This window comes from Vigna unguiculata, chromosome 5, assembly GCF_004118075.2.
Source record: "Vigna unguiculata cultivar IT97K-499-35 chromosome 5, ASM411807v1, whole genome shotgun sequence".
In the NCBI taxonomy this organism is placed as follows: Eukaryota; Viridiplantae; Streptophyta; class Magnoliopsida; order Fabales; family Fabaceae; genus Vigna; species Vigna unguiculata.
In genome coordinates, this window is record NC_040283.1 from 15872700 (window position 1) to 15934330 (window position 61631).

Consider the following 61631-nt stretch of genomic DNA (forward strand, 5'->3'; position numbering starts at 1 on the left):
ATGTTGTCTTGTGATTTTCTATGTGTTGTCTTGCGATGTTCTATTGGTCTTTCTGGAGGTAAGGTTGTTATTAGGGATGTCAAAAAAATCCGTACCCGCGGGTATCTGCGAATAAAATCCGCAATGGGTAGAAAAAGGATATTAAAAATGGATACCCGCTACCCGCGGGTACGAGTATTTTTGATACCCGTACCCGCTAAACTCACACCTCTTGACATTCTTCTCTTTCCTTTCTTTGAGATTAGGCATATACATCAAATTTTATATAGACAATGACGTTTATGATATGCTTGTTGTCAAATGATAGAATCAAAATAAAAATCATTGGCATGTGGCAATTGAGGTTTATTATTTGCTTATTTTGTTTATTTTTCAGGAACCAATAGGAGAAAGTGAATTTGTTGATCAAAGCACTAATTAAAGAATTTGAATTGTGTTGAACGTCATTTTATATTTACTTTTACAATTATTTGGACTTGTATAAACTTGAGTTTATTTGAACTTTTATTTAAAATTTATGATAGTGATGTATTTTATTTTATTTTATTTGAATTTATAATTAAATATTTGTTTTTTAAATAATTTTGCAAATATCCGCGGATACCCGTGGATATGAAAAAAATAGGCGAATACCCGCACAATGGATACTGACGGATATGGGTACGGGTACGAGACATATATTTATCTAGCGGGTAGGGTACGGGGGAGTTACTACCTGTATCCGTCCCGTCCCGTTGACATCTCTAGTTGTTATTGTATTATAAAGATTTTACGTGTTAGTGGTGATGTGATTTTGATATGATTTATGAAAAATGATGCTAAGTTGAATTTGGGGTTGAATTTGGGATTGAATATGTGAGAATCAGTTGAGAAATTAACATTTAAGATGTTAATTTTTTATATACGAAAGGGAACTTGGGATTAATTGGATGTTTGAAAATAAAATTTAGTTGGATGAATCAATGTTTAAGCTTGTTGATGATTTTTCGATATGCGTGGTAGTTTCTATAAAGATGTTTTTTTTTTTGTAATCGTTTCCTTTTATAAAGCTTAGATTTTTTTATACACAGGGAAATGTATTGGACCTATGGTTTTTTCATGATTCCATTATAATTTTAATTAAAATGGTTAAAGCAGTACTGGTGTGGAATTGAAAAAGAATGTTTAGTGTGTGTTGACGCGGTCCTCATAGGTTCGGGAGCTATATGGTGTTTAAGTGTTTGAATCCAGATTGTGTAGAATAAAAATAGTTTTTTTACACCATGTTTCTTTCAGAAATTAGAAAAAAAAAAGTATATTTTTTTTAATTGATATAATAAGTTAAATCAAAGTTAAAGGATATAGTATATTCATTTATAGATTTGGAACAATGTAGCAACGGATATACAAAGGAGAATTTAAGGATTTAGGTATTGTGTTGACATTGAAACTTTAATCTAAGAAAAAAGATGGTGATGTAATTATAAAAAGTGCAGTAGAACTATGTTTTGGTTCAACATCTTGTCTCTTTATATTATTTTAATATAATATATATAAGTTAAAATATGTTATAGGTTTTTTTTTTCAATGCTGCTGTTGTTGTTGTTTTTTTTTTACATAGCAATGTTGTTGTTGCTGTTTATTTATTTTCAATGACGTTGTTGTTGTTCATTTATTTTCAATGCTGATGCTGCTATTTATTTATTTTTAATGTTATTTATTTTTAATGTTGTTGCTACTAGTCATTTAGTTTCAATAGTTGTTGTTTGTTATTTTCATTGATGTTGTTACTATTTGTTTATTTTCAATGCTGCTGCTGTTTTTTTTATAGCAAATGTTGTTACTGTTTACTTATTTCAATGTTGTTGTTGTTGCTGCTCATTTATCAATGCTGCTGCTGTTTGTTATTTTCATTGTTGTTGCTGTTTGTTTATTTTCAACTACTGTTTTTTTAGCAAATGTTGCTGTTGTTGTTTATTTGCAATTTTGCTGTTATTTATTTTATAGTATTGTTGCTGCGATTGTTTTCAATTCAAATGTGTTGTTATTTGTGAATCCTAATATGAACATGAAGGATCTCTTGATAATGGTATGTGTGGCTAAATTCAAGGGTGCAAATTGGTAATGTATGGGTGTTAAAACATGATTGATGCATATGATTGGTGATGATGTAATTTGAGGTATGTTGAAATGTAAAAATATGCAATTCGGTATTTTGAACATGTGCCTGTGATGATTGAGGTGGTAAAAACACGGATTTTGCAGCAATTAAACCAGTTAAATCGCATACTGGTGTAGTGCTTGACAGTGTGGATTGGACCGCTAGACGATAGTAGGGATGGCAACGGGGCGTGCATGGGTTTCGCTATCCCATACTCATCTCCGTAAAAAAAATTTATCCCTATTCTCATACCCAAATCCAACAGGTATCAAACTTTTGTCTCATCCACATCTCTGCTGGGTAACTGGTATAATCACGTACCCATACCCATACCAGTTTTTTTACTACTTCAATATTAATTATAATTAATTTTTATAAAATAATAAAAAATTATGGTAAAAAAAACATAATATTATCAAATATTCAATATTAGAAGGATGATTGTTTCTTCGATATCAAATACTTTAAAACAAATTATAATTGTTTACATTTTGGATTATAATACCAAATAAAATTTCATGAGAACCAAAACATTTATTAAATTTGCAAATATTAATGAAACATAGTTGATAAAATTTAAAAATATTTTTTTAAAAATATAAAAAGAAAACAAATATTCAAATTAAAATATATTTTAAATGTTTGTTTACTTCAATCTTTTAAATTCTAATGAATCTCTTTTTTATACACTAATAAAAGTTATGATACATCATTTGATCAAAATGATACAAACATTACAAAAAAATATATTTTATAGTGGCATTTATTTGTCGTCAGTTTTATAAAACAGACGTTATGTTATTCAAATTTTAAATTTATATTTTATTTAGAGTCAGTTCAAAACCGACGGAAAGTATATATCTTGATTTTTTCTTTCTCTTTTTTTCCGCTAACAAATTCCTCTTTTCAGTATCCCACACCACATCATTCTCTCTTCGTGAATGTATGGACTGAAGCTTCTTCTTCTTCAAGCAATGCATTGAAGCACTCCTTCTTCTCTGTTTATTCTATTCGTCAACGGTATTCTCTTATTTTCCTGAAAGCCATCACATGGAGCTATTCTCTGCAGATCCATTTTCTCCTCCATGAAAATCCTTTTGGTAAGTGTTTTTCTCTTTAGGTTAGTTTTTTTCTCTTCTTTATTTTGATTTAAGTTTCAAATTATTATAAACCTTACCTGTAACTTCAAATTTTACTAACCCTAACTTAAATTTTGAATCCTAATCTTTAACGTGTTATAAAACTGAAATGTCATTTCCCCCTAATGAATCACAACTAGTTATTTTGCAACTGATATGAAAAAGTTTCTCATCTAAAAAATACAAATAGTGATGCATTTAAGTGTCAAGGGAGAATAAAGACTGTACTGGTCGAAATGCTATTATGTTTCACTAGTATCCTAAAATCAAGTAGTAATAGTTGTTATTTTAATCACCGTATGTGAGATATATGAGTTAAGAAAATGGTGGTCAAATCTCTTCATGAGGTAAGGCACTAGCTAATAACAGAGGACCAAGTTGGAATATAAGGACCAGAGGATGTCTGTTTTTAATGTGAACAATATTGCCTTTTTTCCCTATTAATTATTTTAATCAAAAAGTGTAACTCATTGGGAGAATTGGTTTGTGAACCCAATTGCAGCATTACAAGTTGTCATGTGGCACTTTACCATTTTCTAGTAGCAAAGCATATCAAACTTTTACATATTACATATTACATGTGTTCAAAACGTTATTTAAATTTATGGTGCTAGGTTAGCATGTTGATATAGTTGTTTGTAGTCAAATAGTGCAACGTGAATGGTTAATTGTTTTCTATAATTGAAAAAATAGCTTCACAAATTAATTTAAGGTTCAACATACAAACTTACACTTCTCATTTTGGTGATTTCAACCTTTTTATATAACCTTCAGGTGACCAGTAAGAAATTGCCCTTGATTTTTGTTTGATGAATTCAACATTGAAGGAGATATAGAAAATATCCTCAACAAAAGGTGATATGTTGTCACTTCTTTTTATAACTTTCAATATGTATTATCCTTGTCTTTATTATCTATCTTTTATTATCTTCCCGTGTTTGAGAATATCTTAAAAGATCTTGAGCATTTCATGAAATCAACTAGTTGTCTAATTGAGGAGGCAATCTTAGTTATCACCTTTTGTTCCACAATTTATTTAGGGTTATTAGTCTTAATGTACTGGTTGGTTTGTGAAATGAAAGTAATAGTAATACTAGTATACTACACTAGTGCTTAAATTATTATCTATTTCAGTATAAAGAAGATTGTTGGAAAAGTATTTTTATTTTAGTACCGGTAGATTTATGAGAAATATTGTGAAGTTGTTTGATTTGAATTAAGATGAAAATACTACATTACCATTACATATAAAGTTTGACAAATTTTATAATTGATTATCCAATAGGAGAAAAATAATCAATACAAACATTTATTTCAATAGGATTTATATGAAAACAATAAAAGAAGATGCAAACGAGGTTTCTAATGTTAGTTCTATTTAATTGTCTATTTTTAATTTTGTCTAATGAGATAATGTACTTCATATAATTTATTGATTTTTTTTGTTGCCTATAGAGATCTAATTATATGATTTATATTATACTAGGTTTTTCTCTACTAGGTAATAATGTATGATATAAAATTTTTTGTATATGTAATTTAAATTGTTTTACACCATCATATATCTCTTATTTCTATATTCACTTAATGATTATAATTCATTGTTTATATTTAGAGATGGATAAATCTTGGATTAAGTTGCCACGCAATACACCAGAGTATTTAGTGGAGAACTCGAGAAGAAGTATATGACCATTTGCTTTGTAAACCCTTTCCTCAAGGTTACACATTTTGGTGTCGTCACGGGGAGCTAATATCGAGTGAGCCTGTATTGGTAAATGGATATGACACAACAAATACAGAATATGAAGATCCAATGCAAATAATGATAAATGATGCATTTGGATTGTTTGACATGTACACCAATGCAGAGTCATTTACATCATCATTTGAACATAGAGATGATGTTAAAGGAGGTGTATTAGAATCACAACATGGAGGAAATAGTATGGCTCAAGAGTTATTTGATTTACTTAAAGATATGGAGCAACCACTCTATGATGGATGCACAAAGTTTTCAAAATTGTCTTTCTTGGTGAAATTGTATCACATTAAAGTTCTTTGTCTAATTAGGAACAAAGTAATGGACATGATCCTTGAGTTGTTGCACGATGCCTTTAAACATGCAAACATTCCTTCATCTAATTATGATGCAAAGAAGCTGCTCAACAAGCTTGGTCTTCATTACACTAAGATTCATGCTTGTCCTAACGATTGTATGTTATATTAGGGACAAGATGAAGGTAAAGAGGAATGCAAAACATGCAAGATATCTAGATGGAAGCAAAAGGGTCATGAAACTACTAGTGAACACAATTTGATTAATGTAAGTTCTTCTTATCATATCCCATGATTAGCTATAAAACTCCAATATATTTGTAGAAATAATTAATTATTCGTTTACTTTTATTATTGCAACAACAATAAAGTTCTAGTGACCATCATTCCTCATCAAATGCTAACACCAATCAACCTTAGAAATACTTTGAAGTTCGTATTCTACTTATTATTGCAGTTATGATGTTTTAACTAAACTATGGTTTAGACCTTATGCTCTATTAGAATGTTTTAGATCTTATGCTTGATATTAGGACTGCAGGTATGATGATGATATAGTGACCATGTTGTCATCATTTTGACCATAGACCTTATACACTTTTTGAATCCGACTTTTGAACACTGAATTTGCATTGAGTGAGAATATCTGATTTTGAATTCCCTCCAATTGGAAATGAGTGACAATATTGTATACACTAATTGTATTCTTACACAGCATGATTGTGGTGTCTTCCGCCTATCATACTACATGTTTGGTTTGGTATCAGATTAAGTTAAAAGGATTCTGAACCAATGACATTTAATTGGAAGTGGATCCAAGTTTCTCAAGTACACTACATTTGGTTGATGTTGTTGGTCTTTATTTTGAAACAACTTGGAATGTATCATTACTTAATGTTCTTTATGTAGGCATCTCCACTTAGTTTGAGAATTTAGGAACATATACAGATTTGACTGGATAGTGAAAATATTGGTCCCCTACATATGCATGACATATGAATATAACACCTTTTTCTTATATTTTGTTTAATGAAAGATGCAAAGCATCTTGTGTGTAAGACCCGGAAAAATTGAATAATTAAATAAATAATTATTTAATAAATGTGGGTAGTGGAAGCCTTTATAGAATTTAATGTTTGTTGTTGTGATGTGGAAAAGTACTAGCTCAAATGGTCGAGAGTACTTGATTGTGTGAGAGGACTTAGGTTTGAGTCTTATGTATGCCAATTGTGTGTTATTTTAATTTATGCATTATTTTGTTAATATATTTGAATGCTAGACGTGATAATATAATTCTAAGATTATAGGAATTATCACAAATGTGAATTGGTTGAATTAGTTATGCATTTGACTTGTTAATTGAGTGGTTGTGGGTTCAACCCTTGCTAAGAACAAATTAATCTCTTTATTTTTGCTAAAACACTTGTGGTCTGAAGGTGAAAGGGTGGGAAAGCCCTAGAGACAATGGGCAGCCAAGGAAGTTGGGAAAAACAGCCCATAATGCCGATGAAAGGTAATAATAGACATTAAAAAGGTCATTTTTCGTTTTATTTCTTTTTACCACAATTAGGAGTCATATAAAAGGGGAGAATTAGGCAATTAGAAGGGTTTTAGAAGTCTGAAACCTAGAGTGAGAAGAGAGCACAAATTTTGAGTGGGAAAGTGAATTTGGGATTGAGAGCAAAGATGTAGTTGATTGGGAGAGCAAAGGAGGGTTCTTAGATATCACAAAGCCAAGGTTAGACAACCATTTTGAAGCAAGGATTCACAGGTTAGGGGAGCTCTATGTTTTGGATTGTTAATTTTCACAAATGAATTGCATAATTTGATGCTTGTGTGCCCTGAAATTTCGTGCTCTATGTGTTGGGGATTGGAATTTTGTGGTTTTTGTACACTGTATGATTAACCCCTTAAATGGTGTATGAATAAGATAAGGGTTTTTGCAATGCATGTTGGGTATGGTCTCATCTCATGTTTGAGAGTCAAATTGGGGGTTATAACATGTTCTGGAGAATGACTTGTAAATAATATACCATTGGATGATTTGATAATGAGCAAATTGTGTTTTGGTATTGTATTATGGTCTGGAGTTGTGTTCTGTGTTCGTAGTAGTGAAAATGTCTGGTTTTCTCGCCCAAGCGAGCTAGGCTCGCCTAGGCTAGAAAACCATAAACGCGAGATTATTTTTGCGCGAACAGCTCGCTCAAGCGAAGGCTCAGAGTTTTGAGCGACAGGTTATCTCGTTCAAGCGAGTGCATCTCGCCTAAGCAAGAAATCGAGAGTTGTGAAGACTTGATTTGGTGCATTTCGCCCAGGCGAGAGGTTCTCGCCTAAGCAAGAACTCGAGTTTGGTTTTGTGTATTGCTTAACTCGCCGCCTAGGCGAGGGTGATGAAGTTAGGCGAAGGGAGGGCTCGCCCATGCGAGACAGGCTCGCCTAAGCGAGACTTCGTATATGAGCCATGGTTATCGAATCGAGATTCGTATCGTGCATCGTTTTGTGAATTTTTTTAAATCGTGAATCGAATCTTACTTTGAATCGTAAGATACATGATAAATAAAAAACATTAAAAATATCATATATTATAATTAAATCAAGATCTCCAATTTAAATGTTACATCTTAATTTTATTCTTTCATTCATCATCTCCAAGATCAATATCACTTAGATCATCTTCTTCATCTAATATAACATTTTGTGGCAACTCATCTTCATCTTCTTCATCCTCTTCCTCAACTTCTTCAACCATCCCTTCAATTCCATCATCATTTGCTGGTGTAGTAGATTTTCCCTTTATGTTTAAGTTTCTTGGACCCCTCTTCCTTTTCTGGCTTGGAGCTCCCTCTTCAAGAGTAAAAGATTCATGTATATCCATCCATGAAACATCGTTTGGTAGACAAGGATCCTCTTTTTCAGTAATCCACTCATCATCTGATTCAATATCAGATAGACATATAGGATCATAAGTATCTCCTTTCTCTTCTTTAACCTTTTGTCTCATTTCAAGTTGAAGATTATATTTAACAAAGACAAGAGCATTTAATCTTTGTTGTTCCAAGCGGTTTCTTCTTTTGGTATGGACTTGATCAAATATGCTCTAGTTTCTTTCACAACCAGTAGCACTACAAGTGAGACTTAAAATTCTCAATGCTAGATTTTGCAACTCTTTACCTTCAACACCATAACTTTCCCACCAAAGAGCTGCAATGTCAAAACTAACATTTATAATTTTGAAATTATGCTTTTAATAAAATCTTGAAAAAAAAATTTATACCAGGTTGCTTCTTATCCCTAGTGTCAATTGCCATGCTTCTTCCAAATAATCCTTGGGCTTTCTTAAATCTATCAAGTTGTTGATCAAGTTGAAATCTAATCCTTCTATCAGGGATCATTTTTTCTATGGTCTCATACAAACCATATGAAACCTCTTCATCTGGATTGAAGTTTTTGTCATAATGAAATCTAATATAAAAAAGAAGTATAGTGTTATAGTTATGAAATTGTAATCTAAGAAAGTATAGTGTTAGTTACTTACTTAGGATTAAGGTAGTAAGCAGCATGAAGAGGTCTATGTAACTGCAAATTCCAACGAGTATCAATTATTTTCCACACCTTTTTATAACGAGATTCTTCATTCTTGAAATTTGCAGCTATTTGCTCTTTAGCTCTATCCATAGCTTCATAAATATATGGCATTGCAGGTTTTGAGTCTCCATCCACAAGCCTTAGTATTTTTACAAGTGAAGTGACACACTTCAGGCAATATTGAATAGATTTCCAAAATCTAACATCAGATAAAACAATGCTCACTACTTGTTTACCTTCAGTCTTACTAGCATGTTTACTAGTTGTCCATGCTTCTGAAACAAACATACCTCGAAGAGCATTTTTCTGTTGTGCTATACACTGAAGGGTTAGAAAAGCAGTTGCAAATCTTGTGACTGCTGGTCGAGCTAATTCTTTTCCTTTAGAATATTTTCTATATAAATTTAGGACCCATGTGTGTCTATAAATGAAAGTTATGACTTTTTTTGCATTTGCAATCGTATTGTAAAATACTGGAAGTTCACCAATGTCTTCAAGAATTAAGTCAAGACAATGAGCTGCACACGGAGACCAAAATAGTTTAGTTCTCTTCTCTTCTAACATCTTTCCTGCTGCCACAAAATTAGAAGCACCATCTGTCACAACTTGCACGACATTATCCTCCCCAATTTCTTCAATCAGAGAATCTAACAATTCAAACATTTGTTTAGCATCCTTGATCAGATTACTGGTATCAACAGATTTTAAGAACACTGTTCCGCTTGGACTATTAACTAAAAAGTTGGTAAGAGACCTCCCTTTTCCATCTGTCCAACCATCACACATCAAAGTACATCCCCATTTTTTCCATTCAACCTTATATTTCTCCAAACTAGCTTGGATATTGTCAACCGCTTTTTTCAGATAAGATACTCTAACTTCATGATAAGTTGGAGGCTTTAAACCCTTTCCATATTCCCCAACATATTTCAACATTTGGGTAAATAAGGAGCTTCTTACCAAATTAAATGGCAAAGCATTCCCATATATGCAGTTGCAAATATCTTGAATCACCAACTCTCTATCTTTAAACATTTCATTTATGGTTGTCTGTTTTGCAACTCCTTGTTTTCCCTTCTTACTACATTGAATATCTGTTTCTTCAAAACAGTCTACCCGATTTGCTTCTTTTATTTTTTCTTTATCTTCTAATAACTTCAAAAACATTGCTCTAACATCATCAGGAACAGATGTACAAGCAATGACATTCTCCTTTGTTCCAGCAAGATGATGTTTCATTCTTGCTACATGACCCCAACAAGTATGTGAACAATATTTGCACTTGACTAGAAGTCTATGAGGAGGAACACTCTCACAATGATTTCATGTAATATCTATTTCTTTCTTTCTCTTTGTTTGAGACATACTATTTCTAATTCTACAAATAAGAATAAATTCAAACTAATATTTCTTCTTAAAAAAATATAAATTAACATTCATAATAAAAAAATATAAATTAACATTCAGAATAAAAAATATAAATTAACATTCATAATAAAAAAATTAAATTAACATTCAAAATAAAAAAATTTAAATTAACATTTAGAATAAAAAAAATTAAATTAACATTCAGAATAAAAAAACATAAAAGTAACTCTCAAAATATAAAGTATAAAACGTATACTTTATTTTAAAGATTAATTATGTTTTAGTAAACTATGAAAAAGAAACGTAAATTATGCTAAATTATTTTAAAGTATAAAACATATTTTATTTGAAAAAGAAACGTAGATTTTGATCTTTATGCTAAAAAGATGGAATTTAAAAAAAAAATAAAAACGTAAAGCAAGATCACGCGTGAAGGTTTCCGAAAAAAATGAAATAAAAGGTTGATGTGATGTACATTAAATTAAATATTATTAAAATTAAAAATCTAAAAGCTTCATAAAAAGCAATATATGAAAAAGCCAGCGGCAGAAAACATTTGAAAACATTTGGGGAAAAAACATTTAGGCGAAAAACATTTGAGCAAAAAAAATTTGAGTAGAAAGCAAACCTGTTCAAAATGCTTTCAGGCTTTCTTCTTCATGCGGTGCTTTCTTCTTCACGGGCAGTCAGGTTTTTTATACTTCTTCTTTTCTCTTTCACTTTATGCTTCTTCTCCACCTTCTTATGCATCTCATATTTCTTTCCCCTCTTAATTTATAACCAAATATCCTTCCAAATCTGACTCTTCAGTTTGGGTTTTTTCATTTTCGATGTGTATTGCATGTTGCGTGAAGCTCATCCGGTGTGAGTAGCAGGTCTGAGTAGCGTGTACGTAGTGTGTCGTGAGATGTGTATTTTGAGAAATATTTTGGGGAAGTGTAAGCGTGTCAGAATCGGCTGAAACGAAACTGAATCAGGAATCATACGATTCCTACACGATTCAAGTCAAAAAACGATTCATCTATTGATACGTTTCGTTGGACCAAAATTTCGAACCGTATCGCGATACGAATCGTACGATTCTTTCAATATTAGTTGTTCATTTTAATTACTGATTGATCTTTTATATTTATATATATATATATATATATATATATATATATATATATATATATATATATATAAAGACACTACTTCTATTACTTAAAAAATGTTTATATAATTTTATGAAATTAAAAATAAAAATTATTTACATCCTAGATTTACCGTGATTTACGCTATTATTATTTTTTTAATTCTTAGACTTCCTGGCAGTTACAATTGTCATTAAAATCTTTTAAATTTTTAGACTTAGTGGCGGTTATAAACGCCACTACATTTTTTTAATTCTTAGACTTCCCGACAGTTACAACTGCCACTAAAATATTTTAAATTCCTAGACTTAGTGGCGGTTACAACCGCCACAAAAGTTTTTAAATTCCTAGATTTACTGGCAGTTACAATCGCCACAAAAATATTTAATTATTAGTCTTGCTGGCGGTTCCAAGTGCCGTAAAGTATTTTTCTAAAAAAATAAAAAAGAATTTAGAGGTGGTTAAAACCGACGTTAAAAATTTTAGTGGCGATTATTCCGACGGTTACAGTAAACCAACATTATAATGACTTTGTGGCGCTAAATTAGATGGCAGTTAATTAACTGACGGTAGAAAAAATAGTGACGATTATAAGCGCCACTAAATAACACATTAAATTGACACGAAAATTTAAAATTTTAGTAGTGAAAGAACAAATAATAATCATAATAAAAGTTTAAAATAAATTATAATTCTTTATATTTTAGATTATAATACCAAATAAAATTTCATGAGAACCAATACATTTATTAAATTTGCAGACAAATATTCAAATTAAAATATATTTTAAATGTTTGTTTATTTCAATATTTTAAATTCTAATGAATCTCTTTTTTATACACTAATAAAAGTTAGAATACATCACTTGATCAAAATGATACAAAGAACAAATAATAATCACAATAATAAAATTTTAACATAGATCTTGTATCTTTTGAACTTCAATTATGTTGGATGGTGATAAAAATATTCATGACAATTACATTAAATTCTTATATTGTAGTAAATAAAAGTTATTTATTCAATTATAATGAAAAAATTATAGTATGATTGATAATGAATTAAAAATAAAAAATAACTAGATAAAATATATCGAAATAGTATTCTACATAATGAAAATAAATAACAAATAAAAGTATTAAAAAATTAACAAATGTTTATAAACAATTTGAGAGACTATTGAAAGAAATCACACAAAAGAAAACAAATGTATAATCAAGAGTATGATAAGATGAAAAATACCTTAGAGATCTAAGAAAACTTTTCAAATATCAACATATATACTCAATGGTTGAGAAATAACAAAAATTGTTTTAGCGAAACAAAAGAGTTTTTCAAATGAAACAAAAACTAATAATAATAAGTAAAGGATTTTTTTTTTATATTACCTAGTAAACGAAATGTTTGTGCTATTAAATATTTAAATTGAGAGTATTAAACATTCTCATGTAAAACGAAAATATACAATAAATAAAATATTAAAAAATAATAGAAATATTCAAATGTGAGACAAAAAAATTTAATTAACTTACATATTTTTAACATAATTACGTAAAAGTTATGATAAGATGAAAAATATAATTAAGATGCGAATGAGTTTCATGACAAACCAAATAATTAAAAGAAATAAAAAATAGGATATATATATATATATATATATATATGGTTACTTAATTAATTGTGAATATTTTAATAATTTAAACAAGGACGGGTATTATGGCGAGGATATGTACATCCCCATACCCAATTGAAAAAGTCGGAGATTCCCCATACCTAGTCAATATGGGTATTCTCTTTCAAAATGGGGACGGGTTCGGGCAATACCCACGGGGGTGGGTTTATTTGCCATCTCTAGATGATAGCTACCAACAGAGGGGCCGAGAGCATGTGGCGTCCGATGGTGAGTCGAGACCGCTAGGCGGTCTGCGTTGGGATTTCGCTTGACAGTGCTTAGGCATCGCTAGGGATAGCACAAAGGGCAGGGTGCTCTTTTGCTTGCATTTTTTGTGTTTTGAGATGTCGAACTTGGACTAGGAGATGCTTGACAGTGTCACGAGCGGGTAGGTTCATGACTGGTGGTGAATGCGTGATTAATATGAGTAGGAAGGTTCATATTAATGATGCTCTCGTGTGAGGATACGACCGAGGAGGTTCATATGTTTCGTGCTCACACTTAATGACTGCTGCGAGCGGGGAGGTTTGTAGCTGGATGGATTACGCATGTTGGACTACGGGCGGGGAGGTCCATAGAGTTGGACTATGAACGAGAAGGTTCGTAGAGGTTGGACCATCAGCAGACAGGTTCGTGGAAGCAAGAGATATCCTAGGTCCATGGTCAAGTATTTGTATAGAGTTCCTGGGGTAGTAGTTTCATTTGTATAATAAGACGATGATTAGAAAACCTTAAAGCAGTAAGGATTTAAGATTAAGCATTGAATTGAACAAAGTAACTTGGGTGAATCTCTATATTATTAATTTTCATGCTTATATTGTTATGAGTTCACCCTTTTTGTTTGTGTTTAGCGATGATCGTGTAACTTGTCACACGTGAGCATATGATGTTCCAGGTGACACTAGAGATGCGTAGATACGAAGAGAAGGCCACTAGGGGCGTTTTATTATAACTATCTATGATTGTAGTATTTATTTCTAGTCAGTTTTGAAAGTTGTATAACTATTATGGATTTGTTCATTTGAATTTAAGCGCGTTGAACAAGGTTTTTTTTTATATTTTACCACGTTTGGGGAATAGTATATTATAACGATTCATGTTTTCATTATAAATTATTTCTTTTATTAAGTAATTTCCAACAAGGACGTTACAGCTTGTAGCCAGAACAAGTAGCTAGTAGCTTGTAGCTAAAGTAAGTAGCTTGTAGCTTGTAGCTAAAGTAAGTAGCTAGTAACAAGAATTAGAGTTAGTAGATAGTAACTAGTAGATAGTAGCTAGTGGCTAGTAGCTAGTAACTAGTGACTAGTAGCTACAACTAGAGTTAGTAACTAGTAGCTAGTGGCTATAGCTAAAGCTAGTAGCTTGTAGTTAAAGCTTGTAGCAAGAACTAATAGTTAGTATCTAGAGCTAGTAGCTATATCTAGTAGCTAGTAGCTAGTAACTAGTAACTAGTAGCTAGAGCTAGTGCATAATAGGTAGAGCATGTAACTAGTAGGTTGAAGATGCAACTAGTAGATAGTAACTAGAGCTAGTAGCTAGTAACTAGAACTAGTAACTAGAGCTAGTAGTTAGTAGCTAGTAGTTAGTAACTACTAACTAGTAGCTAGTAGCTATCGAGTAGCTAGTAGCTAAACCGAGTAGCTAAAAGTAAGTAGCTAGTAGCTAGCAACTAGTAACTTGTAGCCAATGCTAGTAGCTAGTAACTAACACTAGTAGCTAGTAGCTATTAGAAAGAATTAGTAGCTAGTGGCTAGAGCTACAACTAGTAGTTAGTGTCTAGAGCTACAACTACTAATCAGAGCTAGTAGCTAGTAACTAGAGCTAGTAGCTAGAACTAGTAGCAAGTTGCTAGTAGCTAGTCTTTAGTAGCTAGAAGTTAGTAGCTAAACCTAGAAGCTAGTAGTTAAAGCTAGTAGCTAGTAGCCAGAGCTAGTAACTAGAGCTAGCAGCTACAACTAGTAGCTAGTCTTTAGTAGCTAGAAGCTAGAGTTAGTAGCTAATAGCTAAACCTAGTAGCTTGTAGCTAGAGCTAATAGCTAGGGTTTAGGGCTATTAACTAGTAGCTAGAGCTAGTAGCTAGAACTAGAACTAGTAGTTAGTGGTTAGTAGCTAGAGCTAGTAGCTAGTAACTTGTAGCCAATAGCTAGAACTAGTAGCTAATAGTTGATAGCTAGAGCTAGTAGCTAGTAGTCATAGCTAGTAGCTATAACTAGAGCTATTAGCTAGAGATAGTAGTTAGAGCTAGTAGCTAGTTGTTAGTAGCTAGCAGCTAGAGTTAGTTGCTAATAGCTAGCAGCTAGAGCTAGTAACTAGTAGCTAAACCTAGTAGCTAGTAACTAGAGCTAGTAGCTAATAGCTAGTAGCTAGAACTAGTAATTAGAGTTAGTAACTAGTAGTTAGAGCTAAAGCTGATTACTAGCTTTAACTAATACCTCTAGCTACTAGCTTTAACTCTAACTACTAGCTATAGCTACTAATTACTAACTATAACTACTAGTTACTGACTATTAGTTACTAGCTACCAGTTCTACCAACATGTCATACCTTTTAGAATGTATTTTAGAATGTAGAGTCCTAGGGTGACAATTTTCTCTTCAAACATCATATCCCTAGGATACACATCAACAACATCGCACATTCTCATTAAAAATTGACAAAACGTTTTAACAATGTAAACAACTTCATTAATTTTGTAACGTCACAATCCCCAAAAAAAAGTCACCATTAAAGAAAAAATGTCAATTAAATATTAATGAGGCAAACCCTTATCCAGTGAGTTCACAACAGCCACAAAAATCTTCATTGTAACTTGGGTGCTTAAGTAATCAACTTCGTTGAAGTCACTAACAACGGTTTTGACACCTAATCAACACGATCACCATCTCAATCCACTTGCATCATACTTCCGAACTTGGAAAAATTGTGTAGTACAAGACCCAAAATTAGTCAAAGGTCCAAAGCCATCTCACATTAAAGGTTTGAATTCTAAACATGAAGTTCAGATTGTGCTGGCCCAGGTTCAGTAATTATCAATTATCATTATTATTATCTTTCTATTATTGTATTATCTCTCTATTATCATTATTATTATTATCTTATATTAGTTATTAACATAACTATTGGATCAATTAATCCTATATATACACACACTCTTTGGTAGAGGGAGTAAATATATATTATTTAACACTAAACATTCTTTACATCGAATTCATACTCTCATACTAACTTAAGAATAGAAGAATTTTCTTGGGATAGATCTCTTCTTGATATCGCTCAGAGCTTGATCCAAACTATTCCGTACTAGCATTTTGGCTTCGGTGATCGTTGACTCCACTCGACGCGACTTCTTGGCAAATTCCGATAAGAATAATAATATATTGAATTAAATTAATTACTTAAAATATAAATTAAATTATTAAATAGAAAAGTAATAAAATGGATTGCAGAATGAGAGTGAAAATATATTTGGAGTGTAAAGAAATCAGGATCCAAAATGAAATCCAAAATCCCAAACAAACCATTCACAACCTTAAACATTGGTCACTTTGATCGATTGAAGAAGGGCTGTGACATTATGATAAGAGGATCCACCTTCCTGAACAGCTTTATGTGCTTTTTCCTTCAACTCCTTCACTCGTTTTCTGAACAACCCTCCTTCATCCTTCATTACCTTTCTCACAGCACTCTCAATTCTTTCCCAGCCCACCAGCTCCTTTCTCACATCATAGGGCGACATGCTCCATTCCCAAACCCCCACACTCTCCCCAATCCCAAGCACCTCAGTCACCAACTTCTCACACAAAAACTGGTCACCAAACCTAGGCATGGTGATCAAAGGCACCCCCTCACAAATCCCCTCCAACACTGAACTAGCCCCACAATGTGTTAGGAACCCTCCAATGCCAACATGCTTCAATATCAAACCCTGTGGAACCCACCCTCTCACTACCATTCCTCTGTCGTCTTCCCTCATCCTTTCTTCAATCCCATGCAGCAATCCTTCTTCATTCACTTTCTTCGGAAGCACCAAGATGAAATTGTGCCCTGAGGCCTCCAACCCACGCGCAATCTCCAAATATTGCTCTTTGCTCAGACGAGACAAGCTTCCAAAACATACATACACCACTGACCTGGCTTCCTTTGTGCTCAGCCAGTTGAGGCACTCATGTTCACCACCAACCTAAAATTACTTGACAAACCAAATCATAATCTTGCAAAAGATAGATATTCATAACAAAATGGTAAATCTGTGTCTTGGTGAAATCTTACTGATCTAATGCTTTTGTGGCTTACATGATTCTCTTGTGATGATGTGCCTCTTCTGTGGTAATAATCCACCATAAGCGAGAGTTTGCCAACGTGCCACACCTTAACGCCGGTGAGTTTCTGGTAGTACTCGGTGTACCCATCTTCGAGCTCTGCAAAGGTGTCCACGATAACCCCAACACTGTTGTTTTCCTTGGCTTGCAGCATAGTACGAGCCATGGTGTGGAAGCTGGTGGTCCACGGGTTAAAGTTAAGCGTGACATTGTGTGGGAGAGAACCAGGGACGACAAAAGAAAGCGAAGAATCCGAAGGAAACGCTTGGTGTTGGGAGTTGTTGATGGCCTCAGCAACGCAAAGAGCGAAGATGGGCATGGGGTTGTAAACCGCGGTGGCGATGTTGAGTGTGGAAGAGAAATTCCATGGAAACATTATGTCCAAAATCACAGCATGAGGAGGGTTTTGCTGCAGAAAGGTTTCTATCTGGGGTTTGAGGTCTTGTGTGGCCTTCCATATCTTGTACGCGGTTCGGTTGTCTTCTGCAGATGATAGATTCTCAGAAGAAAGACCATGTTCGTTGGAGGGGAGGTTGAAGGTATGAACTTTGAGGTGTTTTGGGATGAATTGAGCGTTTGAAGGAGTTGTGAGAACCGTAACATGGTGGCCACGAAAGGCTAAAACTTGACCCAGATTGATCTGTGGCATCATGTGCCCTGGTGATGGAAATGGGAGGAGGTAGAGCTTCAGAGAACTTGAATCTGCCTCAGAAAATAAACCTTCCATCTCTTAGATTTCTCCTTGTGAATTGTTTTGCAGACCTGTTTATGCAGCATATAAACAGAGCATACCCCGATTATATGATGCAGACACAGATCCACTTGTGTAAAGAATCTGTGAAATGCACAAATGAAAAACGAAAATCAAGTGGTGTAAAGAATTTTTCGTGCTTATAACCGAAGTTTTACCTTAAAACTTGACTATGATTTTTACATTGGTGAAGTCTAACAAGGAGAAACTTAAAAGTCAGAGAAAAACTACCTTAAATTCCGGTCCTCCTACGTAACGATGGTGATGGATAATAATTAAGAAAAAGAAGACAAGTAATTTAAAATTTAAAAGGAAATGTTGTGTAGAAGGTAAGAGAGATTTGCGAACAGAGAAGAGGCATCAAGTATGTATATATACATATATATATATATATATATATATATATATATATATATATATATATATATATATATATATATATATATATATATATATATATATATATATGTATATATGTATATATGTATATATGTATATATGTATGTATGTATTTAGTTGGGTGATGAGTTGATATGAAAAATCATTGGATTGTTACGTGGATTGAATAGAAGAGAGTGGTGCTTCGTGTCTTAGTCTCTCTGTTCCTCGTGGCACTCGTTTTGCGTATATTGATTTGAATATTTTGTGGTCCCACCATTCTTAATTTCTTCCAAATGAAGAACTACCTTAATTATTGTCTTAGAATATGATTTGTAGGATAGTTATAATAAACGTGTCTCTTATTAAAATTTGAGTTATTTTTTATTTTAATTTTTCTTTCATTTTCTTTTATTTTTCATCACCTTTTTCTACCTTTTTTTTTTCTTATATTTCTTTCCACCTTCTAAACATAAAGTTAGTCGACATAAATCCTTAATTACAAGAATTCCAAACATATTAGTTCAATAACTTGTAATTAAATTAAAAGTTTCTTTCCCTCAAACCTCCTATCTCTCTCAACATAAACTAAACTTTATTTGGCATTGTTCCCATTACAAGTCTCACATTTTAGTGAGGAAGGAAGATAAATGAAAAAAAATTAAAATTAAAAAAAAACAAATTTTGACACATAATATTTTTTAAATAATATTAACTTAAATTTAATGGAATAAATTACATTAAGTTTTATAAAAAAAATATAAAGACTCAATAAAAAAATATGGAAACTAACACTAATTAAAAACCTAAATAAAAAATTACTAATTAATTTTTTTTATTTTATATATTAAATAATTATTAACATAAAAGTCATTCTGAAAACTAATAAAATAAATATTCTGTTTATTCATTTTGTAATATTATAATCATATACTAAAAGTTAAAACTGATAAGAAACACTAAAAAATCTAAGAAATAAGTTATAAAAATAATATTTTTATTAACAGTTATGAATAAGAAAATACGTGAAATTTGTGTTTGGTAAACCATCACTTTCAGTGAAAAGTGAGTATGTCCGAGAAATTCCTTTCCTAAACTTTTGTACTGTAACTTTCTTTTTTTCCACCTAAATTTTGTACTTGAAAATTTTGTTTTCACTAATTTAAGATTTACTTCTGTATTCTCTTTCTTTCCTTTTAAAGTCTTTGATGGTATCTAAAGCCGTTTTTCCTTTCAAGATGACATCTTCTTCCACAATCCACACGTCCCTTCCTTTTGTAGGAGAGAATCTTCCTCAGTTCTTCCTCACACCATCAATACTTTCGTAACTTAAGCTTTATTTGAACGGAAGGATGGATTTGAAGAAATAAATTTAAAGATGAATGGTAAATAGTTTGAATTAAGAAAAAGATGGTCTGATATATGTTTATTTGAGAACAAATTGTGAAAATTTATGTATGGTGTGATGAATAAAATAAATAAAAAGAATGTTTTAATGAATATTATATTTTAAAAAATGTTTCAAAATATAAATTAAAATTAAAATTTACTTAAAGAAAAATATAAATATAAATAAAATATTTTGAATAAATATTAAATTTTAAATTATTTTAATTATATATATTTAATATATATAATATAAAAATGTATACAAACATATTATATTATATATATATATATATATATTAAAATATAATTAATATATAAAATAATAAGTTATTATAATTTCTTTTGCAAATCTTCATATATGTGAAGAGAAAGCTTAAGAGGAAAAAGTTTTTTGGTTTTTGTGTTTTAACGATATTTATGAAAGTTTGTGAATGATTTGATTGATTTGATAAATAACAAAAATTTATAATAGATAAAATTTGAAGATTACTAAATTATCTATGATGATAAAAGTAAAATAAAATGAATTTTGGAGAGATTAAAAGTTTTAAATTTTAAAAAGGAACACACACAGCACATATCACAACTACACACAACACACACCACATATATCAAAACTAGTTAGCTAATCGGTTTTGTCACTCTCTCACACACTACACATAGCACACACATAACTACACACAACAAACACACACACACCCCATAACTGGTTTTGTCACACACTCACTACACACAACACAACACACACTTGACTATCATGCACAACTTACCTTTTGATTTTATGAACGTATATCGTGTGAAGGATTGCTAAGGATGACAGAATGTCAAGGAGGGATGTTGGATAAAGCTTTTGCTTCTAGAATTAATATTCTTATAACTTTGGGAGGTGCCGTAATGAAATTAAGCATTTCTTCTAACCTTTTCATATACATTATTAGTTGATTTTCTAAATTCCAAAAACAATGACAGGTACCATTTTTGCCTTTGCTAGAGTAGACATCATGCGGGAGATACTAAAGTTCTATTCTTTATTTATGGGGTTTATTATCATATCCATGTTTTTTTTGTTTCATTTTTCACATTTTCTCCTAATATGGTGTTGTTTTTTGGTTATGAGTCTTTCATAGCTCATAGTCATGGATTCTATGCATTCTTTCTTTGACTTTGTTTCTTTCATAATGCATGATATCATATTGATTTATTGTTATACATCTCCTTCCATAATTTTATTCTTGGATATTCTTTTGCTTCATTTTGATTTTATATTTACATTATTTGAATTAAAATGTTTAAACTATGACCATGTATGGGTAAAAATGCAACCACTGTTTTTGTGATCTGCATTTACTACTTTGTTTGTGTTTTCCACAATAGTGCCCCATTTTTTCTTTACAAATGTAAACTTTTGAATTACGTTGACAGGTACTACTCAAAGACTAGGCACGTCGAAATACTAGCTTTAAAAATAAAGGAAGGAACTGATTTTGTGGAAGGGGTTGAGTTCAATCTATGACATGGATGTAAACTCCATTTTCAATTAATTTGTCACAATTGCTAATTTTATATATGTTAATTCCATATTTGAGAATGACATATTACCTATGTAATCTACTTTTTATGTTCTTGATGTTCTTAAGCTTGGACTTATGAATTGTAATATAGATTTGCGATAACAAATTTGTGATCCAAGGATGTTTTCTATGCTATCAATTGCTTAGGCTGATTTTGTTGGGAACAAAATACTCAATTATGGCAAGTTCGTAGACGTGATAATTCACTTGCAAAGAATGGAGAATGATGAATATTTCCAAAAGCATTCATGTGTTCTAACAAAGACTAGATTCACTATATTGAGTTTGGCGAGCTAAAGACAACATTAGTAGATGAGTAGAGAGAAAATGACATTGTTGTATTGGATGACAAGATGGATTATACATGGTGAGGTAATACATTAGTCCCTTATTTATTTTTTTAATTTGATTACTTTTTGGGTTGAATTTCAATAGATAGTACGGACAAATCAACTTGTTGAATTCACTTATGACCTATATAAGTTGGTTTTAAGAGAGTTGATAAACACTTGATATTTCTAAGTGCGAAAAATAGTGATATGAATTTGGAAACTCACTATCTGAATTACATAGTTTGTAGTTGGTGTTTGAAGATTTTGAAATCTTGGAGCAAAGTCTTGCTTGCTTATAACTAGAAGAACATGTGTTTGGTTGGCTAGGGAGAGCCTCCATCAAGTTTGGTTGTTCTTGTGCTTCTATGTGGTTCATGATGTGATTCTGGGTCTGTAACTGAGATTATTACATTGTAGGGGATAAGATTCTTGTGGGATTCAAGTATCTTGGTGTTTTGTTTTATTAAAAAGTGTAATCTTTGAGGAATTTTGTAAAACTTTTGATATAGTGCATGATTAGGCTTAGGTTGTCCTGATAAATTGGATGTAGCTTAAGTATTGAGTGAACCAGTATAAAAATCAATGTGTGATCCTATCTCCCTTATCTTATACATCATTTAAATCTCAAGAAAACTCACTAAATCAATCTTTGTAAGGTGTCTATGTGTTTTTACGTTATCTGGTAATACAACTAAGTTGGATATATTGATTGAAACAAATCTTGTTGGATAAAGAATGTTATTTGAGTAATTTGATAAAGAATGTTATTAGTTGATTGATTTTATCTTTTAATCTGTTGAATCATATTGTGTGAACAGATTAATCTATTATTTTTGTTTTTCGTCAACTGAAAAGTGTGATTTTGTCGCAATACATCTCTGATTTACTGGTCAATTTAATTTGTTTTAAAAGGGTTTTCATAAGTTTTAATTGGACATATTTTTAATACTCATCCAATTCAACCCCCTTCTTGGCTTAGAACGATCTTTTAAACCTACAATAGTATTAAGAGCAACAAAATAAGATGATTCAAAAGCTTATTTTCTATCAAATATACTTTGATATTATTCATAATTAACTTGATATGTTACTATTTTTGGTATATTATTGCTCATCATTTTGTTATGTATTAGCTTATCCTTGTACTTGTGTGTTTTGTTTTCTTTCTAACGCGATGATCTTATATTTTTATATATGGGAGCAGTGTTTGAAGCTAAGGGTAAAAGTAGAGTAGCACAGAAACTAGAATGAACACTAAGAATTAGTATAAAATTATCTTAGATAATCCATTTAAAAAAATTAATAAAGTTCCTCTTTTATGTTTTGAAATACTAATAAGTTCATTTTGAATGTATTTTAAAAGGTAATTTGATCTAACTTTAAGAAATTTGGGCTGTTACAAGTAATTATTTATCAAAAAAAATTTATGTAAATTGGTTTTTTAGTAATTAATAGTAAAGAAATTGATGGTCAAACAATTTTTAAATATTAAATATTACTAAATTTTATTATTCGTACCTAACTTCACATTAAAATCACTATACCTAATTTCAGAAGCAACATTAATTTAAAATTCTCGTTCAGGCTAGTCTCCATGCTTTGAGCATCATTTGTGTAAAAGGAGCGGGTAGGTTTGCGTTGGCTGAACTAATAAAAAATCTTACAAAGTCCAAGTGTTTAGAGAACACTCCGGAATATTTCATATTGGGCAATATTAATGTCACCTGTGACGTATATATTTACCTTTTTGTGCTGTCCTAGTTATTTATTTGTATGAATGAATATAATTATAAATATTGAATTAATGTAATTATAAATATCGAGTTAATGTTATGATGGTTCTGAAACCAGGGGAAAGTGATATTGAAATAACTATCTGTTTTATATAAATTTGGTATTTCACAAATATCTATTAGGAAGATTGATATTCTATAATTTTTGCATTAAATACTTTTGTACTAGAATTTCATTTAAAATTAGAATTAGTTTATATTTTAAATTTGGTCAATTTTAATTTTAAAATTTTAAAATTTTAAAATATTAAAATTAAATTAATATATTTATTTTAATTAAATAATGTTAATTTTTTTAATATGTTAAACGTATTTTAAGTTAATATTGAAGTTATTTATACTGTTTATACATTTCTAATTCAATATTCATTACGAAATATGTTTTTAAAAAAAATTAATATAATTAGATAAAAAAGACTACATTTATTTATATTTAAAATTTAAAAACAAAAATATATATCTAAAATTTTAAATAAAAACAAATTTTAATTTTAAATCGAGATTTATGGTCTAAAATCATTCTTAACCATTTATATCATAACATCTAAATAGGTAAAGTAACACAGGGTAGGTGATTATTAAATAACCTTTTTATTTTATTTTAGTGGACTACAGCATTTTATACATAATATGTACCATTAATTATCATTGATATTCAATGTCTTTTGCGAAAGATGTTTTTATTATTATAAAATTAAGAAGGGTAAACTATAATTAAGGATGCCACGTTGAAAGCGTGGTGATATGAAATAATTTTCTATTTTAATGGAATTCTGAGGGTTAACCAGATAGCATTGAACACACCTTGAGCTGTTGAAATGGGCCGAAATGTTTTGTGCACATTCTGCTGTCAAAGATGTTACGAGGCTTCTTGAGTTTTCCAAAACTCTAGCTAAGGGCTGAAAATGGATGCTTCTACTCAAAGTTATTCAAGTTTTCAATAAAATATCATGCCATGCGGTGTTGCTCTTGCTTTCCTCAGGGTTTAGTTTTCTTAACTTATTTTCTCTAATTGAATTCTGTCCAGTTGGAATTTGATATCAATATTGTTTTGGCCTGATTTACGTGGAAGTTGTAATAAAGATTATTTTCTTTTTATATTTTATAATATTAATTCTATCTTTTATAATATAATTATTTATTAAAATTTTTAAAATTAATGTTTATTTTTATTTATTTTCTATAAAATTGTTTATTTTTTTTTATTTATCAAAAATTAATTTTTTTATTCATTTCACTTTATTTGTAATAAATATAAATTTATTTTATATATTAACTTAATAATATTATACTATTATCATTAGTAACAAACTATCATTCATATTTAAAAAATTATACACACAAACGCTATTGTTGTAACATCCCATTTAAATAATAACATAATTAAATGAAATCTTACACCGAATAAATATAAAGAGCCAAGTTGCGGAGTATAAGGTCACTCCTTACAGTTATTCAAGGTACTTAAAAGAAAATATTAAAGCTCACTACAATGCCTACAACCCAAAAGGAGTAAGAGATAGCCAGTATTCAAAATAAAGCCTTAGGGACAATACAATACACGGATCTTAGTCCTAAAGAAAAGCCCAAATAAAACGTGAAGTCCAGCCCAAGTAGACTATGCAGCGAAGTCATCTCTCTCCTGTTGACCACGAGTACCTCTCGCATCTGCTCCCATCAATAAATTGATGATCATCGCAAAGGTAGAAGAACAACATACAAGGCAATCAAACAAGCAAAGAGTAAGCTAGAGCCAAAAAGATTTCATCATGCAAACAGATATACTTTCACAGTCCAATATACACAGATCATCCAAGCATGTTATGACCTTCAAATCAATACACTAAGACTCGACTCGACTCATCCGGATACATATAACCTGGTCGGATTCAGCGGATGCTTGCACTTGTGGTGGATACCTCTGCTCACCCCCGAGCTATGTGTTACAAGTGTTACAATGAATCAATTCCCTCACACACAAGGTTAGCCCTTTATGAGTTTCAGTCCTCCTGCTACTCTCACCACAGGAGTCAGTCCGCTCTAAGTGAGACTAACTGACTCCTGACTCCTTAGAGTGTCAGGATGCAATCCTTACCTTGAATCCTTACCAAGTTATATAGATGGGGCACCACCATGGACACCCACTAACAGGGACCATGGACCATGGAATTACGTCCCGACCACTAAAGCACGACCAGGAAGTCTCACCTAGAGACTCATGGATTTACGTACTGACAACATACCAATCACATTCCAAACAAACAAATAATATTGATCATGCATTTAACACCTCACGCCATCCTTTGTAACCCATCATCATTCATATTCCATGTTCATTTCATACCATCCCATTCTTCTCAATTCGGGGATATAGAACTTCACCTCATATCAATATTATGCCATCAATGTAACATTATTGTTCATACCGAATTCATGACCACATATATAACCAACCATTTCATTTAAATCGCATGCCAAGATTTATCCATTTTTATCATTAACAATCCATGAATCACATCACTCATGCAAATTCATTCATCTCATACTTTATAAATGCATACTAAGACATACATATATCACAAAATAGTATTCATCCTAAATAAATGAGTGTCAACGTTTAAGTACTTGCAATTCTATACAATCAAGCACAACCCACAACCATAGTTCTTACACCAAAATTCCCAAGAAAATTTATTATCACGAAACCAAAATCATTGTAGTAATGCGTGACACATTTCTCAAGCTACAGACATCTAATCGACGATCTAACCGGTCAAATCATAAAATTTGAGCTCAATCCAACGGTTAATGAGTCAGGAAAGTCAATTTTACTAAAACTGCGCATATCAGAAAAATACACAGTCGCCCAGCGAGCCAAGGAACTCGCCCAGCGACTATGCGACGCATCAGAATACGAGAAATGACGTCAAACATCACATTTTCATTAATATTTGAACCCCTAACTCAGAAATATACCAAAACTAACGTTTTCCAATCATTTAAGCATAAAACAGAAACGAAAACAAACCACATGTTTCAGAAACGCGCAAAAGAATCTAGCTTCCATTACCTGGAGAAGGGCTAATATTGGACTTCGACTCTTAAGCCAGCGAAACCAGGCTCCAAGGATAAATCTATGAACTGATATAGTGGCACGACAAAGGAGATTGGATTCACATAGTGAGTCCTAACATAAACCACGAAATAACTTAGAAAGACTAGGTTCGAGAACTAACTTACGTGAACGGGAGATGGAGGTTGAGCTCACTTGAACTTGGGTAGATCTCCAAACCCTAGCAGAGGTTCTGTGGAGAGAAAATGGGTGAGTTAGGGCACTGATTTTTCAGAAAGACTTGCAATTGAGGGACCTTGTCTGCTTTAGGGGCCTTGGCACCCCATAGGCCAGCCCTTTTGGTCCAACAGTGTGGCAGCCCTTAACATTAGGACACTCAATAAAGGTGAGTCTTACAATTGCACTTATGTGTACACTAAAATTGCACTTATGTGAGTCTTTTAAATATATATATATATATATATATATATATATATATATATATATAAAAGAATCTTCAGATAATAAAGAAAAGTTATATATATATATATATATATATATATATATATATATATATATATATATATATATATATTCAATAATGCACGATCTGTTTATCATTGTTATTCAGACTAGCTAGAATTGTGAGATCCTGAAAATTTTAATAATTATAAAAACAATCTTAAATTAATATTTTAATTTAAAGATAAAATTTTTTATTAGTTATATAATTTAAAAAATTGGTTATTAATTATTTAATTAAAAAGATATTAGATATTGTTAGATAATAAGAGATATGGTTATAATTAGATATTAATAAGTGATGATAAAATATTTAAAAGGTTATGAGAGGAGATATAGTGATTTATTAATTGGCTTAAATATATTATTGGTCCCAAAGTTTTTAAACTTTTTGTACTTTGGTTTTTTTTTTTTTTTTGGTAAATTGTGGTAAATATTGTTCTTTTTCTGTATGTCGTTTAAATTGTTAACATAGGATGAATTATGAATGTCACATGTCATTTCGTAATTTTTTTATTTTTTTAATTTTAAAAAAGTTGTCCACGTGTCAAATAAGCATTGTGACACGTGACAGTAGCAGTGTCATGTGTCAAGTTAGTATTATTGTCATATGTCAAGTCAGTATCATTGTCACATGTCATTATCTCGTTCAATCCAGTCCCAATTTTCATTAATTTTGTTCAATCTAATCTTAATTTTTTTTTAAATTTATTCAATTCAGTCATAATTTTGTCTTTCTCCAAATTGACCAAATTTAATTTTTATAGAAATGTTATACTAAAATTTTTATTAAAATTTAAATTTACATTAAATATTTGTTTCATTATTTTTAAACCAACCATAATTATATTATTGGAAAAAAAAATATTAGATTTATGTTTGATGTTTGCTACATGTAAAAAATAGGTTTAGAGTTGGTTTAAATATAATGAAGAATTTCCCTTCTAATTTTAAAAATAATGAAGAATTTTCTTACTAATTTTAAAAATAATGAAGAATTTTCCTTCTAATTTTAAAAATAATGAAGAACTTTACTTCTAATTTTAAAAACAACGAAGAACTTTCATTCTAATTTTAAAAATAATTAAGAATTTTACTTATGAAAATCTGATTGGGTTAAAAATGTGGTTTTGAGATGTTTTGATTATGAAAATGTAGTTTCTTTTGAGGGAAGTTAATCAACCCAAATTGTTGATTTTTTGAAGCCAATTGAATATCCTTTGGTGATGTTTTGTGCATAATTTTGTATTTTTAGATTAGATTTAGATTAAAGGATTATTTTTTTTAGTTTTTCTTGATTTGTGTTAATAATGCATTCTCATACTATAGTTTTTAGTTTAATTCTTTGTTTAGTGTATTCTTATTATTTGTGAGTAATGTAGTATAGTTTTAGTTTGGATTAGTTTTAATTGTAGTTTAAAGTGTTAAAGTTCAAATTTGGATTTCGAATTTTAGTTTAGATTTTAGAAATTTTAATGCTATTTTTTACTTTGATAGAATTTGTTTACATAATTCATTGCTCCTAGTATATATATCTTATTTTTTATTAATAGATTTTTAGTCTAGTAAATAACAAAAGTTAGAATTAGAGTTTTAAGTGTTAGTATATACTCATTTGTCATTTTAATAGGTATTTTGTTTGAGATAATGATACACTGATCCAGTAAAAGTTACTCACTTTTAAAGCACCTACATGCCATTCAAGCTACAATTTTAAAAATTAATTGTGATTTATTTTTTGAATCCCTAACGTTGGACATTTTTGTGCACGTTGGAATTGGGTGAAAATGAGGGGTTAGGGTTTTGTCCCTCTTCCTCACAACGACCACACCCATACGCACTTTCATCCATTTTTCTCTTTCACTACTCACATTCAGAGCCTCCATGGTCTTTCAAAAACATCATCACAGCAACGACTTCACCACGTCACCCCGGACACCACTGTGTGCACTCCTCGCACTTGGCTTCTGCCGCTAGACTTTCATCAGACTAGGCCTTCCTTCGATCTTGTCGTGGAAACTACTCCAACGTCGGAGTTCACATCCTCTCATCTTTGTGTCGACAAAGATCATTTTCCCATCACTGTTATCACCTATGAGGTCCTGCTTCTCCCTCTCTGTTTCATTTTTTATTGGTGTGGTTTGGGTTCTCATAATATTCACTGGCTTAAAAGAGAACTGAACATACTTTTGATTTTGATGGTGGTTTGAATAGTGTTGTATTGAATTCGTAGATGGAATCTCAGGGTTTTTTATTTATTTTGCTGGTGCAGTTTTGATCGGTGAGGACGACGAGTATCAATACCACAGTTCAGTGACCACGTGCTTTTCTATGTACGTTTTTCTTTGAAAGATTTTGCACACACAATGACGTCTCGATTCAATTAACTAGTTTTCTCAATTCTAAATAACTAGTTTTCTCAATTCTAAATGATTATTCTCAATACGATATTTATTTTCAATTGCTTTACGAAATGAATGTTGAATCATACCACCAAATCACATTTCAAATGTCATCTCAATACCATATTATCAGAGACCATATTAAGTACCTTTTGTTTACAACTATATGTCTTCAACAGTAAATGAAACTCCTTATCAACTATTTTGTACACATGAAACTCCTTATTAAGTATTTTCTTCAACAGTAAATGGGTTTTCAATACGATATTAATTTTTATTAATTGTTTCATGAAATAAACGTTCACTAATAAGAAAAATGCACATTTCAAAAGACATTTTAATACCACAATATCAGTGACCATATTAACTGCATTTTGTGTACAACTATCTGTCTTTTTGTTAGTAAGATTTTGCACACAACAATTCTTGGTTCAATTAAATAGTTTCCTTAGTATAAATTATTATTCTCAATACAATATTAATTTTCATTAATTGCTTCATGAAATAAATTTTGAATCATACCACAAAGAACATCTCAAAGGCCATCTCAATATCATATTATCAATGACCACATTAAGTGCCTTTGTATGTATAATTATGTCTTTTTTCTTTGTAAGATTTTGTATGCATGAAAGTCCTCACTCAATTAAGTATTTTCTTCAATAGTAAATGATTGTTTCGAATACAATATTAATTCCAATGTGACATACTTGTTTGAGGCACCACTAATGCTTTTTTGCGACCGTGGAATGTCATTAGGTTATTTAGTTCACTATGTTCTCAATTTCATGCACATTAAGCAACTCTATAATGGTAAAATATCCAACTAGAAATACCTTTAGCACTAACTTCCTTCTTGTTTCAAACTTTTCATACAACATAAAATGCTTAGTGACATCCTTCTTTACAACACCAATGATGCTTTTATGTCAACATGGAATATCTTTGGATTTTTTTGGTTCACTTCATTCTAATTTGGGTGCACATTAGCCAACCACATAATTCTAGAAATAGTGATTGGAATTCCCTCTAGCATTAACTACCTCACTCTTTATGACTTTTTGTACAATATAAAGTAATAATTGTGGTAATTTTCATACACATTAGTAAGGTAATATACAAATAAAATAAATTATAATTAAAATAAATAATTATATAATGATATTCATTTATAATTTAAATTAAATTAAAACAAATAAAATAAATTATAATAATGATAATTTAAAATATATAAAAGAAATTATAAAACTCTAAATAATACATCATGAACAAAAAGAAGAAATTCCTTTATTTTAAAGTATTAATTAAATAAATGTATTCTACCATAAAATTAAAATAAACTAAATAAAATTTAAACTATTAATCAAAACACTTTTAATATATAATGGAATTTAAAATTTGTTCATACATTACAAAATTGTATTGTAATTATTGTTAACACTTTCATGAGTAAAAGTAACTACAACTATTTCAAAGTATTATGTTCTGAAAAAAAAAAGTACAATGTACATTTTATTTCCCTTCATCTTGATCTTCTTAAAATAAGGGGCTCCATTTATGCTTTCTTTCACATAAATGTCAATGCCCTCATTCTCCTCAAGGTTGTTTTTCTTATGGGATCTAATTGGTGACCACCCCATTATCCTTGTCCAATAATACATGTCAACACTTTCAATGAGTCACATAACTCAAAATCACCAAACACACAAACAAATTCAATGCATCTCCACTCATCAACACATAATGAAAAAAAGGTCTTTGAGTCCTAGTAATAATATTATGTTAATGAAACTTTCTTGGCTGGAGGTGCTGCCTCAATTTCCAGAATCTCATAACTAGCATTCGATAACCTGAATTGACCAAATTAATGGCATCAGATTGATTAATTTCATTTTGTGAACCACAAGCAAATGCAACATCACAACTTTCCTTCGGTAAGACCCAAAAAATAAATGATTAAATAAATAAATAATTATTTAAAGTGGAGTATAAATATTAAGTTATTTATGTCAAGACATGAGAAGGAGCAATGGAAGCTCAAGTGGTTAAGAATGCTTAGTGCGTTTGAGGGATCTTGTGTGTGCCATTAGTGTGTGTTTTATTTATTTAATTTTAATTAAATGCTATATTTACTGTGACGTGTGTTAGTATACCTAAAGACGTGACTACATGTCATAAATCATGTGATAACTTGTTGGTTTGGTGAGTGTGCTTAGTAGTGGAAGGTTGTGATTTCAAACCTTGGGCTAGAGCAAAAATATTTATTTTTTTGTTGCTTTCGTCAATTGGCAGACAACCTTATGAGGAGTTAAATCACATTACTAGGCTTTATGGTCATAATATCTCAATTAAATGACCAAAATCAATTCAAATTTTTATTTTCTTATTTTAATTAATTTTAAATAGGCTAAAAAAGTAGTTTTCCAATTATTTTATTACCTAAACATTAAGGGAAATTAGTATACATTATTAGGTTAGATTTTTAGAGTCCAAAACTTGACCTAAGTAGGAGCTAGACAACTAGGAAGGGTTCTCAATGGTAGAGGAAAAGGTTAGAGTAATTTCTGACCAAGAAGGATCACTAGGAGGGCGTATAGAGCATGAACGAGGTTGTTAGCTGGAAATTTCGGGAAGGGGAGCTAACCTTATCTTTACAATTGTTTTTGGTACAATTTGGTTGGTTGCTTAGTTTTGTTTTTGATGGAGTTTCGGGAACCAAATTGTGTGAATGGTGCAGCCATAGTTTTGAACAAATTTCATTGGTTTTTAGAGAAACCAAACGTTTTTTTAACCTATGAAGAGTTTTGTAGAACATGTATCCTTTTGTTGGCTAAATATAAAATGGTTAATTTTATTCTGTCCCATATATTATATGCGATTGTTACATACACATAGCATTTTACAACCCAAAATTTTGAACAATTAGTTAAAAAAAGAAAAAAAAGGGGTACATATTAACATAATTTAACATTTCTACATATATAGTGCAAAATTGGTTTGTTCTTTATTTAAGTAATGATAGGTTGATTTATAAAGTGGTGTAGTTTTTCTGATAAAAGTAGTGAGATGTGTTTTTCAAAAGGATATTAAGAATGAAATTATACTTGAAATTTTTTAAGGATATAAAGTGTATGAAGTATTATTACTATAATGTATATTTGGTGATGTGGTATCTTATGGGGTTTATGAGTTTGTGGTCAATCTTTATTGTTGTGATGCAAGGTTTTTGGGTTTTATTGATATCTTGTGATATTGTAATGGTTGGGTGAGATGGACTATGTTATATTTGTGATGTTTTGGCTGGTTTAAGCTCACATTTTTTGTTTGTGTTTGTACGATGATTGTGTGTCTTGTCAGATGACGTTGGCGAGGCATAGGTGAAGAGATGCTAGCTAACTATGAGGATTTTTGAAAAAACATGCTTTATTTAAATTTATTTTATTAAAGTTGGATTATAATAATGCAATGACCAGCTGAGTTGGATTTCAATTATGTATTAAAGGTTTTAAATTTTCCCATGTTTGGGAATGGTATCATAATTGTTTTAATTGTTTTTTTAACTGTATCAAGTAATATCTAGATGAGGTGTTATACATTCCATGGCTTTGCTTCATCGTAACATTTGAGTCGAGCACAGATTTTTGAATAGTCCCTATATATTGTCAATTTAACCACAAGGACAATAAAATTGTATAAAGTCGCAAGTAGAAAGCATAAACAAACAAGAGAAATGATACAAACTGCAAGCTTCTTTGTTGAGCTTTGATGTCTCTCAAATCATGTAGTCAAATCCATCTTCATCAAGCAAATACCCTCTGAAATCTAATAAAGCTTTTGTTAAAGAAGTACTCCTTAAAGAGACAAGATATACAAATGTACTCAAAATTATAAGACAATGAGAATCTTAGACTTATTTACCAAGCACAAAATTTCATTTTTGCTAGAATAAAATAATACAAACAACATCCTAGTACATGCAATAGCCCTCTATATTCATAAAAGAAAAATATTACTTGATACTGAAATAGGAAAAGCATCATAAGAAATTAACATTTTTAAAACATGCATTGTGATCTTTCTAGAACCACCTACAACACACCTACAAGAAATTATAAATTATTATTTATAAAATTATTCCAATATCATGAATGAGTGAAATTAAAGAAAGTAACAAAGTCCACAATACATAATTGTGTTAACAAAATCAACAATTCAGCAAAAGAAATTACTAAAAATGGGAGTTTTCAGGTCTAGAATATTATTCGAATTTTGAATTCAAGAAAAGAAGATTATATCAACGTGAAAAGAAAAGATTCAAACCCTTATAAGGATACTTAATTATAAAAACAATGATGGTAAAAAAGTTAGTAGCAACATTGTTTATGAAATGGTCTAATATCCAACCTGCGATGCAATGTTAAAATTCTACTTGGCAACATCTCGATGAACATTCAAACTACTTTTGTGTATTTCTTTTCGATTAATAAGAACAAGTTTGGACGACTTCCTGACTCATTCAAAAAATAAGAAAATTATCAAAATGACAATAAAGGTATAAAAAGAATCAGGACATCGTTGTGTGCAAAATCTTATAAAGAAAATGACTGATAATTGTACATAGAAAAGGCACTTAATGTCGTCACTGATACTATGGTATTGAGATGGCCTTTGAATGTGCATTTGTGTTATCAATGAATGTTTATTTCGTGAAGCAATCAATGAAAATTAATATCGTATTGAGGATAATCATTTACAGTTGAGGAAAGAAGTTAAACAATTAATGAAAATTAATATCGTATTGAGAATGATCATTTACAATTGAGGAAACAAGTTAATTGAATCAAGCAGTCATTATGTGCAAAATCTTACAAAGAAAGACACATAGTTGTACACAAAAAGACACCTAATGTGGTCATTGATATTGTGGTATTGATACTTGTCGTCCTCCCTGGACCCAATTAAAACTGCACCAGCAAAATAAACCAAAAACCTCAAGATTCCTTCTACGAATACAATACAATACAACACTATTCAAACCACCATCAAAATTGAAAAGCATGTTCTGTTCTCTTTTGAGTAAGTGAATATTATGAGAACTCAAACCACACCAATAAAAGGGTTAAATATGTTTTTGGTCCTTTAACTTTCAGTGAATTTTGGAATTAGTCCGTTTCGAAATTTTGGACCAATTTGTTAGAATTGATGCAGCAATATTTCACAACCAAGAGGGGGGTGAATTGGTATTAACAAATTTTGCCCAGTTTTAGTACTTTTGAAATTGTTTTGATAAAAACCTTTTCTTTTGAATCAATTGAAATAGTATGGTTTGATGCTTAATGTATGGAGCATTTATACCATGACAAGATATAGAGAGAAAGAGATAAAGCACACAGAATTTTTATACTGGTTCGATTCTTAAGAATCTACATCCAGTTCATCTAGCAAACCACAACTAGAGATATTCACTATATCACAAGAATTTCAAGATTTACAAATACACTTGATAAATCTAAATTCTAAGATAAAGGAATACAAATGCAAGGCATCCACACACTTGCACAACCACACAACAGCAAGGCTATCACACACACTTGCTTTAACAACCAAAAACAGCAAGGCTATCACACACACTTGCCTTAACCAGAAAATAGTAAATCAGAGAGTTTCAAACTATATTTAGAACACAAGAACACAGCCCAAAGATTAGATTGAGTACACCTTTTCCAAATCTGAATTTTTTTCTTCTTGCCAAGCCAAATTTGATGTGTCTTGATGAAATTCTCAAGAAGATCTTCCAAGATAGCTCCAAGAACTTGTTCCACACTTTCCTTTCTTTCTTTTGATTGCACAACTTATTTTAACAGCAGGTGCAGAGTCCATTTTATAAAACCAGTTGCTGTCAGCATGAGCCTAGTCGACTACATTAGTTGGCTAGTCGATTATCGGGGCAACAGATTAACAGATTCAGGATTTTACACACATAGTCGACTACATTAGTTGGCTAGTCGACTATCGAGGTAGCAGATTAACAAATTCAGGATTTTATACACATGTCATGTTAACCATTGTCATGCTATGTCATGTTAACCATTGTCATGCTATTATGGACATCATCAAAAACATTTCAAATACATTTAATCAACAACAATCTCCCCCTTTTTTGATGATGGACAAACTTGCATAGAACAACAAACCTTTCTCCCCCTTTGGACATGATCAAAAACAGGGATAAAAAAAAACAATGCAGAAAATAGCCAATCTCAATGAAGTATATAGCTAAAAGCATTCAGAACCATGGGCTACCTTTGCTCCCCCTACCTTGAAACTACCTATATGATGAATAGGCCAATGAACTCATAGAATGTCATAACTATGGAATGCATGTCATTATATAATATGGTATCAAAGTAAAATGTAGCAGAAGCAGATAAGAGAAATTGGAATATCAAAGTACAAGCAACATTCTCAAATCAAGTACCAAGAAAAGAGCAACATGGACTTAATGGCAAACCAAATACAACAAATTTTATCATATTAGCAAAAAGTACAATCAATCACAAAAGAACAATCTTGATCCCAAAATCTAGGTGCATGGTTACTCCCCCTAGGAACAAACACCCAACACCTATAGGTACTTTCTTATAATAGATTTTCAAAGATTAAAATGTAGAAAGTGTTGGTGAGAGATGCATTATCAAAGCATCATGTAATCAATTTTGCAGAAGATTAATTGATATGGATCTTGGCATAAACGAATATCACAGAGAAAAAAATATAAGCACAACAATGTAGAGAAAGCAACCTTGTAATTGATTATCCAGTTGATTATTTTATGCAGAAAAATATGAAAAATGCACATTTTACTTCAAACAAGTTATGTTTAGTATGACAAAGTAATGGTTCTTCCTTTTTAGTGAACAAGCATGCAATAAATCCAAAAGATAAGTTGTTAAAAGCACAACGAATGATACTAAGCAACTTATATTCACCATATGTCTTTAGCAACTATTTAACAAAGTGGTGTGAAACTTCCCCTTTTTGGCATTAGCAAAATAAGGGTATGAAAGAAGAAATATTCAGTACCAATTTCACAAATGTGGATCAGACAAAGAAGTGAAAAAAAAAACATATAATGGAGAAGCAAAAGATGTGCCTTATATCAGCTATCAAATTAGATTGGGCATTGTACATATTAAAACCAGATTAAGCTAAAGATGAAAGCAAAGGAAGAAGGATAGCAAGATTACAACCCATTAATCGAACATTTCAGCTTATGGAGATGCTTCCTCATCTTCAGCAATGGCAGCGGAAAATTTCTCTTCTTCTTCCTCAGAAGCATATGAAGGATGCGGGAAGAACGAATAACAACAACACAATTCAAGGGTTTTAAAGAGATTGTGAATTTTGAAAACAATTAGAGAATGGGGATTTAGGGTTCTGAACAGATTTGGGGGTTTGGAGGTTTTATATTGGAAAGAAGTTTAAAGGAGAAGAAAATTTCACCAAACCATTTGTGCCAGACGTAGTTAACTAGGTTACTAATGTAGTCGACTTGCTTCGAAATATAACACAGGGAATAGGAAAAATGCATGACTAGTTAACTAGCAAGTTGACTATTTTATGCAGAAGGATAAAACCTGATGCAGAAATTACAAAGTCTGATGCAGTATGAAACAATAGTTAACTATGAAGTTTACTACGTAATGCAAAAACAGAAAATCTGGTGCAGTGATGACAATTCTGGTGCTGTATTTGGATGATAGTTGATTTGTAAGTCGACTATTTTAATGCAGAATGGTAAAATCTGATGCAGATTTTTATGCTGTAAATGCGAAATCAAGTATGCCTAATTCATTAAAATGTTGAAAAATAACAACATAGATGCAGTAACACAATTTGTATTTGTAGGAAACACTTTTGGTGTAAAAAGATTAATTTTTATGTCCTAAGAAACATCATCAAAAAGTGTTAAAATTTGTTTTACTCACGCAGGGAATGATTGGAACTTTTCTTTACTTGTGCAGCCCAAAAAAAATAATACCACATTGATTATTAGGCTTTTCACAAACCCTGCAAAACAGGTAAAATACATCTAGGTACCCACTTTGTATTTGGGTCCTTTCATGTTAGCAACATAGATGGTGTTTTTAGGCAACCAAAGATATTTTCCGCTTGGAACACCAACATTTTTGAAATAACAAGAATTTGATGTATGACCATTCTTTAAACACTAAAAGCAAGATCCAAAAGTTGTATTGAATGCCTTCTCAGGATGAAAGAAAAGATTTTTGAAAGACTTTTGTTTCTTTGAAAAGGAATATCCATATTCATCCATTACATGCTTTTGAGAATTAAGAAGAGTATCCAAGTTGGATTTTTCTGCTGTAAACTTTGCAAGAGTTTCCTCAAGAAATTCAACTTTGTTTTTAAAGTTCTTGCAATCTTTACAATCAAAATTTTCAACTTGCAAGGTTGAATTACAATTACAAGAGGAGGTTTTATGAATGATGTCTAAATTTTCCAAATCAAAATCCAATTTCTTATTTGCCTCTTCTAATTGATCCAATCTATTTTTCAACTCTTGATAGTTCATCTTAAGCTTTTTGTTTAAACAATTAAGTTCATTTGCATCTTTATGCAATTCTTCAAATGTATCAAGAAGTTCATCATACTTTGCTTGAATATTAGAATTAGAAGTACTTATCTTGCTTTCTTGGGACTCAACATCAATCATGAAGCATGTGTTGACATCTTTACTGCTGTTGTTGCTTTCTGAATTGTTATGGCCATGTTCTTCAATGCTCTCTTGAGCTTTCTCCAAGGTTTCCCACATTTCTTTTGCATTCTTACATGTAGAAACTTTGTAGAATTCTTCCATGGTGAGTGCTGAGGAGATGATGTATCTAGCTCTAGCATCATATTGCACTTTCTTGTTCTCATCCGCAGTCCACAAATTGAAGTCTTTCTCAACCTGCACTTTGTTAATGGTATGCATAGGAATAAATGGTCCATTTACAATAGCATCCCAAACACCCATGTCAATGGATTCTAAAAAGATTTTCATTCTTATTTTCCAGAAAAGATAATTTTCTCCAGCAAACAAAGGTGGTCTATTGATAGAAACCCCTTCAGAAAACATTTGTGAAATATTGGCCATCTGTCAGGATCTAGTCGACTATGTATTCGACTAACCAGCTCTGGTGCCACTTGTTAGAATTGATGCAGCAATATTTCACAACCAAGAGGGGGGTGAATTGGTATTAACAAATTTTGCCCAGTTTTAGTACTTTTGAAATTGTTTTGATAAAAACCTTTTCTTTTGAATCAATTGAAATAGTATGGTTTGATGCTTAATGTATGGAGCATTTATACTATGACAAGATATAGAGAGAAAGAGATAAAGCACACAGAATTTTTATACTGGTTCGATTCTTAAGAATCTACATCCAGTTCATCTAGCAAACCACAGCTAGAGATATTCACTATATCACAAGAATTTCAAGATTTACAAATACACTTGATAAATCTAAATTCTAAGATAAAGGAATACAAATGCAAGGCATCCACACACTTGCACAACCACACAACAGCAAGGCTATCACACACACTTGCTTTAACAACCAAAAACAGCAAGGCTATCACACACACTTGCCTTAACCAGAAAATAGTAAATTAGAGAGTTTCAAACTATATTTAGAACACAAGAACACAACCCAAAGATTAGATTGAGTACACCTTTTCCAAATCTGAATTTTCTTCTTCTTGCCAAGCCAAATTTGATGTGTCTTGATGAAATTCTCAAGAAGATCTTCCAAGATAGCTCCAAGAACCTGTTCCACACTTTCCTTTCTTTCTTTTGATTGCACAACTTATTTTAACAGCAGGTGCAGAGTCCATTTTATAAAACCAGTTGCTGTCAGCACGAGCCTAGTCGACTACATTAGTTGGCTAGTCGATTATCGGGGCAACAGATTAACAGATTCAGGATTTTACACACATAGTCGACTACATTAGTTGGCTAGTCGACTATCGAGGCAGCAGATTAACAGATTCAGGATTTTATACACATGTCATGTTAACCATTGTCATGCTATGTCATGTTAACCATTGTCATGCTATTATGGACATCATCAAAAACATTTCAAATACATTTAATCAACAACACAATTTAGTCCTTCATCTTTCGAAATACGTGAATTTAGTCATTTAATCAAATTTTGTTAGGTTTATTTGATGTTTCGTATGCATTTCAAGATTGTATTTGAGTTGTTTATAATGTTTGACACACTTTTGCTTTAATGTTAAGTCAAATACTATTATGAAACGCGCTTAAAATGTCAAATAAACTTAACAAGATTTGATTAAAAGGACTAAATTCACGTATTTCAAAAGATGAATGACTAAATTGTTTCAAAGTTTCAAAATAGACTAATTCCAAAATTCACTACAAGTTAAAGGACAAAAAATATATTTAACCCATAAAAAAATATAGAGGGAGAAGCAATACGTTATAGGCAATAGTAGGGATGGGAGAAAACGATCCTCATTAACACAACGACAAGATGACATGAGCTTCGACATTGGAGTAGTTTCCACACCAAGATCGAAGGTTCGGTCCAACGACAATCTAGTAACGGAAGGCACGTGCGAGGAGTGCACACGGTGGTGCGCGGTGTAAAATCTCGATCGGATATTACGAGTTAAAAAAATAGAAATAATATAAATACCTCATTTATTATAACTGAAATTCCGAAAAACGTGGGAAATTAAAATATTTATTACATAGACAACTCCAAATTCAAATTTCTTAAAGCTCAATAAAATACTAAATCAGTCTCATAATAGTTTACAACTTTATTCAAAACCATAAATGATAAAACTCAAATAAAACTGTTTCCCATGACATTCCCCCGCTCCGCTGCTAAGCCTCACCATAACCACCTGCAACAACATCTGCTCTCGTGTACCGCATACACAATCATCGCTAACCACAAGCAAATAGGCTGAACTTACAATTACATAAACATATATAAGTATATAAATATAAATATAATATATATATATATATATATATATATATATATATATATATATATATATATATATACATCATATAAACCATACAAGTACACCAAAGGAATTCCTATCCTTTGATTTCACACCACATGGCCACCACCATGTTACCCGTGTTCTACGTCTTCCAATGAGTACCTCGAGATGTCTTGCTGCCACACCTACCAGCCACAACTAGTAGAGCACGTGCGGGAAACCATGCTACAGACCATTCTCTGTAACGCCAGGTGGAGTTCCCAATACGAATAACATTCGTAATGTCCCAAGACTACTAAATTCGTTAGTCTCATACCAAGGAAGGAAATCTATATGGACCCGTCGTACGAGCCATGACTCGCACACTCACACCGGTAACACTTCTCAACCCAAGCCACAACTCAAAAGTTCCTCGTGTTCATCTGCCATCTCGAGCCACAACTCAAGTGATGTCATTCTAAGCCAAAGGAATGCTACGTGCTTAACCCCTATCCCGAGCCACAACTCAAGGGATACGTTCTGAGATATCACTGAAGCCATGTAGACCACACACATCCAAAGCAAGCAAAACAAGTCTGGCTTCTACAATATCGCATGGCGTTGCTCTTGAGCCGCTAGGCGAACATCACTTCCAAACCACCTGGCCGTGGACACGTACCGCCAAACACCTCTATTTAGTTAATTTCTCCATTCTACATTCAATATTAATCTAATTTCCACGAATTACAGACCCATCATTTCTCCTCACTGCCACGCAAAATTTTCTTCTCTACATTGGCGCCTAGCGACTCGATCAATATCGCGAGGTGGTGCATAGCATTCTAGGAAATTCCCAGAATTTTCCAGCACCTGTAAGCCCTCCCAGTTTTCCCAATTTCTTTGTTTGGTCTATTTTTGCAATTATGCAATTCCCATGATCACAGCGTACATTTGCTTCACTTAAACTATATACAGTAACACTTTATAGTTAATTAAACAATAGTTAATCTTAGACCCTCAAACCCCCAATTTCCAACCCTAGAGCATTTTTCATACAACGAACTTTCAATTTTCAGCTTAATTCAACCAATTTTTAATGTCTAATCATTAACCCCTGGGTCATCTCCCTTTTGCCCGATTAGAAACACCCCAAGATTCCAAAAACACCAAAATTGAACCTCAATGGCTCGCGTCGCTTGGCGAGTGTTCATCACCGCCAGACCGTTCATAAGAAAACCCAGAAACTGGGTTGCGTAGCTTACGTCACTTGGCGACACATAGCTCATCGCTAGGCGATTCCTCGTAGGAACCTAGAATTGCACTGAAATTGGTATGAGTCACCTGACGACTACGAGTAGCACGCTAGGCGGTTTTTGGGAATTTTTCCAGAAACACGAAAGTTGCATAATGGACAGGATGTATACATCAAAGAATTCATACATTTTATACCATTAAGCAATACAAATTAAAATTAATAGTTCCAACTCCCCTAACCTAGTTTACTTGTAAAAACTTGAGAATTCCAAGTTCTTCTTGATCAACAATGGCCTCTCTTGCCTTCTCCCCGTTTAGATTCTTAGTTTCACTCAAGAGCCACAGTTTCTCTATGGAATTTTAGTCCTCAAAATGCTCTCCAATGGCAGACACCAAAGCTCTCTCTCTCACCATGAATTCTCACTAAAAATTGCCTTAATTAGCAATGATGAAAAGGAAAACGAAATTTGGCATTAAGATGACTTGATTGCCATTCAAGGTCCATTAGTGGTTATTTTTCCAACATCCCTTGGCTGCCCATTGTCAGCTAGGGTTTCTCCGCCCTTTCACATTCATGCCAAAACTAATTTTAGCAAAAAGAAAGCTTAATTTGGATATGTCAAGGTTTGAACCTATAACCATGTCAATGTTAAATCATTGTACAACTAATTCAACCAATTCATGTTTCATGAAAATTCCTATAATTCTAGGATTATCTTATCACTCATCATGATCAAGCATATTATTAAAATAATAATCAATTAAATAACATGTAATTGGCACACATAGGGCTTAAACCCAAGTTCTCTCAACACAATCAAGTACTTTCAACCACTTAAGCTAATACTTTTCCACATCATACATGTTAGTATTAAATATCGTAAAGGCTCCCACTACTCGTATTTATTAATTATTTATTTATTTAATTAATTAAATTTCGCGGGTCTTACACGCGACGCAGTGAAGTCGTTGATGTGATGATTTCTCTGAAAGACGATGAAGGCTCTGAACATAAGTAATGAAAGAGAAGAATGGATGAAAGTGCATGTGGGTGTGCTTGTTGTGAGGAAGAAGGATGAAACCCTAACCCCTCATTTTCACCCAATTCTAGCGTGCACCAAATGTCTAATGTTAGCAATTAAAAAATAAATCAAAATTACTTTTTAAAATTTCAGCTTCGCTAACATGTTGGTGGCTTAAAAGTGAGTAACTTTTACCGGGTCATTGTATCATAACTTTGAGTTGTTTTTCTAACGTAGGTATCTCGCAATCATATGATAATTCAATTAATGCAACATTTGTAATTGTGTATAGGTATGCACACTTTGTTAGAATTCTTCTCGAAAGGTTTCACATAATAGGGTAATTAGGAAATAAAGGTTTTCACAAACATTTTATTTAAACTTAATGGTAACTCTTTTCACGGCTGTTCTTGCGGAAAATTATTTAAACAAATTTAATTTATGTATTACTTAGTGTTTCGGGTGTAGGGACCAAGAACCTACCACGAACCTCTTCAATTTTACTCTTTCCTTCTCGAAATCTCCCTTCCTCACAATTGTTGTAACTTCTTCTCCAAGAAATCTATCTCCTTGCTCGATCGGTCGAACAGACGATCGAGGTACCTGTCTAAAAGGCTCTGATGCTTAAGTCAGTTGATGGGCCGATCGGTATATGAGTATAACTGCAGTAATAAATGCAAAATTAAGATCCTCACCAACCTACCTTTGGGCCCTATTTATAGTTTTCGGTGTGGGCCTGTGATTAGGGTTCCTTAATCACGACCCAATGATCCTCTAATCAAGATTACTGACTCGTTTAACGTTAATTAATCCAATTGACTGGTCTCATTTGGCCGTTGGACCGATGGCCGCTTGACTAGACTGTTTATCTTTTGATTTTAACAACTTTAAGTGAATAACTAATCCATACAGCCGATCGACCGATGGTCACATATAAGGCGCTACGCGAACCACCTAGGAGACTGATCGACCAATGGATGTCTATGGATTGATGCACGATCGACCTGGGGGTCGATCAAACGATTGTCCTTTACAAATTAAAGTGCTGTTCTTTTGGGACCGAGGGACCGATGGTCCTTTACAGCGATTCGTCATTCATACGTAAGGCCGATCGACCGATGGTCCCTTACGTAGTACCATGTACTTCATTTACAGGATCGGTCCACCGATGGTCCTATATAGTTCATCTGTGGGGCCATTCGACCGATGGACATCTTTTACATACGAGCCCTCCCAGCCTTTTTCGATGGACCGGAAGACTGCACATGGCCGATGGCCCGATGGGGCATACGGTACACAAGCCCCCCCAGCCTTGAGCGATGATGAAGGTGGAGCGAGAAGGTTTGCAAAGAATGTATTGCCGATAGGCCGAAGGGGTTCCCTGATAGTTATCTTGCTTCGTAGATCGTGCTTGTCAGTTGGGATGCGAAGCATTGCGAAGTACGAGCCGTTGATCTACGTGTGATCGTGTGGTCCTGGTGCTGCCACGTATCCCTAGACCTTCCTATAAATAAGTGTGTGTGGCTGTCGTTATTTTCACGCTTTCCTCTCTCTTTCTACTCGAGCCACCAATTGTCTTCTTCTTTCTACAAGTAATAATGTCTTCCAGCGCATCGAGTTCAGACGGGTCCTCGGGTGGGGCGGTCGAGGTGTCCGGGGGCGACGGGTAGATCTCCTCTTTGTTCAGCTCCTCAGACGTAGGGACCTCGCTCGGGGGGTTTCAACTTCAACGGGTTCTCCCGTCCTTCTCAGCGGTAGTCCAAAAGCCGAACAACCGGTCGTCGAAGCGGTGGAGCAAGTTGTCGCTCCTGAAGAGAGTGGAGATGTCATCAGCATCGACGTCCGCGATGAGGGCGAGTAGGCCAATTTGCTAGAGGTGCAGGGATACGATTGGGCCCCCTATGAGGCGCGCACACACGCGACGAGGTTCCGATGGGGTAACGATCTCTGGGACCTGGTGGAGCGGACTAAGGTTTTTAGTGACGAGGTGGAGGACGGATTTCTCCGGGTATAGGTGTGTGCCAGTAACGAGAGGGTGTGTCATGGCAAGGGGGCGGCGAAGCTAGAGTTTTTCTATGTCTACGCTTGCTTATTCCACGATCTGGGTCTAACTGTGTCGTTCGCTGACTGGCAAATGGCGGTGCTACGAGAAATTCAGTGCGCGCCGACCCAGATACACCCGAACGTCTGACGTTAATGCAGGCCTTTGAGGTTCTCTGTCGAGCGACCGGTTTGACGGCCACCATGTCCTTGTTTTTGTATTTCTATAAAACCTGACCCACCACGTCGAAAGGCTGGGTTTCCTTTCTTGGGGCGAACAAGAGTTTGTTCACCCTTTACCTTACCTCGTATAAGGGTTTCAAGACTGGTTTTTTCAAGGTTGCAATTCCCGATCGGGGTAGAAAGTACATCTTCGACGAGAAGGGTCGGCCGAAGTTCCCCCTATATTGGACGGCATTTCCTCCGCCTACTAATCCCTGGGCAGAAGACCGTTTAACCCCCGCCGAGCGGGCTGACCTAGCCGTCCTCAAGACCCTGCCCGACAAGATCCCCCCGAGGCCGCTGATCCAATGCCTCCGCTCTCCGGACTTACCGAGGGCGGTTTATGGTTAGTTGTTCTGATTTACCTGATCGTTGTAGGAGTTGCTATTAACTTACGCATTTTTTCTTGTTTGCAGATATCATGGCCCGAACGACGCTCTCCAATGCTAAGTTCATGGCCCGCGCCAAGACTCGGCGAAGGGAGGATGATGCGGCTGAAGAGGTCGCGCCCCTCCAAAGTGTCCCCAATGGTCCTTCGACGACTCCTTCTACTGCCACCAATGCTCCGACCGGTGCCTCGGCTGTCGTCACCAGGCCCCGGTTTGTCGTCATTCCCCCTAGCTCTATTGTTCCCGCCACTGCGGCGGATAAGGAAAAAAAGACCAAGAAGGACGATTCCCCCGTCGGCCAATCGTCAAAGAGGAGCAAGAAGGCAGACGCTTCTGAGTCCTTGGCCACCGCCTTCCTCGGTAGCGAGGTTCGGCTTGATGAGGAAGTCTCCTTCCACCTGGGTCCTCGCGTCAAGGACATGCTGAAAGACGTATCCGAGGAGGAGGCTTTGCGGACGGCCGGGGAACTAACCCTCAGGTTGGCTGCGATTTATACTGAGTTTTCCCAGGCCGATCGGAGCAGGATTTAAAGCCTAGAGAAGGAGCTCGCGAAGGCGAAGGTGGAGCTGCAAGAGGTGGAGGCTTCTGCCTCGGACTTGAAGGCCCAGTTCGATCGGCTGAATGTTATGAAGGCCGAGCATGCTAACTGCACCGACCTACTTAAAGTTGTTGATGATCGGGCGAAGGAGGAGCAGCTGAAGGCCAAGGTGGCGGCCGACGAGCTGCGGAAACTTTAAAGGCCCTTTGATGACTTATCATTGGAGCATTTGGCCACCGTTGGATCAGATGCGGACTGGCAGAAAAAGGCTAAGGAATATCAAGCCGAGCTTCGCGTCGCTAATGAGCAAGTTTTCGCCCAATATGAGACGGGTTTTCAGAATTTCGTCGATCAAGCCATCTTCTTCTACCGCTGCTCCCCCGATCGGTTCGATGTTCACATGGGGTGGTTGAAGGGAAACTTGAAAGGGTTTTCGACCGACTCGACGAGGCAACCACTCCTCCTGCTAATGAATCTTAATGTAATTTGTTTTGTATATTTTGATATAACCGATCGAGTTCGATCGGCCTCATGGTCCATCGCGCTCGATCGGTTATTATGCCATTTTTTGACAAACATTCACATGTATATGGCATTTAACTTTTTCCTTTCTATCTGTTGGCTCAATCTTCTTTCGTCGTTGTTGCTGGCTATCGACCATTTAGTCTTTATTTATCGTTGTTGCTGGCGATCGACCATTCAATCGTTATTCATTGTTGTATGGTTGGGGCGGTCGACCTATCCTTTAATAGTTTGACGTTAACGCACGGGGCCATCGACCCATTTTGTAAACTTAGCGTTTGAACAAGCATGACGATTGGTCGTTATTTTATGTTTGACTTCAATCGGACGATCGGCCCATGATTTACGACTTATTTCTTCTATCGATTGTGTTGTTGACTCGGTTTGATTGTTACGCTTACGACCCGAACGGTCCGACTTTATTACGCGTTCATTTTTTAATTCCTTTAGATCGTTGGCGTCGTGCCTTGATCACGACAGACAGCTCGTGTCACTTATTTACCCGTAGGGTTAATTAGATCGCTCGGATCGGTGCTGACCGAGCGGGGCTTCCTCGTGGAAGCCTGCACCTTGACCGGTCAGGCTTTGCTCGGATCCCGTAGGGATCCCCATCGATCGGTTAGCTGGAGTGGCATAAAACACTTGTTTTATTGATAGTTATCAACTGTAATACATTTTCAAATGTGAAGCATTCCGCGTATTTGGTATTTCCTTGTCGCTCAAGTATTCAAGCCGATAGGCTCCGTTCAGCAGGCTTTCGGTTACGCAGAACGATCCTTCCCAGTTCGGTGCCAACTTCCCTTGTGCCGATTTCTTGCGCGCTTCGTTCGTCTTCCTCCATACCAGGTCTCCTCGGATGAAGCTCCTCGGTTTCACCTTTGCGTTGTACCTTCTTGCCACCATCCTCTTGCATGTTTCAGCTTGCACGACTGCTTTTTCTCTTCACTCGGTCATGCAGTCCAATTCCTCTCGCATTCGTCCGCAGTTCACATTGAGGTTCTACATCTCCCGTCAAAGTGTCGGCTCTCCTACTTCAACTGGTAGCATAACATATGTTCCGTACGTCAGATTGAAGGGGGATTCTCCGGTCGTCCCATGTGGAATGCATCGATAGGCCTAAAGGACCTGCAGCAGTTCGTCCACCCATGCTCCCTTGGCTTCTCCCAATCTGTTCTTCAGCTCTGCCACTATGACCTTGTTCATGGCTTCGGCTTGGCCATTAGTCTGGGGATGCTCGACCGAGCTGGTTAGGTGGCGTATCCCCACTTGCTTATAAAAATTCCTTAATTTCTTGTCGATAAACTGTCAGCCTTTGTCGGTGATGATGGTGTGGGGCAGGCCGAAGCGGCAGACAATGTTCCGCCACACAAACGAGTGGACCTGCCGAGCGATGATGTTGGCCAAGGCTTCTACTTCGACCCACTTGGTGAAATAATCTACGGCGACTAGTATGAACTTCTTTTGTGCTCTGCCGATAGGGAATGGTCCGACGATGTCCATACCCCACTGTGCGAACAGCCATGGGGCCATTAGGCTATGCAGTTCGGTCGAAGCTCTCTTGACTTTGTTTCCATGGGCTTGGCAACCTTCGCATCTTCGTATCATAGCCTCACAGTCTTGCTCCATGGTCGGCCAATAGTACCCTGCCTGGAGTATTCGTGCTTTCATCGTCCTTCGTCAGGTGTGCATCCCGCAAACGCCATTGTGGACCTCGTTCATGACGTATCCTACTTCTTCCTCCGATAGGCATTTGAGGAGCGGTGCGGTGAAGCCTCGTTTGTACAGATCCTCTCCGATAGTGACAAATCGAAGCGCCCGACGCCGCTCGATCTGCTTCATGTCTTCTCCGGCATCACATCTTCTCAGAAGTTCCCGCAGCTCACTCATCCAGTCTACTGGCCGATCGATCGCTGCGCATTCTCCTGCCGAGGGTCTCATCAGGGTTTGCCTGATGATGGTTTTCAACTGACCTTTCTCTTTCCCCTCTGCCAGCTTGGATAGCCTATCGGCTCTGGCATTCTCCGCTTGGGGGATATGGTGGATAGTTACTTCTTCGAACTCTTTCATGGCTTCAACCACCTTGTGATAATATTGCAATAGTAGATCATCTTTAACTTGATATTCCCCTTGCACTTGCCTGACCACGAGTCGCGAATCAGTGTTACACTTTAACCTTCTGGCGCCTAGATCCTTTGCTAGCCTCAGTCCGGCGATCAGTGCTTCAAACTTTGCTTGGTTGTTAGTTGCTCTGAACTTGAATTGCAGGGAGTGGTCGACCGTAAAGCTGCTCGGTCCTTCGATGACAATCCCTGCTCCAGCATTGCGTTTGTCCGACGAGCCATCGACGAAGAGGACCCATATTTGTTCCGACGGGGAGATCGACCCGTGGAGTTCTACAGCGAAATCTGCCAACTGTTGCCCCTTGACAGATCCTCTTGGCTTATACTTGAGGCCAAACTCAGATAGCTCAACCGACGAAGCAATCATTCTTCCGGCCAGGTCAGGCTTCCTGAGTATCTTGGCTATAGGATGATCGGTGCGGATGATCACCTGGTGGCTCTGGAAGTATCGACGTAATCGGCGTGCAGCTGTCATTAGCGCTAAAGCTATCTTTTCTATCAGCTGGTACCTCATTTCCGAGCTCTGCAATACCCGGTTGATAAAGTACACCAGTCGCTGCTCTGGATTTTCTTGCACTAAGGTCGTGCTGATCGTGTCGTCTGAGACCGATAGGTATACTGTAGAGGCAGCTCTTCTACCGGTCGACTCATTATCGTGGTGCTGCTGATCATCACCTTTATCTGTTGAAATGCCTCCTCGCATTGGTTGTCCCATTTATATGCGGTCTGCTTCTTCATGATCTTCAGGATCGGCTTGATTTTCTCTATCAGCTTGGGCAGGAAGTGCGCAAGCGATGTCAGACGCCCGACCAACGGTTGGATCTCCTTCAGATTTTTGGGACTTCTCATCTCGGCAATGGAGGCGCACTTGTCAGGATTGGCCTCGATGCCTTGGGCGGTCAACATGAACCCCAGGAATTTGCCGGCCGACACTCCGAACACGCATTTCTCAGGGTTGAGACGCATGTTGTACTTGCGCACTTGGTGAAAGACCTCTTTTAGGTCGCGAACGTGGTCCTCGGCCTTCTGTCAGCTTAGGCAGGAAGCGCGCAAGGGATGTCAGACGCCCGACCAACCGTTGGATCTCCTTCAGATTTTTGGGACTTCTCATCTCGGCAATGGCGGCGCACTTGTCAGGATTGACCTCGATACCTTGGGCGGTCAACATGAACCCCAGGAATTTGCCGGCCGACACTCTGAACACGCATTTCTCACGGTTGAGACGCATGTTGTACTTGCACACTTGGTGAAAGACCTCTTTTAGGTCGCGAACGTGGTCCTCGGCCTTCTGTAAGCTTAGGCAGTAAGCGCGCAAGGGATGTTAGACGCCCGACCAACCGTTGGATCTCCTTTAGATTTTTGGGACTTCTCATCTCGACAATGGTGGCGCACTTGTCAGGATTGGCCTCGATGCCTCGGGCGGTCAACATGAACCCCAGGAATTTCCCGACCGACACTACAAACACACATTTCTCACGATTGAGACGCATGTTGTACTTGCGCACTTGGTGAAAGACCTCTTTTAGGTCGCGAACGTGGTTCTCGGCCGTCTGTCAGCTTGGGCAGGAAGCGCGCAAGGGATGTCAGACGCTCGATCAACCGTTGGATCTCCTTCAGATTTTTGGGACTTCCCATCTCGACAATGGTGGCGCACTTGTCAGGATTGGCCTCGATGCCTCGGGCGGTCAACATGAACCCCAGGAATTTGCTGGTCGGCACTCCGAACACGCATTTCTCACGGTTGAGATGCATGTTTTACTTGCGCACTTGGTGAAAGACCTCTTTTAGGTCGCGAACGTGGTCCTCGGCCGTCTGTGACTTTATGACCATGTCGTCCACATATACCTCCATGGATCGACCGATCTGCCCTCTGAAGACCCGATCCATAAGCCTCTGGTAGGTAGCCCCCGCATTCTTCAGGCCGAACGGCATGACTTCGTAGCAGAAGTTGGCCCGATCGGTGATGAACGTCGTTTTAGATTTGTCTAGACCATACATAGAGATCTGATTGTACCCTGAGTATGCATCCAAAAAGCTCAGGAAATTGTGCCCCGAAGCTCCATCCACCAACCGATCGATGTTGGGCAGAGGATATGCGTCCTTCGGGCACGCCTTGTTGAGATCCGTGAAGTCCGTACACATACTCCACTTCCCGCTCACCTTCTTCACCATTACCACGTTTGCCAGCCACGTGGTATACTTGATTTCTTTTATAAAGCCTGCCCCCTCCAACTTCTTTACCTCTTCTTCGACCGCTCTTCTTCGCTCCTCCCCCATCTTCTTCTTCTTCTGGGCGACCGGTCGGACTTCTTTGAAGATTGCCAACTTATGGGACATCACGTCAGGATGAATGTCCGGCATGTCGATTGACGACCATGCAAAAAGGTCTCAGTTTTCCAGGATGACTGCGCTTAGTAGTTCCTCGTTGTCCGGCTTCAGAGCTCCCCTATCTTCGTGACCTGGTCTGGTCGCATCCCGATCAAGATCTCCTTGGTATCTCCACCAGGTTGAATCCGATCCTCCGTGTTCGTTCGGGGGTCCAGATCAGTCATGGGGACCTCCGATCGGTGTTGTTTTCTAAGGCGGTTGTAGGGAGCGATCTTTAACCCAGCGATATAACATTGTCTGGCGATCTGCTGGTCCGCATGCACGGTGCATATCGTCCCCTTATCCGACGGGAACTTCATGATCAGGTGCAAGATGGAGACGATCGCCCCGAAAGCGTTTAGGAAAGGTCTTCCTAGCAATACATTGTAGGAAGTGTTAGCTTCAACTAATAGGAATTTAACCCTTACCTCCCGGCCATCTCTCCGCGAGCCGATCCTAGTGCGAAGATCCAGGTAACCCCTGGTGTTTACTCCCTCGCCCGAGAATCCGACGATCTGTTCGTTGTAGGGGACGATCAGATCTTCGGATAAGTTCATCTTTCGGAAAGTTTTCCAGTACAAGATGTTGATGGAGCTCCCCTGATCCACCAGAACTTTCCCGATTCCATACTCTGCTACCTCGATGGAGATGACCATAGGATCGTCATGATCGGGATCGGGAGCCTTGAAGTCCTCATCGGTGAAAGTGATAGGGGGCATCAACCACACCTTCTTCTCTACCAAATGGACCAACTTGAGCGCCCGAACGTGTCTCTTTCGAGCAGATGAGCTCGATCCTCTTCCAGCGAATCCTCCCGAAATGGTATTGATATAACCCCTTAAGGTTTTATCCTTGCTCCGACTGCGACTCCTCCTCGGGCTTCGGTGAACTCTGGACGACTCCCCCCTCCGCCTATCAGGCTCCCTCTCTCTCTGTTTCTCCCACTTGGTTGACACCTACCTTCGTGCTGGGCTTCTATTCCTGACCGGGCTTCGCTGGGGGCGATCCTGCTGAATGTACTTCTTCAAATGCCCTTGGCGGATCAGCTCTTCAATCTTATCGCGGAGCATATGACATTCCTCCGTGGTATGGTCGATCGTCCGATGATATTGACAGTGCTTGCTACCATCGGCGTCGGGAGGTGGAGGCTTCTTTCTGGATGCTGGAAGTGAGTCGGCGCTGAAGGCCTCCTTTAAGATCTTCGCTCGGGGGACGGCCAAGGGGTATATGTTGTGAACTTGGGCGTTTTCTTATCGTTGGGCCGAGCAAGGGGTTTGCTCGGTCGGGGGGCGCTTTTATGTGAAGCAGCATCTTCCTTCTCCCTCTTCTTCACCCTAAACTCCTGCATGTCTTCCATCTGGATGAACTTGGCTGCTCGTTCCCTCATCTCCTCCATCGTCTTCGGCTTCTTGCGGCTTATCTTGTCTGCAAACACACCCGGCTGCAGTCCGTACAAGAAGTGATGCCGAGTGATTTCATCGCTGATGTCCTTTATCTTGACCGACATACGGTTGTATCGATCAAGATAACTCCTCAATGACTCCCCATCTTTCTGTCGGATGTTTACCAAGTTATCTACCGTCAGGATAGCTGGCCTCAGGGGGGCAAACTGCGTGTTGAACCTGGCTTTCAGAGTGGCGAAGGAGTCGATGCTTTTGGTCGGCAGCTTAGAGAACCACTCCAACGCCTCTCCCGTCATGGAGGTCGAGAAAACGTGACACCAAATCGGGTCGCTTACTGCATGGAACATCATCTGGTGGGTGAACACCCGCATATGGTTGTTAGGGTTCGTCGTCCCGTCATACTTGTCGAACGTCGGCATCTTCCATCTCTCCGACAACGGGGTCTCCAATATGAATTGGGTGAAGGGGAAATTCCCCGACGCGTGGATCGGTTGTCGGGAAGGGTGACCTCCCTCGTTGGCCCCGAAGCTCTCGGCCATCATGTGAGAGATGTTTCCCCTCGATGCCTGCGTCTTTTTCACCCGCGGGGTCTGTGATTGCTCTTGTCCTGTGGGAGGCAGACGACTTTCCACCCGCTCGGCTTCCCGGTGTTGTTGTGCCTGGCTCAGTTTGAGCGGATCGGGCACGGTAGGGGTCGAAGGGATGCCCTCCTCTTTTCGTCGAAGGGCGGCGTTCTCCTCTCGCAAGACTTGCATCTGCACCTCATAGTTCCTCTGCATTTCATCCATCCTTTGTTGCATCGCCCTGATCATCTCCCTCGTATCTGCTTGATCATCTACCATTCTTCCTCCGTCCACGTTGCTAGTTCGATTTCTTGTGGTCACCATAAGGGTGTATGGTCTAATAGAAGACTGCTCGGCCCCACGGTGGGTGTCAAAATGTTTTGGGTGTAGGGACCAAGAGCCTACCACGAACCTCTTCAATTTTACTCTTTCCTTCTCGAAATCTCCCTTCCTCACAACTGCTGTAACTTCTTCTCCAAGAAATCTATCTCCTTGCTCGATTAGTCGAACAGACGATTGGGGTACCTGTCTAAAAGGCTCTGATGCTTAAGTCAGTTGATGGGCCGATCGGTATATGAGTATAACTGCAGTAATAAATGCAAAATTAAGATCCTCACCAACCTACCTTTGGGCCCTATTTATAGTTTCCAGTGTGGGCCTGTGATTAGGGTTCCTTAATCACGGCCCAATGATCCTCTAATCAAGATTACTGACTCGTTTAACGTTAACTAATCCAGTTGACTGGTCTCATTTGGCCGTTAGACCGATGGCCGCTTGACTAGACTGTTTATCTTTTGATTTTAACAACTTTAAGTGAATAACTAATCCATACAGCCGATCGACCGATGGTCACATGTAAGGCGCTACGCGAACCACCTAGGAGACTGATCGACCGATGGATGTCTATGGGTTGATGCGCGATCAACCTGGGGGCCGATCAAACGATTGTCCTTTACAAATTAAAGTGCTGTTCTTTTGGGACCGAGGGACCGATGGTCCTTTACAGCGATTTGTCATTCATACGTAGGGTCGATCGACCGATGGTCCCTTACGTAGTACCATGTAATTCATTTACAGGACCGATCGACTGATGGTCCTATATAGTTCATCTGTGGGGCCGTTCGACCGATGAACATGTTTTACATACGAGCCCTCCCAACCTTGTTCGATGGACCAGAGGACTACATATGGCTGATGGCCCGATAGGATATACGGTACACTTAGAATTCATTTCAATTTAATCAGAGGATGATGACCTTGTTAGTTTCCGGTTAAATTAGCATTTATTTAAAGTAGTTTTTTGCGAATTTTGTTGTGAATGATTTTTTAAGTTGTAGTGTATTTATTATGAGTTTATATGTTCGTTCAGAATATAAGTTTGATTGTATTCTTAGAATTGTCTCAGAATATGATAATGTAATTATTGCATTAATTAGTGAATCTAGAGTGAAACCACATTGGCGAAAAAAGTGGTCATGTTGAAAATGAATTTAAGAATGATAACTTTGAGTGTTTTTTATATAGGCTAGTCATTATTTGTATATAAATATAGTCAAAGCAGTATTTGTAGTTGTGTGTTAGTAGTTAGATTTTGTCAATTTTTTTTCCTAATAGGTTGATATGTTAGGAGTAATTAGAAAACGAAGGATCTTGTAAACCTTTTCAATATATTTGATGGTGGTTTTTTATTTTGGTAGTGGTGCTTGCTAAAAATTATTAGAACAAATTTGACTTGTGTATTGTTTGGAATTTGTTTGTATTTAGGTCAGTAAAGGATGATAACCTTGTTAATTTTTGTTGGGGGTTAGAATTTGCTTAAGAGTAATCAAGTGCTTAATTTATAGTGAAGTATTTTTGTTGAATTTAGTTTGAGTCCTGAACTTAGGTTTGTATTATTGAAAACATTTTTGTGTAGATTAATAAGGTATAATTATTGTATTTGGTACTCCAACTTTTTGGTTAAGTTCAATTTGGTACCCATACTTTTGGTTTGTTCAATTTAGTACCCTAATTATCTAAAGAGATTCAATTTGGTCCTCTCTGTTAAGTTGGAGTTAACACCGTGTCCGTACATAACACGTGTCAAGCCATAAAATTTTTAATTTTTTTAATTTTTTTTTCAATTTTTTTTTCAAAATATTTTAAAACTGTCACGTGTCAGTTTATCACCGTGTCATGTGGCAGCTTACAATCATGACACGTGGCAGTGGTAATAGTTATTTTCAATTTAGTATCCTAATTTAAATTTTTGGTTCAATTTAGTACCCCAATATTTTAAAATGATTCAATTTCGTCCTTTGGGACCAAATTAGTAACTAAGTTTAATTATAACTTATATATACATGTTAAAATAATTGTTTTGAATTTATGCATCAAATCACTACACCTAAATATCCAAATTATTTTATTTTTTACTAGTGTAAAAAATTTCATGTGTAAACAATTATAAAGGTTAAAATGTAAAAAATAAAATAATTTAAGTATTTAGGTGAAATGATTTGATGTATATATTAGAAAAAGTTATTGTAACATGTATATATAAGTTGTAATTAAGCTTATTTACTAATTTGGTCTCAAATTGGAGAGGACGAAATTGGATCATTTTAAAAAATTGGGGTACTAAATTGAACAAAAAATTTAAATTGGGGTACTAAATTGAAAACAACTATTACCATTGCCACGTGTCATGATTATAAGCTGCCACGTGACACGATGATAAACTGACACGTGACTGTTTTAAAATTTTTTGAAATTTTGTTTTTTTTTTAAATAATTTTTTAAAAAAAAAATTAAAAATTTCATGGTTTGATATGTGTCCTGTACAGACACGGTGTTAACTCCAACTTAACGGAAATGACCAAATTGAATCTCTTTAGATAATTTGGGTACTAAATTGAACAAACACAAAAGTATGGGTACCAAATTGAACTTTACCAAAACATTGGGGTACCAAATTAGTAATTATACTGATTAATAATGATTTTTTTCTTACTACTGTTTGTGGAAAATTGTTAGAAGAAAATTTTGACTTATGTATCGTTTGGAATTTGTTGGTATTTAGTCTAATAGAGTTATTATTTTAGTTAGGAATTTAAGTGTGATTGTATGATTAGAATTTTGTTAGAGTATGGTGATACAATTAGTGTCTTCCTTAATCTTAGAGTGAAACCATATCGCTTAAGCAAAAATGTATTTGTGTTTGTTGAGAATAAAGAAACTAGGGTTTGAGATTAATCTCCCTTGTGTATAAACCACTCATAGGGTAATCTATTTGTAATAGAGAGAGGTACAATTAAAAAGAGTAACTGAAAATAAATAGAGTAAATAGAAGATATTGTTTGATATTGTGATTAACAATATCTAACAGTATCTTAATAATATCAAACAATATCTAACAGTGTTGATCATGATCTCATAGGTTTGAATGTTGTTTTTAAATATCAATTTCGTCAATGTAGTAACGATCTTTATGTAATTAGAGTGGGTCAATATTTGTCGCAAACCATTTGACATGTTAAGGTAATTAAGAAATACATGTACTTGTATAGATGTAATGATGATTCTTTTTATAGTTGTGTTTGCAAAAATATGTTAGTAGATAAATTTAATTTATGTGTCATTTAACTTTTTTTTTCTATTTAGTCTAATAGAGAACGATGGTCTTGTTAATTTTTGAGTTGATTAGATTTATTTAGATTAATTTTCAGCTAATTTTGTAGTGATTGATGTTTTAAGATTGAAATATGAATTCTTGAACTTAGGATTGTTTTTTTGATATATCTATTATATATGATGAGTTTTTATGTTGGTTAAGGTTGTAAGTGTGATTGTAGGATTATAATTATCTTAAAATATGATGTTGTATTTATAATTTTACTATATAAAATTATCTTTCTCTATTTTGTTATTTTGTTATATTGTACAGTTGTTATTAATTTATGGATAATATATATTTGGTTTTTTATGAACAGTCTGTGATGGGTTAGATTGTTAAGTGAACGGTCTATGATGAACTTGAATTTAGTAACCTGTTGAGATGTCCTTGGTGTTTGTTGGTAAGCATATAAAATTGATACCCCATTAATCAGTTTTATGATGATGTGAAATTATAGTTATGTTTTGAAATAACCTACTGGAAAGAGAGCAATATCATCTCACACACTTCTAGAAAGATGGATCCTTCATTGATTCTGGTGGTTTTATAGTTGAATGATCAGGTACGCTTCCACATTCTACTCTTTGGGGTATTGGGGAACTGCTCAATTAATTTAGGGTTTATTAATCTTTTATGTGATTGATCTTTATGATGAATAATCTAACATATGATTATATAGTTATTGCATTAGTTAGTGAATCTTAGAGTAAAACGACCACATCGATTGTACGAGAAATTGTTCATGTTGAAATTGAATTTAAGCTTTAAAATTTTGTTGTTGTTATATAGGCTAGTTGTTATTAGTATGTAAGTTCCTCTTGTTTCTATAATTGTGCTTTAGTAGTTAGACTAGGTCAATATTTTTATCTAAAGATTTTACATGTTAAAAGTAATTAGAAAAAAAGGTTTCTTGTAAACCTTTGTAGTAGATTTGATGGTGCTTTCTTTCTTTGTGGTGTTTGGGAAAAATATTATGTGCCAAAAATGATTCATGTATGTTTAAAATTTGTTTATATTTAGTCTAATAGATGATGATAGTTGTGTTAATTATTATTGTAGTGAATAATCTCATAGCTCTAAATGTTGTTTTTATATGTCAATTTCGTCAATGCAATATTTGTAATTGTCCGTAAGTAATTAAAGTTGGTCAGTATTTTTTGCCAACCATTTGACTTGTTAAGGTAATTAAGAAATATATGTTTTTGTATAGATGTATTGATGGTTTTTTTTTCATAGTTATGCTTGTGAAAAATTGTTAGTAGACAAATTTGACTTATGTATGATTAATTTTTTTTTTCACAATAACATGGTTTTGATTACTTTAGGTTAGTCATTAATAGTGTGTCAATTTTGTAACATCCCAGTAAGATATTACTTAAAATAAAATAAACAGGGAGAAATAAATACAACATTTATTAAATAAAGCATTTTCCAAAAACTCGGGAAAATTCAAATCCTTTAAATTTAATTTCCAACATAAATAAATAAAGTATTAATAAAATACTCAAATCCTCTTATTACAAATTTATTGTTCAAAACCATAATGAAATTACAGAAAATTATTTAAAAATGCTTTATAAACAATCCCAAGATCTCTGTTCCCACTCTCCGCTTCTATGCAGCTTCTGGCTCACCTGAAACATCATCTGCTCCCGGATAATAAATTACCCGATCATCGACACACACGCACACAGATAGGGTGAGCTATGCACAGATATACATATAAACATAAAATAAATATGCCCTTCATCCCAATGAAAATAACACCACTAAAATATTTCATTATTTTCAAATTACCCATCCCTGATCTCATAGTCCTTCATGTGTCATATGCATGAACTAGGTCTTGGACTTCACTGTGCTCCCACGAAACTAACCCATTCGTGGTCCAACTCTATGAGCCTATCCTGCTCATAGTCTTGCCCTACAGACTCCTCGTTTGTAGTAAAATATCCAAGCCTCCCTCACTCAGACCATGGCACACACACAATCACCATACTATGGACTCCTCGCCCAATAGTAGTTGATGGGAACATAACAGTTTCTTGCCCATCGTGCGTCCAACGCATGTAATCACCATACTAAGGACTACTCGCCACTTAGCAGTCGACGGGAACTACACAGTTCCATGCCCATCATGCGTCCCACCATTAAGCACATCCCAGACCCCTATTGGACTTAGTCCTACAAGCCCAACACGACAAACACATGCAAATAATTTCCTTAGCCTTGGAAACACCAAGCCATTTAGTACAACAATACATAAGAACCTAGCTCCTTGCCATTCTTGCTTAAGCCACGTTTGTTCGCCCAAGCGAGTGCATTTGTCTCGCCCAAGCTGAATCACCTCGCCTGAGCGAGTGTGAAACAGTGGCCTCACCATGATATCTCGCTTGGGCGAGGTTTGTTTGTCTAGGCGAGGTCATCTCTCGCCCAAACCCACAATCCAAGCAACACACCAATATTTATCACGATTTCTCACTTAGGCGAGATCTTCTCGCTTGAGCGAGACCCTAGTTCGCTCAAACCCTCAGCTCCTCGCCTGGACGAGGATTTAACTCAAAATCCAAGCTTGATTCGTCGCAACCTCGCTTGGGCGATCCATCCTCGCCTGAGTGAGAAGACACGTTGCTCAACACCAAGCGAGTCGCCTGGGCGAGATGTTCGACCCCTAAACCAGTGGCGAATTTCTGTAACTCTCGCTTAGGCGAGAGTGTCTCGCTTAGGCGAGTATTGTAGTATTTCTCCACTGTTCTTGCGCAAAAACAACCAAACCCATACCAAAAACTCAAGACAATCATTACCAAGCCTTCCATTTCATCAAACAGCCACAAGAACATATTTGCATACACATTTGAATCAATAAAACCAAAGGTTTGGCCATAACAACCAATACAGTACCACAACCCCACTCCAATTCATATCAAACACCCATAAACCAAACTTTGTGCACATCATCAACCAACCAATTCTCAATCATACTGGAAGTACTACGAAATTTCATATATACAGAAACCAATTGAGAATGTAAAACCCAGAATCACAACGCAGAAATCACACACATAATTTCAGCACCCCTAACCTGAATTCTTGATTGAAATTGGGAATAAAGTAGGGGTTTCTTGGTTCACTAATTCTTTGCTTCACTCTCTCTACCAATTCAGCCCTTGCACACCCAAAGACTCACCTCTCACTCTCAATTTCGTGCTCCTTTCAAGACTCGTTCCAAATACTGCCAAAACCCTTTCTTTTCCCTTAAAGTAGCCTTTTATATGTGTCTTAATTATGGGCTTAAGCACTAAAACGAAAAATGAGACTAATGGTGTTTTTAATTTCCAATTAAAGGTAATTACTTAGTGTTTTAATATTGTTTTGCCAGCCTCCTCATTCTAGTTTTACCTTTGCCCTTTCACCTCCACTCCAAGCTAAAATTAGCAAAAATAATGCCTACTTTATGTCCATCAAGGTTTGAACCCATGACCCTCCACCCATGAGGCCAAAGCACAACAACTATGCTAATACACATTTAATGATAACTATTATAATCCTATGATTATAATATCACTCATCGGTCACACTATATTATCAAAATAATAATAAATAAATTAATACACAAAGCATACATAGGACTCAAACCACAATCCTCTCACATAACCAAGTACTCTCAACCATTTGAGCTAATACTTTTCCATGTCATACCAATTAACCTTTAATGACTTCAAAGTTTCCCACCACGCGCATTTATTACTTAATTAATTAATTTCCATGGTTCTTACAAATTTCGTTAATGCAATATGTCTGACTGTATGTGGGAAATTGGACTTGGTGAGTATATTTCCCTATAAGTTGGACATGCTAGGAGTAATTAGAAAATAGAGTTTCTCATAAAGATTTTTTTACAAATTTAATGATGATTTTCTTTTTGCCAATGTTTGTAGAAATTTGTCAAGAGACAATTTTGACTTATGTATCATTTGGAATTTGTTGATATTTATTCTAATAGAGGACAATAGTCGTAACAATTTTCATTGTAATTAAAGTTTATATATTGTAATGTGGTATTGAATTGTTTTTGATGAATTAGGTATGAGTTCTTGAACTTAGGATTGTACTTTTGAGAGATTTTTTATATCTTGTAGCTTTGTTGTAATGAGTTATTATGTTGGCTAGGAATTTAAGTGTGACTGTATGATTAGAATTGTGTAAGGCTATAATGATGTAGTTTGCAGTTTAGCGAATCTTAAAATGAATCCATATAACTTAAGCGAAAATGTGACAGTGTTGACCATGAGTTCGAGGATCACGTAACTTTGAGTTTTTTTTTTAAGTATGGGTTAGTCATTAAAAGTATGATCATTTCATCAATGTAGTATTTGTATTTGTTCGTGAGTAATTAGAGTTGGTTAGAGTTTTCCCAAAAAAATTGATGTGCTACGGTAATTAGACAATAGAGGTTTTTGTAAACTACTTTTGTAGATTTTATGGTGATTTTTTTCATAGTTGTGCTTGTTGATAATTGTTGAGATAAATTTGACATATGTATCATTTGAAATTTGTTTTTATATAGTCTAGAAGAGGATGATAACATTGTTAATTTGGTTGAGATTATAATTTTTTAAAGTAATTGAGTGTTGAATTTATAGTGAATGGTTTTTGATGAATTGGGTTTGAATTCTTGAACTGAGGAATGTTTTATTCAAATATTTGTTATACATTGTTGTGTAATTGAGATAAGTTTGTGTCGGTTAGGATTTTAAGTGTGATTGTATGATTAGAATTACCTTAGAGTATGATGATATAGTTAATGGATTAGTTACTGAATCTTTAAGTGAAACCACATTGCTTGAGAAAAAAAATTGGTCGTGTTGAACATGAATTTAAGAATCATGTAGCTTTGTAAAGAT

General features: G+C 35.0%; 4 protein-coding genes and 1 long non-coding RNA gene across 9 annotated transcripts; 1 reads left to right on the forward strand and 4 right to left on the reverse strand.

Annotated features, from left to right (window-relative positions):
- Positions 1–7972: 7972 nt before the first annotated feature.
- On the reverse strand, positions 7973–10161 carry LOC114184398. The gene is made up of 3 exons (XM_028071710.1): positions 8873–10161; positions 8612–8799; positions 7973–8268 (listed from the first exon to the last, which is right to left on the reverse strand). The coding sequence occupies exons 1-3, from the start codon at positions 10159–10161 to the stop codon at positions 7973–7975; spliced, it is 1773 nt and encodes a 590-aa protein (XP_027927511.1).
- A 6091-nt stretch (positions 10162–16252) lies between these two features.
- Positions 16253–18518, reverse strand: LOC114183336 (UDP-glucose flavonoid 3-O-glucosyltransferase 7-like). Of its 5 annotated transcripts, none has more exons than XM_028070324.1 (4): positions 18397–18518; positions 17365–18249; positions 16624–17275; positions 16253–16438 (listed from the first exon to the last, which is right to left on the reverse strand). In XM_028070324.1, exons 2-3 carry the CDS (start codon positions 18139–18141, stop codon positions 16625–16627), a joined length of 1428 nt encoding a protein of 475 aa, XP_027926125.1. In that variant the 5' UTR covers positions 18142–18249; positions 18397–18518; the 3' UTR covers positions 16253–16438; position 16624. The 5 variants fall into 5 exon arrangements, with proteins under 5 accessions (XP_027926125.1, XP_027926124.1, XP_027926126.1 ...); XM_028070323.1 differs by having other exon boundaries at positions 16253–16441; XM_028070325.1 differs by lacking the exon at positions 16253–16438 and having other exon boundaries at positions 16513–17275; positions 17389–18249.
- Positions 18519–28966: 10448 nt separating this feature from the next.
- Positions 28967–33074, forward strand: LOC114186205. The gene is made up of 3 exons (XR_003604985.1): positions 28967–29301; positions 29475–29535; positions 32962–33074. It is a non-coding gene; the product is annotated as an uncharacterized LOC114186205 (long non-coding RNA).
- A 15222-nt stretch (positions 33075–48296) lies between these two features.
- On the reverse strand, positions 48297–49454 carry LOC114184399. Its single transcript, XM_028071711.1, has one exon. The coding sequence runs from the start codon at positions 49452–49454 to the stop codon at positions 48297–48299; it is 1158 nt and encodes a 385-aa protein (XP_027927512.1).
- A 2844-nt stretch (positions 49455–52298) lies between these two features.
- LOC114184400 lies at positions 52299–53396 on the reverse strand. Its single transcript, XM_028071712.1, has one exon. The coding sequence runs from the start codon at positions 53394–53396 to the stop codon at positions 52299–52301; it is 1098 nt and encodes a 365-aa protein (XP_027927513.1).
- Between the last annotated feature and the right edge of the window lie 8235 nt (positions 53397–61631).

What these genes read in the sequence shown, in the direction of transcription:
- LOC114183336 (XM_028070324.1), bottom strand. Translation starts at nt 18,141, where the DNA reads ATGGAAGGTTTATTTTCTGAGGCAGATTCAAGTTCTCTGAAGCTCTAC. An exon ending in GCCACAAAAGCATTAGATCA is followed by an intron (nt 17,276 to 17,364) that starts GTAAGATTTCAC and finishes AAGTAATTTTAG; the next exon opens with GTTGGTGGTGAACATGAGTG.
- LOC114184398 (XM_028071710.1), bottom strand. Translation starts at nt 10,161, where the DNA reads ATGAAACATCATCTTGCTGGAACAAAGGAGAATGTCATTGCTTGTACA. An exon ending in GCTTACTACCTTAATCCTAA is followed by an intron (nt 8,800 to 8,872) that starts GTAAGTAACTAA and finishes TTTTTATATTAG; the next exon opens with ATTTCATTATGACAAAAACT. An exon ending in TAGGGATAAGAAGCAACCTG is followed by an intron (nt 8,269 to 8,611) that starts GTATAAATTTTT and finishes ATATTGAATCAG; the next exon opens with ATGATGAGTGGATTACTGAA.
- LOC114184399 (XM_028071711.1), bottom strand. Translation starts at nt 49,454, where the DNA reads ATGGGACAACCAATGCGAGGAGGCATTTCAACAGATAAAGGTGATGAT.
- LOC114184400 (XM_028071712.1), bottom strand. Translation starts at nt 53,396, where the DNA reads ATGGTGACCACAAGAAATCGAACTAGCAACGTGGACGGAGGAAGAATG.